General features: G+C 44.4%; 3 protein-coding genes across 4 annotated transcripts; 1 reads left to right on the top strand and 2 right to left on the bottom strand.

Annotated features, from left to right (window-relative positions):
• Positions 1-28,947: 28,947 nt before the first annotated feature.
• KRR1 (KRR1 small subunit processome component homolog) lies at positions 28,948-35,051 on the top strand. The gene is made up of 10 exons (XM_056340307.1): positions 28,948-29,075; positions 29,635-29,810; positions 30,320-30,454; positions 30,678-30,803; positions 30,896-30,979; positions 31,615-31,671; positions 32,154-32,324; positions 32,482-32,559; positions 32,684-32,777; positions 34,414-35,051. The coding sequence occupies exons 1-10, from the start codon at positions 28,991-28,993 to the stop codon at positions 34,554-34,556; spliced, it is 1,149 nt and encodes a 382-aa protein (XP_056196282.1). The 5' UTR covers positions 28,948-28,990; the 3' UTR covers positions 34,557-35,051.
• A 3,606-nt stretch (positions 35,052-38,657) lies between these two features.
• LOC130149964 (glioma pathogenesis-related protein 1-like) lies at positions 38,658-51,796 on the bottom strand. Of its 2 annotated transcripts, XM_056340309.1 has the most exons (6): positions 50,488-51,796; positions 45,422-45,667; positions 42,952-43,061; positions 40,804-40,886; positions 39,629-39,655; positions 38,658-39,545 (listed from the first exon to the last, which is right to left on the bottom strand). In XM_056340309.1, exons 1-6 carry the CDS (start codon positions 50,665-50,667, stop codon positions 39,394-39,396), a joined length of 798 nt encoding a protein of 265 aa, XP_056196284.1. In that variant the 5' UTR covers positions 50,668-51,796; the 3' UTR covers positions 38,658-39,393. The 2 variants fall into 2 exon arrangements, with proteins under 2 accessions (XP_056196284.1, XP_056196285.1); XM_056340310.1 differs by lacking the exons at positions 38,658-39,545; positions 39,629-39,655; positions 40,804-40,886; positions 42,952-43,061 and adding an exon at positions 43,076-45,201.
• Positions 51,797-51,942: 146 nt separating this feature from the next.
• Positions 51,943-58,121, bottom strand: LOC130149963 (glioma pathogenesis-related protein 1-like). Its single transcript, XM_056340308.1, has 6 exons — positions 57,834-58,121; positions 55,447-55,692; positions 54,918-55,030; positions 54,038-54,120; positions 52,727-52,753; positions 51,943-52,641 (listed from the first exon to the last, which is right to left on the bottom strand). The coding sequence occupies exons 1-6, from the start codon at positions 58,005-58,007 to the stop codon at positions 52,415-52,417; spliced, it is 870 nt and encodes a 289-aa protein (XP_056196283.1). The 5' UTR covers positions 58,008-58,121; the 3' UTR covers positions 51,943-52,414.
• Positions 58,122-58,796: the final 675 nt, after the last annotated feature.

Here is a 58,796-nt window from a genome sequence, read left to right on the forward strand (position 1 = left end):
GCCGGGGTGGGACGAGACCATAGGCAGGCTGCATAAATCCCCCGCCTGGCTTGAGATGAATTTCTGTTCCTTCTTCTCTTGCCAGGTCAGAGCAATAGTCCAGCAACTGCCTCCTGCTCTGCTTCCCTAGGCTGCGCAGGGGCACAGCTGCTTCACCATCCTGGCTGCAGATCTTTGGGTCTGCCTTTGGAGCCTGCTCCGTGCTGAGCATCATGCCCCCAGGAGACCAGGTCTTCCTATGAACATCGCCTCAGGGAGCTGTGCTGCGCTGGTTTCCTCTGGAGTTTGAAACCAGACATGGTTTTTTCCCCAAAATGAGTAGTTAAAAATCCAGTATAAAATGACATGTGGCAGGCAGGGCAGGAGGGGAGGGGAGGGCTCTAGGGATGTGGACTTTGTCTACAAGTGCAGAGAAGAAAAACCTTTTGCTCCATTATCCTGTAATGAAACCTTCAGAGCCACTGAGGATGTTGTGAACTCATCAGAGTTGCAAGGTGGGTTTCTCCAAAGACACTTAATAGGATCAGATAATTCTTTTAAACCAGCATCAGCGGGAAAAACCTTGCCATAGAGCAGCTCACCTAAGTGATGTCAGGTGCCATGCATGTGCCCACCCAGTGGGTAGGAAGGGGAGATCAAAGGCACTGTAGCAGCTCGTGGGGATGCAATGCCCTACTGCTGCCTAAATATATGATACAAATTGCCCCTAACACTAAACAGCCCTTCTGCTTATTGTCAGCTAGCCAAACAGAAGAAGAAATAATTGAATCTGGGTGCAGCTGCTCAGTGGGCTGATGGAGCTGCCCTCCGCACTGCTCATGGCCATGGTTGTGTGGAGCAAGCATCCCAATCCATTTCCAATGCAGACCTTGGGAACAAGGGCCTGCTAGCTTGTCTTTCCTGCCCACACTGCTGTGGGCACAGCGTCCTACCTGTAAGCACCACACAAGCTTTAGCAGCGACTCCCTTTTGGTATGCCGGAATGAATTGTGCTTTTCTTATCAGTGTTACTGAGTTATTTTCACTAAATGTATCGAGAGCTGCAGCCCACTGAGTTCACCCCGCTCCATAAGACTTCTCTTGCCTCCAGCTGGAGGGGTAGCAGATCACCAATCTCCAGTCATTCCAGCTTTTGGGAACCCAGCACACAGCTCAGGTGGCAGCGGCATGGTTGGGTGGTGACACAGGGTGATTCAGCTCTTGGTCCCAGATGGAAGAGGTGACAGTCCCCCTTTGGGTTTCGGCCATGCCTGCTGCATGGGCTCTGCGCCAGGAGGGCTGGCTAGTGCTGTGGTGGGCAATATGTCATCAGGTGCAGGCTGATATCAGGCTGACTGGGGGGTCTCCGGTGGGATTGCAGTGTGATGCCAACATGGAGATGTTTGCAGTGAGCAGGTATACCTAAGCGCGATTACAACGTCTAGAGGCAAATTACAACTTCTAAGCTGCTCTTTGCAGTTTGGAAAGCCACAATTATAAAGCCAATAGAAGAGTGCCAGAAGGGTAAGAAGTAACCAGAAGAAAGTAATTATTAATAAGCATATACAGTCTCATTCATGCTGCGGGGACTGTAACAGTGTTTTCCCATGAAATGTCAGTAAGTGGTCAACATCCCTTGGGGACAGAAGCAATGCAGTATTTTTATGCTTTAATTTCCTGGCCAGTGATTGTTAGGCATTTCTTTGTTGTTAAACATTCTCATTAACCAAAATCAATCCTTTTCAGAACTAAAGTTAATCTGTATGTAACCTGATGCTTTTGCTCATTACCACTTGGTGATAGTATATAGTTCACTGGCAATGGACTTGCAGTTAGACACAAGAGAAACTGGAAGAGAAGAGCCTGTGCTTGTGCCTGTGACAGAAATATGATCCTTTGCTCTGAAGGAACATGAAATAGATCTTAAAGCTTTTTCATCTTCCTGAAGGCTGTCAGTGATGTACAGATAGGAGAAATGGCAAACAAGACACCGATAGGGCAGTGGCACACAGCAGACTGCATCACCTGCTAGTCTGGTTACTGTTAAAAACCATGCACTTAACACAGCCAAGCTCAAATCCAGACACCCGAGGAGATGGGGTGCAGAGCATCCTTCTGGGGGAAGGGCAGTGTTTCCTCCTCCCAGGAAACTGCGACAGACTGGAAAAGAGCTGGAGGCCACGCTGAACACGAGCTGCTAACCCAGCCCTTCTGCCAAGTGATTAAAGGCTGGGGAATATTGAGTGGGTGTAAGTAGGATATATTACCTCCATCTTTGACAGCAGCACACTAGCCAAATGAGTCCATTTCTGGTGTCAGCAATTCAAAGAGGATATTGAAAAACTGGAGGGGTTTCAAGTAAAGAACTACCAGGATAACAAAAAAAAAAAGGAAAAAATGAGGAAGCCTCAAGGAGAGGAGTCTGTTTATCTTATCAAAACCAAAGCTAGTGTAGCCTGCCAACACCTACAGAGGAAACAAAAATTTATTACCAGATAACTCTTCAGCCTAACAGGCAAATATATAGCATCATCCATCCAGAAAAGCCAAAGACAGAAACACTTCAGATTAAAAATAAGGTGCAAGTGTCTAACAAAAAGAGTAATTAACAATTAACCTCATTAATAACTACCATAGACTGCATTTTTTCCTGCTGAAAGAGATGCTCTCATTCCAGCAGGGATTAACATGGAAATCTGAGGTCCATGTTCTGCAAAATGTCAAACCAAATTATCTCGGTCATCTCTTCTATCTCTGCCTTTGAATCTTGTAACATATTCTGTTCCCAATTCAATATGAGAAAAAGGTTTTATTTCAGTGTCTTTAATTTCTACCAAATGCTTTTTGCATTCATCTTCCAGTGTTTTCAATTTCTTGTAATGAAATTTTGGCTGATCTTCAGCTCTGTGCGCATAAACATTGCTGGCAGAGAGGAGGCAAGGACTTGTTTCACAATCAGGCTGCAATATCCAAAGTTTCGTAGGAGCACTCCATAACATAGCAGGCAATTATGAAAATAAATGATTAGATTATGAATCTGCTCCTGTGTCCTGAGGGAATTTCAGCCAAAATCCCACCCTTTTTATAAAAGAACAGTCAGGCCTTTTACTAAGGGCTTGCAAAGCAAGGATTGAAAAATCCTGGGACTGAGCCAATAACCATACTTTATTGTATTTGTATATTGTAGATGTGTGTTCAGGAGTACATAATTTAAAAAACCCTTCATTTCTAGTTTGTGTGAGATTTTAATTTTTCAAAGCCTTTAATTCCCCTTCTTCCAGTAGCCATATTGTTCTGGTGCTGGAAATTCAACATAGCTTTCAAAAGTTGCAGGATCCAGATTGTTACCCAGTACTGCAATGAGCTGGAAGTAGGGTGGCATCAGGAGAGAGAGAAGCTAAAAAGAGCAAGAGGGGATGTCAGTAGCAGCTGTGCTGGGTACTGGTTTTCCCCCTGGAGCACCAGTCCTGCAGGCACTGCATGGGGTGCACTGTGAGGGTCCCCACAGCTGCGGGAGGTCTGCGGGCACACAGCAGCTCATGGAGGTGCACCACACTTCCTCGCAGTGAAGCCATGCTCACTTACATGGCATCAAGGCCTGGTGGCATTTTTTGAGATGGTGTGACACCTTGTTTAAACGTGGTGCTTGCTGAAATGCATCTCTTCAACTTGGTTTGCCTGTAAAGTCCACGTCAGGTGGATGTTAAAAGCTACTGATCTCCAGCATGAGTACCTTACACTGGTTTTCTAGGGGAGGAAGAGCAGGGCAAGTATCTGAGCTCAGTTTTTCTACTGCTTGCCATACCTTGTCTGTGCCTTGTGTTTAAGAGGACTAAAACCTCCTTTTCTGAGGGTTTTCTGGGTTAGACCATTTGCTGGTTTTAGTACATCACTGTCACCATTTTATTACAATAATACTGTAATAATTACTCTTGTTGGTATTACCCAAAGGGTTTACAAGGCCACGGCACGTGGACACATGTAGTGCTTGTATCAGCATTCATTATATCACCAGCATATAATATGTAGCTTTTATATCACCATTCATTTATGAACTGACCATATGCGTATGCTAAAGCAATAATAAAAAAGCAGCTGTGTTTAAGGAGATAATGCTGCCAAATGCTGCATGCAAAATTTGAGGAAAGATGACTTTTATTAGGGGTAGTTCAAGGTGTTCAGTTGGTTGAAGACGTCTGTTTGAACGACTTGTACAACTCACTTTTCTGCCTCTGATGTGGAGCAGCCAGAAGCTCTTCTAGTTTCCATTTTTAAATAGTCTGGTACGTGCAGACACATATTGATAACCCAGATTAGGCTGATGAATTGGGGCACTGAAGTCAAATGAACACATTTTCTCCATGAATTTGGATGGGGCAGGCACACTTGTTTGACCAGCTAACTTTGTATTTTTTTCAACCAAAATGGAGGAAGTAGAGGAGAAAATCCAATGCAAACAGCACAGATTGCCATCTGGACTTTGAGAGCACCCACAAAAGGATTTGCTGTTTACCCGGTTTTAGATTCAGCGTTTCAGTGCTATCAACTCCATTATTAAAGTCAAACTTTGGTTTTGGATTTACTGTGCACAAACATGCAGCTAATACAAACCCTCTGTGTTTAAATAACAACAATTTGAGGCACCAGTAAGCACAGACAAATTCTACCGGGAAACCTTCAGACCCTTTTTCATGCTTGCTTTAGAAATCACCCGAAAGGCTTGGCTCAGACTGGCATTTCTGTTCCTCTGAGAAGCCTAAATCCTCACATGTTCAAAACATGCACACCCTAAAATCAGAATTTGAAGCAAACTTAGTCTGCAGACATGGGGGCTGAGAACAAGTCTTCTGCCAGAAAAGACAAATCCGTTTGGTTTGGTTCGGTAGCCTATCATATGAAGGCAGATGTGGTTTTGGTGTTGCTTCCATTTCCTTTTTTTTTTTTTTTTTTTTTTTTCTATTTTTTTTTCTCTTCCCTTTTTGTACAAGGTGCTTCATGTCTATGGCTGTATTTCAAAGCAACACTCCCCACTACAGGTCACGAGTGAGAAAGAGGAAAAGTCACAGCCACCTTCCTGTGGGGAAGGCAGATAATGAGCTGGAGTTTTTCATCAAATGCTCTTTCCCCCAATATGACTGCTCCATTGGAAACTTAAAACAAATAAGACAACTCTGTGCTTTTATAAATTCATAAGCAAGCCAATTTACTAGTAAACTTTTTCTAGGTCTAATCACTTAAATGTTTTTGAACTTTTGAGACTAAATTAATGCTAAGCTTTGGATGAGCAAGGGTACACCACAGAATTAACAAGGATAAGGGATAAAGTAACTAGCTGCCTGTGTTCATTCTGTAATTTCTCAAGTTTTAAATTCTGAGCTCTGCACAAGAAGCTGTTCAAATTTCTGATTGTGAAACTTAGAGAGGTATAATTTCATTCTCAGCCTGCCTTCCAGCTGACTCCCCTGTTTCTGGTCCGGGCAGTCAGCAGACCTTTCAGTCTCTCTGGTATGGCAGGTGGCTTTATGCTGACCACTTTCATAATTTTCATAATGCAATGATAAGACCTGCTTTGAGTTTGAATGTCATTAGTCCAAAGCAAACATACATTTGGCCCCTTGCATTTGGGGCAAAGAAGAAAATGTCGGGATGTTTTTCTATATGCTCCAGCCACTGAAATGTGAAAGCAAAAAGAACAGCAGGAGCAAACAAAAACACTGTCCCAAGAAAGTCCATTCTGAGGAATCCTCACAGATGAAATACAGGAGCATTAATGAATATATTTTTGAGGTAAGACTTCGCACAGGACTTTGTTCTGCGCACATACAAGTCACTAAAATTGCTCTCATTGAACTTTCCGCTGAAAACACTGCCATTTACTATGAGGGCAGCCACAGGAGGTAAATATTTCAGCCCCTTTTATTCACCTGTATCTTCCTAAGACTTGTTAATATTTCACTAGAAGTTAGATGTATACATGATGAAGATCGGATTATTTCATCAGGACTACCACTCACTATAATGTCCTCTATGAATTGAGGAAAGTGCATTTAACGCTCCTTGGTGCTTCACAAATCAGTATAAGAGTATGAGAACCAAAGTAAAGATGCGGTTGAGCATTTGTGTCCATAAAGGCGCGGCTAAGCTGTTACTAACAAAGGGAGTTATAACTGTTAAGAACAGACAGAACTCAGAAACACGGCTTTGCTCTGTTGTTTGCATTCATGTTGAAGGAGGCTGAGGTGATTCACAAGAGGTTTTATTTATTTAGTAATGACTCAAGACAAAAAAAAAGGATCTTTTAATTACACCCCAGTGACAGTGAAGTATGAAACCCTGTTCATGATATGCTGGAGACCACGTGATATCTTGGTGGCAGTTGTTAGGTCCAAATGAAATTATATAAGGGAAACTATTTACATTTTGTCTAAATATGCTCCTCTGAGGATTAATATTTACAGGGGATTTGGGAAAAACTGGTTTCATGTCAACACAGGTTACTTAAACGAGAAACTGGACATTATGGTAAGGGATAAAGGAACCCAGAAAAACCTAAGACCAGTGGCTCTGTTTGCTAGGACAGAGAAATACAGGTGTTGGGAGACAGCGTCAGCCTGGAAACGTGACTCTCAGGAGCTGGGTTTTAATTGATGCTAGCCCTGGTGGGGATGCAGATGTGGCATAAGCAAAGGTGGCTGGACCCCCAGGAGACAAGGGGCTATTGCTGCCCTCTTTGAAGGAGGACAGTTCTGGGCTTTTTGCAGTTTAGTTCAGTGGAGTTGCCTCATTCCTTTGTTTGGATGGCATTTTAAACCTGTATACTTGAAATCCTGCTGCTCCAAACTACTGGCCTGCCTGGCAGGGAACTGCGGCAGCCCACAGAGACAGACATTTGTTTTGTCACAGGCAGTTTTGGTAACACACAGAGCTGATCTTCATAAGAAAGAGAGGAAAAAAACGATTGGTATTATCTCTTATGTTCCTTCTCAGGTTTGTGTCCTGCCCTCTGGGGTTTTAGACCTTTTTTCGTGGGGAGGTGGGACCAATCCCGGCTGCAGGCAGGGCACTGCTCTGCAAGGAATACGGGGGTGAGTTACTCTGGTCATTTCCCATATTTAAATGTATAGCTTTGTTGATGTGACTTTTTTCTAAAGCCGGGGGGAGGGGGAGAGAGACAGCCGCAGCCTTTCAAGGAAGGGAGGCCAATGGGAATTTTTGGTGTGCTCCCAAGTCATTAATTAATACCAGCTGATGAGTCAGAAAAATGTGGCTGTCTGCTGACTCGTAACGTGTCTTAGTAACAAAACAGGTTCCTGTAGCAGCAGTTCACCGTTACTAATGCAGAGCCAAGCCCTCTGTCAGCCCCACAGCCAAATGAAGGGCTGCCTTTTGCTTCCCCTTCGCTTGTCTGATCTCTTGGTCCCCCTACCGACCCCTGCGAGCAGCCTTATGAAAACAGTGTTTCTACAAAATTCTCCAGCGTGCTGTATGGAAATATATATACATATTCAAATTGAATCAATACAGATACTAGATTGTGTCATATTCAGTATATTTCATAAAATAGTATTCTCCATTTTTAAGACTGTTTGGCCCTCAGTGTTGAAAACTGCAAGGATTTTGCAAAGCAGTTTCAGGTCACGCTCACGACAAAGCACTCGAGGCAGTTCTGAAGGCATCCCTTACTCCCCGCGCGATGTGTCCTGCAGCAGCCTAGCGCTGGTTCGCACTGCCCAGGGAAAAAAACAGCGGCACTGACTGGGATACGCTGCTGCAGGGACCCGGCTACTTCTGCTGCAAGACAACCTGCTCCTCAGGGTCAGCTGTGAAGGAAGGGAACTAGGGAAAGGCAAAAGCAGATGGCCAATGGGCTGACCCTGCCCTGAGCGGGAAGCTGGGCTACAGTGATGCCCTGCTCAGGTCCCTTCCTACCTGAGTCACCCTGTGATGCTCTGAAACACACCAGGACCTCTCAGGATCAGAAGCCCTCGTACCCGCTTGCCTGAGTCAAGTATTTGGCTCTCTGTCCTGCTTCCAGCCTTGGCTTTTGGCCACACATTTTTGCCTATATCAGCATTTTGTGACTTAAAAATCCGCCCCTCTCCTCTACATCTTCTGTATATGTACAAAAAGAAAAAGACAGAGCATTTTAGGTTAGGGAAATTATCTAACTTGTGTTTTCTGGTGGATTTTTATGGCTTGAGATCTAGACTTGTATCTGCTACCAAAGCTGAGGGACAGGACTGTCCTAAGAAACCTTAGGAACCAGGGAAAGAGGCATTCAGGGAGCCTGAGCTGGCAGCCGCTGGGATATTTGTCCTCTATGCTGCTGCATGGCACACTTTGCTGCCCAAGACAAAAATTGTTGTGGCTACCCTCTCCTGACCAGCGTAATACTGTGGTAATGTCACTGTGAGAGGTCAGGCATGTAGGTTCTCAGGATGATGGTGGAGGTCCCAGCCATCCTGGGGTCGGGCACCATCACACCCTTCCCTCCGCAGTGGCTGGGAAGCTGCACTGCCTGTTTTAGCAGGACCCACCATCTGTCTGATCCAAGCTCTCGCCGCCTGTCCCACACGGTCATTTCACTTGTCTTCATTCCTTTCCACATGCTAAAAGTGACACATGAAATCAGGCAGGCAAAACTAGGAGAGATTGCACATGCACGGTGTTGAAGGATCTCAGCACTGACAAAAAGGAAAGGAAAGAGAAGGTCAGCCCCTTCCCTTGCAGGGGCTGGGATCAGTGGAGCACCCAGTAGGATGCCCACTTCAGGTACGACTCAAATCCATCACTTGTTCCCCCACGTTCAAGTAATAAAAGCCAACAGCCTCTGCTTTGGTACTGCTCCCAGCAGTCAGACTCCAAAAAACACACTAGTGTTTGGGTTTGCTAGCAAATTGGGGACTGAAAGGGGCTTGGGAAGGCGTATGCACACACATGGTTGCCTTGCAGCTGCTGCTTCACCTTCTCTGCCCCTCATGCAGAAGTACCAGTACAGACCTTGTGCAGATGGGCTGCTGTATCTTATGAGTCATTCCCCCAACCCCAAAGTTTGCCAGCGGCGTGCAGCTTGGAGACTGAGAGCTCTGCATGCCCATCTCCAGATTGACATAGCCATTCCTCCTCCTGGTGGTCTCCTCGTGCCCTTCAGCTGCTGGCATGCTTGGTCCCTGGTGCAGTGCCCACTGTGGAGAAGCAGCAGCTGGGGCTCACTGGAAACAGCCACCATGGAGACTGACATTCCTGCTCACGTGGCAGGACCCAGTGCCCATGGAAGTCCTGCTGCAGGAGGAGGTGGCATCCACATTCAATGGTTGCTGTGCTAAGAAGGGGATGAAAAAATCTAATTTTCCTTTGCAGGTGACTTTTAGATAGATCAGCATCAGGCAGTGATGCTGACCTTTGAAGTGCCTTTTTGGGACAACCTCTGGAGGGGTCCCCTCAGCTCAGGGAGGCAATGGCTCTGCGCTGATCACCAGCTGCTGTGGGAAGGGCAAGGGGAAGGGGAACCACCACCTGCCACCACTGCCCGTGCCAGGAGACATCTGAGCTGTCCCTTCCACAGCCTTCCTGGCTCAGACACATCCCCACCAGCGACACAGGCTGCAGGCAGCTCACTGCCCATCGCCGCATTCACACCCACTGTTGCCTCCTCCCAGCTACCAACCCACAGCAGCCCAGTGGGCTTGCATTGGGTGGGAAGGACTTCAGCCATCAGCTCAGCTCTCTTAACCCGACCCGACCCATATCCTCGTGGAACTGTGCTGCAAAAGGAAACAACCTCAGCCACAGTTAGATGGGGAAAAAAGACATTTCTAAATGTCTGCCCACATGGTAGGACCAATAGTCTACAACATCTGTATTCCACACTGGGATCTTGAACTGCAGTGTCCCCAGCCAAATACAGGTGCTATAAATCCATCCCCTCCTTCATATAAGGTAATGACTGCATGTGAATTATCTAAATTAGTTAATAGCTCCGATCAAACATGTTTATCTGCTAATGTAGTAAATAATTGCTGGGCCACAGCACCATATAAGCGATCACTTAGCAGAGGCAGCCGGGTTCCAGGCATCTGCCAGTCATTGCAAATAGCATATCAAGACCTAATTGGCAAATTAATTTTTTTTTAACGTGAACTGCTTTTTTTTTTTGCTTGTATGATTAGTCTTATTTTCCTCCTGGTGAAGTTAATGCTAGATGAAAACCAGCTCAGCTAAAAATCAGCTTAAGAGGCTGTTCTGTTTAGTTTCACAGGCTTCTATCTTGCTGTTTTCCAGCTAGCTGTGTATTTTTAATCACTCTTGTTTGACAAGCTCAGAGGTAAAGACCTAACTGCTTTTTATTCACATTCAGCAGAAACACAGGCACATCTCAGTTTAATCATGATTGCTGAATCTGGTTTTAAGGAATAAGGCTGCTCAGAATATGTACAGCATCATGATGCGTGCACTGTTTCCCGCAAATATAAAGGGGAGAAGGTAGGAGGGACACAAATGTTTTGACACAAATAGACAGAAAACCACATTTTTTTCTAGCGGTTAATTTTTGAAATAGAAATCCCGTGGGATTTCAAAATAGAAATCACTTCTACGTAATTAAATCTTTTGAGAGGTTCATCTGCATGCTTGTCCCTGCTGTGGAACTGGTGTTTTGCTGTCCGTAATTAGGCACAGTTAGTCCCTCCTGCAGCTCCCCAGTGAATTGGTGGTGCGGTCAGCAGCTCCCAATGTGTTTGCGGGGGATGTGGCCGCAGCTCTAAGCTGCCACGTGCCAGGGAGGAGAAAAGCATTAAACAGGACCAGCTAAAATAATGAGAGAAATTATCACATCCCCAAGGGGCTCGATTTTCAAAGGTAAGCATACAAGTCCCATTTCCAACAGTGTTGCACGTGTAGCCAGTATTGTCCACCCAGTCTTTCAACCAGGATTTTCACATTATCTGAATTTAAAGAAAAGGGAAATTATGAGCTATTATAGGTATTTATCCTCCTCTCTGCATGGACTCAGAGTAGGAAAAAAAATATGTCTGCAGACATGAGTAGTACTCTGCACTAAAAATAACAGGGTAGGTTTTGAGCAGACTGCTTTCGTATGTGGGTGTCTCCTCTTCCTTTCTGTTTCTGTCATTAGATTCCACAGATTTCTCTGCACAGCAGGGAACAGCAGCCTGTTATCTTTTGGAGTGCCTCCATGTTTAAGACCTCAGCTGCAGGTATCTTGGGTACAAACTGTCCCAAACACAATGTTCTCGAGCCTGCAGAAGCAATGCAAATGACCCTAAGCCGAGCAGTCAGCATCAGGGTGACATGGGAAGCCATTTGCTCCCATGGACAGGGTGAATGCTGGCAAGCAGCCCTCATCCCCCGTACAGAGAGGGGGAACAGAGTGGGAGGTTGAGATGCTTACAGAGGGGTGGCAGGACCCTACACAGCCACCTTCCTGAGTGCCCCAGGAAACATGTGCCGTGCACTTGGAGACTGATCCACGCTTGCAGGGAGGCTGGGGAGTGGGGAAGCAGCCCCCTTGCCCGGTGCACTCCACTGAATGAGCCTCAGACCAAGGGTGAGCTGCTGCAGGGGAGGTGGTGACTTTATGCATATAAAAGTACAGAAAGTGCTTCTTAGTGTGCTGGGCACTGGACCTTCCCAGGTGGAGAAGAGCCCAGATGCCCCTAGACATCTTTCGCCGGGGCAGATCCACCAAGGCAAAGACTCACCACCACCACCACACACCAGCTCTGCCCGCTGCCCTCATGGGTGGGAAGGAGCTGCCTGAGCACCTTGCATTGGGGCACGGCTGATTTTCACTGGTGCCTTTTACATGCTCCGGGAGCTTAGGATTAACAGATGTCAACATTTATTGTGTTGCAGTGGTGTCCCCTGCCAGCTTTGCATTGATCCAAGCCCAGCAGCACAAGTCAATCCCACCCATTCATAAAACCCTGGGACTTTTATTGTTTCCTTTGACATCTGGTTTTTGAATGATGCTGATTTATGCTCATGAACGTCTTAGCGATCTTGTGAAAAATAACATGGTGGCATGGGGTCAGGGGCAGAGAGGAAAAACCATTTTTCTTTTCGCTGCAGTTCTCTCCCAGGCTCTGTGTGAACTATGGTCTGCAGTTAATGATGAAGTGCTGAGGCTGTCAGGACATTCTGCTTACCCAACAAAAGGAACAAAGCACATCTTTTAGCAAAAAGCAGTATTTTTTTGTATCTGAAAGGCCGATGGAGCCCACAAAGCACTGAAGCTTTGAAGCTGGTGTTTGGGGGAAGGTTAAGTGCATGTGGCAGTAAAGCTAACTGACAGCTTTAGAAGTAGGGACACCAAAAAAGTCTTCTCAAATAGAACAGCGATGCATATAAACTGTCCTGGATAGGGCTTTCATCTCTTCCTGTGCTATTATTTTGCTCTTGTGTTTGGATTCAAAGCTTACAAAGAAGAAAATTATTTCTGCTGCCATTGCTTTTTAAGCAGAAATTAAAGATTATATTAACCATGTGTACAAAATGTGGAGGCTCATTTCAAGTGTTTTCTCAGAGATTGTCTGACAGAGAAACATCCTTTTCCATAGTGTGTAGGTCTGGCTTCTGCTAGTAGCTGTGATTACAGCTGAGAGTAGATGACTGTCAGAATAAAATGCTGTTATGGCATGGTGCTTACATGATCCCTTACACAGCTGTAGCACAGTTATAACCTAAAGTCCTGGTGAAAGCGGACTGTAAATGTCAAGATCAAAAGGCTAATATGATGATATAATATGATTTCTCAGTACTAAAGCTGTGAGTCTTCCCTGAATTTCATAAACATATGAATTGGTACCTTCTGGCATGGTGATTCAGAGAAACTCGAGGTCATCAGGCTTCTCAGGGGCTAGCAGTAGCCTTGGATGCAGCTAGCATCCCCTGAAGTGCCCCAGCACCTCGCAGGAAGGGGTGCTTGCTGCCCCGAAGCACCTCTAGAAGTGCCCAGCTCCAGGGGCGGGACAACTGGGAAAACTGTTGCCCCCCACAACTGGATAAATACTTGTGTCTGACTCATTCAGCATCCTGCACGTGGTCCTTGCTGTTAGGGTAACTGTGGATCTAATGCTCTGCTAGCCAAGCCCTGCCCTCCTCAGTTCCTCCAGCACGCTGGGTCATTACATGGCCCCAGGCAGATGCAGTGGAGGTACACAGCACTGCAATGCCCACCACGGAGGGATAATATGTAAAATTAAATTTGATTTATGATGTAAACAAATATGGCATATTGCTTACCAAGTGTTATTAAATATAATTTTCAATTTACATATTGTCAAACTCACATATTATTTTAACTTCACTTTTGTTTTTCTTCAGATAAGTATAGATCTGAAATTTAATTCACAATCATGATGGCCTATTTTAAGGTTACCATAGGGTATTAAAGTAGTATGAACTGAATGAACACTGCTAGCTAATATTCAAACAATACTTGTTTGCTCTCAAAGTCCTTGAGACAGTTAGAGCGCTAGAAGAAGGAAAGTCACAGCTGGACCACCTTCAGCAAGGGGTGTACCAGGGAGATGTACCAAGAAGATGTACCAGCTTCCAGCAGCAGCAGGTTCTTCTCCAAGTACAGAAGGAATATCTGCTTTGCTTTGTTTTAGTTGTTTAAAATACTTGAATACGGATAAGGCTTTCACTAACCAAGCAATTAATTTACAGTGCAAAATGTAATCTGAGAAGAGTAAATTATACATATGAAACAAATCTACTATAGTTTCAAATTTCTGCACTTTCATTAAAACCCACTTTCCATCCAGAAAGAGCAGGATGCCAAAACGAGTTGGCTCTTTCAGGGTATGTTTGTGCAATGGCTTAAATATGTCCACCATGTGTCCTCCTGGACAGCAAAAACAAATGCCAAATTCCGTGCAAAGAGCATATACAACACCAAATCAACACATCTTCATGGCTAGCAATCAGCAAGGTCTACCTCTCCTCTGCAAAAGAATCAAAGAGAAGAAATGCACAACAAGATTCAAATAAATTATTTAAAGGAAAGTGTCTTGCTGCTGATTTATATTGCAATTATAGCCGCTGCTTATAACCACTTTGTTCATACGCCCTGCCCTCTAAGATGCCTCTCACTGTCTCCCACAACTAGAAGTCACAGACCTAGGTGGACAGAAACTGTGAGGAAAAAACAATTGCCCTTGAGCCCCCTGATGTAAGTGGAATAAATCTGAAGACCAAATCTGATGCGGAACCCCCTGGCTAGGCAGGGCAGGCAAACTAGGTTTCGTGAGACGAAATGTTCTTGCCGTAGGAGTGGGCAGGCATAGTCACGCTCTCCTTTCCTAACTTAAGGACATGGTATGAAAACATTCCTGCACCAAAATGTTGTCCCATTGCAATGTATGCCCTGACTTTACTTCTCTGAGGCAGTAAGAGCTGTGGTCCCTCTGGAAGAGATGATTGAAGGGGTACGTAAAATGTCCTTGCTGCTCCGTCTCATGTGCTAAAGGAATTATTCATGAGGCGGTATCTGATCTGAAGTTCCCCGTTCCCCACAGAGATGTCACAGACTGCTTGTTACCAGACACAGTTTCAGAAATTAGAAAGAGATAAGTTTCCTACTGGATGAGAAGGAATAAATGATGCGTTGTGGTATTCAAAATATCATAGGAGTCTTTCTAACCATGCAGAGCTTTGTTGAATGGGCAGACATTGCCTCGCTGAGGTTTTATAAAATCTCTTTAGCAACTTGGGATTCCTTTCCTGACTTGCATTGCTGCATGCAGAAACCAGCCCCATCCAGCTGCTTTGCTCACTAAAAGACCAAGAGGTGCCAAAGTACTCTGGAGACTTTCAAGTGATTGCAGAATACTGCTGGCTCTCAAGGACACCATTTCCCCTGAGCTGCCAGTATTTCCCATGTTTATCCCTCCGATTTTGCAGTTGCAATGACTCCTCTGTGCATCACTCAGTGTCTGCCCTGAAACACCATGCTCTCTTGGAGTTTTACCTGGGGCAGCGTGGGCTTTGCAGACCTGTCCCAGCTGTTCAACTGATCACATCTGAAATTAGGAGAATTTTGCCTTGGTTTGGGAAGCAGCAGGTGTTTGTGAACATTTCAGATAAAGTTGTCTGTAGAAAGCCATGTTTCAGCTAAGCTACTGAAGAAGAACATTTAAAACTTCATTTTCACTTTATAACTGATGAGCTGAAATCCTGGTGAACTGCTCCTTCTGATACTGAGGAAGCAGCAAAAGAGAAACTGCTGGGTTTTGTGACTTGATGGGAAGTGTTGCTTGTTTGGTAGCACTGAGTTGGGGGATCCTTAAGATAATGGAAGACATCAGCCTTAAAGCAATACAGTACCTTTCCCTGCAGTACAATTTTTTTTCCCCATTCTTCATTCAATTGTAAGGATTGTCTGATCTAAATAAACAGTTCAAACTTTCACATCTTTATACTATTCCTATTTACTCTTTGGTATAAGACATTTTACACATTTCAGGTATTTTTTTTTATCAGTGATGTAGAGTTACTATTTAGCCATTCAGCTCCTATCATCTTTTGGCCGTCATCCAATTATAGTCTGATTATTAGATTCCTGCAGGGCAGATTTTGTTAAGTATGTTTGAATTTTCTCATTTGAGAAATAAACCTCCTTGCAATATTATCTTCCCCCCCTCCTTTTTTTTTTTTTTTTTGTGATGAAGCAGCCGTGGTGTCAATACAAATGCTGTGACATTTATAGCAGTTCAGCTGGGAGCATGCTGCCTGCCTGTTCCTTTTATACCTAATTTGCTGATGATTTCAAACAGTGTAAGAGCACAAGTAAGCACTCTGTTTGATAGCAGTGTCTGCTGGTGCCCTTTTCTGGTTTTTTTAAACCTTTATCTAATTTTGGCAGGACCACAGTTCCTGCTCTTAAGCCTGACAACAGGATCAGGACACAGCCCAAACCTACAGTGAAAGGCTTTGAGACCACTTAGGCAGGATGTCTCAGTCCAGCACATGCTGAAACGGGGTCATCTGACCCATGAGATTGGCAGTGTTCTCCGGTCCTGGTGAGCTTGCTGGGTGCCCACAGTCCCAATAATCCCAGCACTTACTATTACTATTGGCATGTCTTGTCTTTCTTGCTGACTCTCTTTGCTTCCACTCTGCTGATTTGAAAATGGTCTCAAATTCTAAATATGAAGTGCTGCTTAACCACAGTGATTTAAAAGGATAACTTCTACTCTATTTGTGGTTTCCACGGTGCAAGCCTTTATGTGCAGAGCAATGTGGGGAGAGAACTGGGAGCATCACAGATCTGAAAGCAAGAAAAGACAGATGTAGCACAATCACCTACAAGGAACAGATAATTAAATTTTGTTTGAGTGTCCATATATTGAACTAAATAACTTGTGTTAGACTAAAGCATATCACCCAGAAAGGCACCAAACCTTCAGCTGATGCCATCAAGTGGAGAAACCATTTACATCTTCATCTTTTGAGAATCATCCTTCTTTCTGAAAAAATGTATTTGTGTAAAAAATGCATTTATTTCCTCTACCTAATACCTAAACCTGATAATTATTATCTATTGATGATTTGAATATAACCACTGAATCCTTTATCTGAATTAATAGTATGTATTTGGAGACCCTAAAGAAGCATCCTCTACAGATTTTGACAAGGAAATGACATTTATCTCAAAGTTTTTGGCAGTCTTCCTGTGTTCCAAGTCTTTGGTGTATGTCTTCTGCAAGTTAATTTTATTTTGTAAGAAATGCAGTCGCAGGTTTCCAGGATTACCTCACCAATGTTCTATATAAGAATTTGTGTCACTGTGTTGCTCACTGTTTTCTTGTCCATATATCCACGTTTTTGGTTTGTTTGGGGGTTTTTGTTTTGGTGGGTTTTTTTGTTTTTTGGTTGGGTTTTTTTTGCCACAGCATTTTTCTGAGCACATCAGTTGTATCGCTTGTATTCTTTTAATTCCCAAAGACCACAGAGTAATTTCTTTCCAGCATCCTGTTTGGCACCATCAGGCCCAGTCAGCACTCATTCCTAGATGTGGTTTTTTGCCTTGTGCTAAAATCCTTCTTGTTTGGGTGACTTGAGCTGAGCAAGTCCCCTAGCTCACTCGACGTTACTGCCAAATCATAGCATATTTCCTTTGCAGCCTGGGCATCTTCCACACATTGGCTTTGCAGTAATTGCTTTCTTGTAATTGCTTTCAGGTGCTGAACAAAACCTCTGCCTTGGTCCTATGATGACCCAGTCAGAAATCTGGCAGTTCATTTCACAACTGTTCCTCACTGTTGATCAGCGAGGTCTTAATCCACTGTGTCCTGCATTATGTAGTGGGGTATTTTTGTTGATGTTGGTGTAGGATTTTTTGAGATAATCCCCAGCTAGCCTGTTACAACAGGTTATGGGTTGGAAGTCCATCATGTGCCCACAATTGTCTTCTATCAGCCAAAATTTTAAACTGGAAAAGTGAAGGGTATGTTAAATAATGGCAGTTTGTTCCTATAAAACATTGGTGTTGGAGATTAAATGTACATCTTCTTGATCACTGAATTGCACACCAAGCTTCTCCATCCCAGGACAGAAATCAGCCAGCCAGTCTATAGCTTTCAACCAGTGACCTCCTACTTGTCCTGTTCAATTAGCACATCAGCATCTTGCTTTAAATTTTCTGTAATTCTCCTGGTACCTAAGAAGCTATTGAAAAATCATTCCCTTCTCAGCCAGCTCTTTTGGGACACTTGGGAGGCACAAGATGTACTCTGCTCCTGTTAAAGGAGCCAGCATTCTGCATCTTCCAAAAGCAGAGAAAAAGCACTTCACTGAATGTTTCTGCCCTTTTTTGTCCCATCTGACACATCCTTCTATCTCCAGCTATTGGAGTTCCTCACTCATTTTCAGTTCTTGTTTTTTAATATATTTACATTTAATAACTTTCCTTGAACAAATGGTAGATTCCCACAGTAAAAAGATGCACCTGTCTGGCATTGGCCATGAGATGTACTAGAGCTACCAGGACAGGTTGTCCTTCTCAGTTTTTGGAAAATCCTAGCACATCACTCAGGCAGCTATGGAGTGACAGGACTAATGTTGCATTGTTTTGGGGTGGGTGCAGCTGTGACAGTCTGCATGGGAAGCTGTGTAAGGTTCCCCCCTTCCCTATAACCTAGCGGTTGTGTTAAGGAAGGCTGGAGCCCAGCACCCGTTGTCTGCCCCACACCTACCCGCTCACTCCTCACTTTTCTTTGGAAGCTGCAAAAGCAAATTTGTGCTTTACAAGTGTGAGTTCATTTGAGAGACTTCCAAAGCTCCCTGCAGCTTTTCCAACCTGCTCAGACTTGGAGTCTCCTTGTATGACAGCCTTTTGAAACGGCCACAAATATGTTTTCTCACTACCCATTCATGTATTAAATACTCATCTCAATGATGAAATGCTTGCCTGGGTCTCTCTTGATGAATGAGTGTCAGATGTTTAGCACCAGTAGACTTTACTGCTCAAAGGCACAGGCTTCTTGGAGCTCCTCTCAGTCACTTCCAGCTCTGTCTGACTGAAAGTAATGGGGAGGGGGGTGAGGGAAAGGAAGAGGCTGTTCCTGTCAATGGGATTCCAGCTGGTTTGTGTATAAAATCTTTCCAGGACACCCAAAATGCTTCATTCACCAGTTGGACGTCATATTCTAAATAAAACCAATTATTTGGTTGACATCTACAACCCTGCTGAGGTATGTGATAATGGTGCCCCTTGTCTGCTAAGACAAACACACACATTCTCCCTGCAGCGAGCAGCCAACTGGCCCTTGCCAGCCTCGGCGGCAGAAGAATGCACCCCTATTCCCCGCCGCTTTCTCTCTCTGCCTGCCTGTCCCAGCGAGCCAAGCTCGTAAGAATACCCTGGTATAACTTCCTGGCAAGAACCATCATTTTTATGTTGCTTTTGGGTAAATTTCAATGACTTATCTTGTATTCACACTCATCTATGGTTGGCTTTTTTAATTATTTTTTTCTTCTAATGTTCTGATCTGCCAAGCTGCAAGCAGTTTGCTTAACAATGTGCAACGCTTGGAGAACAGGTGGGCATCTTTTCTTCCAGCCGGTAGCGTGTAAAAATGAAATTTTATCAATCAAACTTTAGTCTGTGGCATTTTATTTGAAATGGTTGTTTTAGCAGCTACTTTGCCACCCACCAGCTCTGTCATATTACCTTCTGCATTGGATACAACTTTATGACAAAGCGTTCAGCAGCCAGCAGTCTGTGTTGCAGCAGTACTCATACAAGATCACTTCAAATTGCCCTCCTGTATGAGCACTTAGAGAAATTCCTGCCCTTGAAAATATACAGTTTAGGCAAGGGAAGTGATTTGTCAAACTTAGTAGTAGCTCTGGTAATGGATACCCAGGTCCTCAAGCTGGCTGTGAGTTGATTACATGGCTAAGTCCCCTTTGCCACCTTTGAGTGGTGCAAATTCACTGTTATTCAACCTACAAACTCTACATAAACCCAGACAAAACATTTGGGGGAAATAACAGTTTGCTTTTCCATATGCTATTTCATGAACAGCAGAGCAGAAAGATGAGAAGGAATGCTTCACACTCCGGTGCTCCACATTTTTAGAGACCGCCTTTCTAGAGGGTTGACCGGATTAATTTTTTTCACTGAAACTTTGGTTGCTACCATTAGGAACCAAAGGGCACATCACTCAAATGCACGCTGCTTATCTCCATGAAATACCATGAAATAGGAACAGTTAAAATCAAAGCTAGACTAGGACACCATGACTACTCAGAAAGTCAGATCTGGGACTGCTGAGGTGACTGTATTCCATACACTCAGTTCCAAGTGCTCTGGAAGCCTTTATGGCCATCTGTGCAAGAGGAAAGGGTTTGCTCCTTGGTTGGTTGACTGGAGGACTTATTTCCTTGTACGTGAAAGAAAATTGATGTAACAGCTTGGACGTTCTTATATGGAGTTGGTGGGCCTCGGCTTCTTGAAGCTGTTGATGACTGGCATAATGCTTGCCTAGAGCAAGATCAGCACATGGACGTGCTAGGCTTTTGCAAGCTTTAAAGATGGATTAAAGAGGAATATTCACAAAGGCTAATTAAGCGACAGCAGCTGCTCTTCACAGGTTGGTCTGCAGGCTGTAGAGGGAGGGAAGCTCCCTCAGGAGCAACTCAGAGCACCTCCCTACATTAAATTCCTGTTCTGAATCACCCCCTGAGAGAGCCTGTGCTCCCCTCACGGATGCCCCTCTCCACTGTTTCACAGCAGTCGCCTTTCCAGCTGGGTCCCTTGGGCTCCTCCTCTGCCACGGGGGATACAGGCCAGGGGAAACTGCTGTAAAATCTATTGTGGGTGGAAGAATAAGCGTGTTGTAAATGAATTCACGGGCTCAGATGGGGTTTGAGCTTTCCAATTGTGAAACACAGCTTGCTAAAATCTGTGTTTTGAAACTCATTGCTAATATTTTAAAGTGAAAAACAATAACCATATGGGATTTAGCAAGTCACAAGCCAGGTTGCGATGGGCCACCTGGTTTGTCAGTTCCCAGCTGCTACTCTGATAAATCACTGGGGGATTTCCTCACTGGCTGGGCTGCCAGCTATCCCGGGGTGAATACAGCGAACAAGAAGTTTTGTATTAGATTTTATGGGCTGGAGCTTTCAGCATGCCGAGTCCCCTCTGAGCTGCATGGATGTGAACCGAGGACAAACTGGCTCTGCTGAATCCCTGCATTTATGGGGATAGAGCTCCCTGTGGGCACAAAACAGGTGGAGACACTGTTCCAGCTTCGGATTTCAGACACACATCCTCTGGCACAGAGAGGTAGGAGGAAGAGAGATACATGGGAACAGGCTCCTCTGTGCCCCATCCTCTGCCTGCTGGTTTTCTCTGAGCGTGAGTTATGGCTGCAGCAGAGGCTGCAGTCTTATAGCTGCTCTTACCACTCCTAGGGCCAGCTGGCCATCACCTACAGCTACACATAAGCATATTTACTGATATATATATCTAACCAGGACAAGAACTGAGGCTTTGCATGCTCTCTGGCACAGAAAGCATGAGTGTTTCAGGGTGAGCCAGCCGATTGCTATCATGCCCTTCACCCAAGAGAGCCTTATCAGACTTTGCCCCCTGGAGAGTCCGGAGCCATCAGCAGCAGTGAGCTCGCCTGCACAGCCCGGCCAGACTCAGCGCAAGGAGCAGCCGTGCGGTTGGCTGTACAGAGCTCTGTATCTCAAAATTAATTTGCCTGTGGTTCTGCTGACACCTTCTGATTATGCTGCTCTCCCAGTAAAATAAAGGGCACGCTGAAATCAATTTCCCACCCCCTACTTCACTGCAGATAGAAGACAAAAGATATATTGCTAATTAAAATGTTCTTATCTGCTGGAAAGCAGTTTGTAGGATTGATTTGAATAAAACTGATGATGCAGCCCACTCAGATCACTGAGAACTGACCTCTCTATTATGAAGTTCCAGAATAACATAGCGAAGCAATCTTGATTTCCTAAAATCTGTCAAAGGAAGAACTTCTCAGTCAGTTACAGCATATAATATGGATATTCCTGAAATGTCCTCTGCTTAATGAACAGCTGATATTGGCTAACCTCATGGAAATAAGAGAGAATTAGTACCAGCTGCAAAATGCATTCACTGGATAGTAAAACTGGCAGTTGGTATTATGCCTGCTATAAATATTTTTAATTAAAAATTGTTTTCTGTCTCTTCAATTGGTATAATAGCGATAATGCTTACTGAGAGTTTCTGAAGATGTAATAGGATTCCCCTTCATGTATAGCAGAGCTATTTTTTCTGCCGTAATATTGCTTTAGTGGAAATCTACATAATAATGTCCGGATTCTAGTACAAGGGAAAAATAGACCAAGGGAGTGTTTTATCTGTGTGTTTCAGAAAAACGCACATGAGCATTGTTGCAAGTTCCTAAAGAAAAGCTACACTCAACCTCTGGTTGCTCAGGTATGACTTTAAAATTATTTTAACAACCATTTTTGGGAAATTCCAGCTTCAACCCACAGCCCCGCGGTGCCGTATGCCTTTGAGAAAAGGTCTGCTCTTCGCAAGTGTACAGGGAGCAGCGCAGCAGATCCCCTTCGGCTGCTCTGGTGCGGCCCTGGCACGAGGCTATATCGGTGAGGGTGGGGGCTTGGGAGTGTTTCTCCTGCCTTGATTCGGAGAGGAACAGCCCCATTCCCCAAGGCTCCCTAGGCACTCACTGTGGAGGGGCTGGGAAAGGCACTGGCAGGGGGTATCCCGGTCCCCACGTGATGCTCTCCTGCCATGGCTATCCACAGGAGACAAGGGACACCTCCTCCTTTGGGGAGCCGAGAGCCACTAGACCAGCTCTGCCCTGGCAGGCACAGTCCATGTCAGGCATTACCTAAATAGGATGGATATCGAGACAGCTGGAGAAATCTCTGTTAGCCATCCCTGCTGGGCCCTTGGGAACGTGTGATTGCTCTCCACACTATGTGGGAGACTTTCTAAAGCAGACGGGAGCGATTGCTTTCTAATCCCTGCTTGACTCTCTTACCCCCTGAGGCTTTGGACCAATATTCTGATTTAGGCATTTCCTCCCACTGCCTTCCTCAGCCCCCTGCCTTCCTCTTCCCCAGCTTCCGATACACCTACCCCTGACCAGCACTCGCCTTCACCTTCCCATTTTTATTCTCCTGTGTACATCTCAGAGATCCTGGCGCAGCTTGCCATGGTGTGGTGTTTGCTTTCTGACAACTCCCAGAGGCTCAAGTCAAGACAAAAGCCTCATTATGTCAGTCATTGTATGAATACATGATTAGGCGCATCCCCTGCTCCAAAGACCTTTTGATCTAAGCCTGCTGCTTTCATATTCATAATGATACTAAATGCCTTTCCCAGTTTGGCTCTCATCCTTTTCTTATTCCCAAATTGATAGCAATTTTATTGTAAGAAAGTCTTTCCCCAGACAAAGCTATTGTCTTTTTTACCCACTGGTTCTTCCTTCTTACCCTGGTTTCTTCCTTCTGCCATAAATTTTTGTTTTGTTTTTTTCCACCTAGCCCTTTCAGATGCTTTTATGGCTTGCAATCCTCTCATTTTTCGGCTCCTTGTTCCTCTTGGGGCTCAGCACGTGCTGTCCTCTCTGCTCACTTTCAAAGGGAAGCCCTTGTTCTCACAAACTCAGCTATCCCTTTGTTGAGCTGAATTCATGATGGCCACTGCTCCCTCTTTATCTTTTCATGCCTAAATTCACAAGTGTCTTTATGGTAGCTACATCTAAAAGTTTTGCTACCAGGTCAGTGATATTCCTCTCTATTTCTTGAAAAACATTCTTCCTGTCTTTCCAGCCTCAAAATATGAATAGATGTCTGACTGTGTGAGTGTTTGCTTTTTTTCTAGGTTTTAACCCCAGTAACAGTGAAGGTGATTTATTATTCATCCATCAGGTCCTTGTGGTAAAATGCAGACTTGTTATCTGGTGAAAAGAGAGCCCAAAAGGATGGTAATTAACATCTAATCCTGTGACGATACAGTAAGTCCCTTTCATTCTTTTGAAATTCATGTTTTTGACTCCCACTTACTTGTTCTCACCTATGACAAACTCTGCCTGCTTGGGCATTTCCCCAGCTCTCCAGCAAGAAGGCAGCAGTACCACTGCGGCGTGGTTCTTGCCTGACTGGGTTTGCGATAGGCACTGTTACCTTCATCTATCAGCACTTCTGCAGATCGCTGGATTCGACAGCAAAGACGGGAACAAAACAAAACCACAGAAATGACTTATTCCACTGCCCAAAGAGAGAAAGGGAGAAGGAGGGAGTGAGGGGAAAGAGAAACAAAGACCACATCCCTGTCCACCTGAGGGCACAGAGATCATGTTAGCCAGATGGGGAAAGAATCAAAAGGGACTCTTCTGGAGGTGGCTGGGCAGGGGGAGGTTCTGTTTGATTATTTTAATTCTGCCAGGCTACCTCCCAGCGCTGGATCACTCAAAAGATGTAATTTTGTTCCAGAAATGAAAGAACTCTATATTAACAGAAAAAGGACAACACATTTCTGATTACTTTTTCTCCATCCTGTCCAATTAATAAGTTTTAGTGGCCAGTTTGAACTATGTTTTGATCACTTGAGAAGTTTTGTATGAAATAGCTGATAACTTAATAGCCAGTCACACCAGGAGAAGCTCTTGCTTGCCCATGTGCCTGTTTCCTGCCCTGTTGTAAACTATAAGAACTAAGAACACCCTAAGCCAAGATAAATTTGAAATACAATTCTCCAGTTGTCTGAATCAAAAGGCAATATTGATTATTTAATTACATAGAAATGATCCAGATGCTGAGCATTTACTACAGATTAATGACTGTCCCAGAGCAGTTAATGGCCCTTCTCACTGCCATCAACACAAGCTGCTTATTAATCCCTGGAAAATGGCTTGCATAACAATCATAACCTGCTGTTAAAGTTTATAAATAGATAAAAGTGTCACATGGATTTATGAGTGCTGAGGCTGAATGGGATCTGTGTGGTGTTCCTAGCGAATGAATGCCTTGTGCATGAGCTCATCTGATTGCTTGAATTATCACAAAATCCCAAGTTGCTCTTTTGGATTGGAAAATGGCATGTAAGAAAGTGCCAAGTGGCTGGAGTCCTATCTACTGACTGGGAAATAATTACTTTGCTGCATAACAGACACCTTCATTCTAACAGCAGTGCTCTGCCTTTTTTATCATATAGCCTGAAATGCATGTAAGGGAGACTGTGCAGCTGTGTTGTTTCATTCCTTTGCTTTGATTTTAAAAGAGAAAAAATGCTTGCCTGTATACACACACACATTGCTGACCTGGGTCCCCCCAAAGCCCAGTGTAGGGGTTGTGTTAGGCTGGGATCTGTATTATTCAGACAAAGGTCTTCAAAGGAGCCCTTCACACCTGGGTCTCTCCATCCCATACTGGGCATTTATAATAATAATGAACACAGTACACACTGCCAGCAAGAGCTGCTTTCAGAAAACACGTTGTCTCTTGGTGCTGGCAGAGCTGGGAGGGCATGCAGATCTGGGGGCTGGGGCGGTTGAGAGCAGAGAATCGAAGTGGCGCCGTGTCCCACTGGCCATGCGGTAGCTGTGCCCCACCACCCCGCTGGCACTTGCAGTGCCCCTTCTGCCTGGGAGCTCAGCTGCCAAGCCAGCGTGTGGGGGAACCTGCTCCTGTGGGGCTGCAGCATCCCCCTCATGACACAGCCCAGCCAGGGTCACCTGGGCACCAGCCTTCGGTCTCCCATCGCCTCAGCAGCCACTGTTCCCCCAGCTAGCTGTCCCCCTCCTAATCCCTCCAGATGAGCGGTGGCTGGTTATTGCATTTAAGCGGTGACTAATAAAAAGGATATAAACATGATATTGTCTGGAGCCTGAAAAGGCTGCCCAGAGGAGTGGAGCGGGTCTGTGGGAGCATCCTGTCCCTACCAGGAATTAGGAAAACGGCTTCCCCATATCTGACCAAACCACAGATCCAAAAGTAAGAGGAAAGGTGAGAAATTACTGTCTCCTTCAAAGAATCAGACAGGACGGGACATGATTCACAGCTTCCAAGCCTGTTAGCACAACTGCCTCTGTTTCCTATTATTTTTAGTGGACCTGTCTCGACTCGACTGGGCAGACATTATTCAGTGTGGCACTGCATCAGAAAGGGTTGTCCATCGTTTGAATTGGAGAAGCTGGGTGCCACAAGGCCCCAGTCCCTTCCGCCTTGCACCATGCACCTCTCTCCTTCTCCAGCACAGAGGCTTGGGAGACTCAATGACCCCCATGCAGCAGCAGCCTGCACAAGGGGTGGGATGCAGGAGAGGAGCAGGCACACAAGCGGGCTGTCACTGCCATTGCAGAGGTTTGAGATGTATGCCTAGAGCAGGCGTGCTGCCCAAGAGATCTGTAGGTTTGAGGAAGGGAAGGTGTATCTCACCAGAGAACTCTCCTCTGACATTCTGGCTCACAGCCAGAGAGCGTACTGCTGTAAAGATCCTCTGCCTTACGCATTGCCCTGGCCGTGCCACCTCCCCCTTGCGCCTCTCCCTTGGGGTCCCTCTTCTTTCTTGCTGCAGCCTATAATTTGTCTTCACGCTCTTGACACTTCATGGCCTGCAGCCTCTATACCTTTCTATACCTCTCTATACCTCCCCGCCTCTCATCCCGGTCAGGAAGCTGATTCCCACTGCTGAGCGCTGCCAGCATGCCCCTCCCACAGCCCAATTCTGTGATTTTTGGTGGGTTGCATTTTCCTCATGGGAGCAGCCAGGCTGTAAAAAAAAGTGCTGAACTAAACTAATTATCCTCCCTCAAATGCTTGCCAAATCTGCTTTGCAGTGCTTCCACAACACTTGTCCAGTTTTCAGGTGACATAAGCACCGTGCACTTCATGAGCTGCCTCCCCAAGTCCCCCCAGCTCTGCCTTCACATCGACGGGGTGCAGGACCCCAGCCCTGTGCCCACAGGCTATGCAGCCCTGAGGGATACCAGCCCAGCAAGCAGCCCCAGAAGTTTTCTGTGTCCAAGAGCTGAGAGAAGCAAATTTGCCTCCCTGTGCTCGCCCAGGGTCACTGCATCTGTCAATGGCACATCTGGCGAGGCAGAAGCAGGACCCCGGCCTCCCCAGGCAAGGCTGAGCCATGCAGGCAGAAGGCAGCACGTTCCCGTCTTCTCCATCTCCTCCCTCAAGCAGAAACCACTGGGCGGGCGGCAGCTCCCTTGGGGATGCTCCAGTTAGCGCAGTGGTCACTGCCATCTAGTGGGACCACGGACAGATAATCAAGCACCCCAAATGGCCGGAGGGACACCCCAGAAACCTTCTGCTGCGGGGCCTCGCAGATTCCCCTTCCTGCTTTTTTCCCTTTTGTCCTCAGAGCAGAAGGTGAGTACTTGATGTTCTGTTTTGGAGCAGAGATAGTGCCCTGAGAAGCACCTCGCAGCCCCGCAAGGGGATGCTCTGTCCTTCACCGGCCCACAAGTGCACCCACAGAGGCCCTGTTTGAAGGATGTGGACAGACAAAAGAGAAATAAATGGCTAAACCATGCATCAACTCGACAGCAAAATTACATGCGGAAGGGATCCTGGTGTCCTGTTCACTGTGGGAGATGGGGCTGGCGCAGGGCTGGGAGATGGAGCAGGCTAGGAAAGACTGCTGTCAAGCTCAAAGAAAAGTTTAGGGGGATCAAAGCTTCTTTGAATTAATATTTTTTTATGTGTAGATCAGATGATAGGAATATCTTTGGTAAGGAACATATTTTGGTAATTGCCATCATCATGATGGTAATTAAACACCCTAGAATGCAGGCTTTTATGAAAAGGTCTGATGAACACCTGTCAAGGACAATGATGTCCTGCCTCAGAGATGTGAGTGTTCTTGATTTTAAAGGTCTTTTCCAGCTCTTCACTCCATTGGCTTTTCATGGTCCCCGTAAAAGAGAGCAAAGGAGGCATGTTCTTGCTTTTTTACTGAAGAAGAAGCTCATTTACAGGTACAGGAAAGGGGTGGGAGGAGATTGCAGAGCACCCCCCAGAGAACCTTAAATTACATTATTCAACTGGATAATTAGGTCTCATCAGGAACACGTTTTCTGTAGTTATGAGCACTGAAGTACTTCAAGTATTTATCAATGTACTGCAGCACACATTTTGATGATGCTGGTTCTTGTTTTCCTTTACGTTGCATAAGAGCAATTAAAAATTCAAAGCTGAAGAACGTGGCTGGAAAAGATGTTTCACATAAAAGAGGAAGAAGGAAAAAAGACACTCCATATATGCTTCTCACCTCAACCACAGCATTAAATTTCTTTGAGCCTGTCCCTGTAATCACAGTAGAGGCATAGAGTGAGTCCAAAAGGGGCTGCAGAGAGACCTAGGGGAAGTGAGTGGGGTTTCCAGCCGCGTAATCGCCCACCAGGCCCTGTGGCATGAGACAGACCGTGCTGTGTTCGCAGGAGCCACTGTCGCCCACCTTGAAATAAAGTAACCCTGATGGAGAGCTGCAGGAATTTTCTCTGTTCACAAGCACAGAGATGTTTTGGTCTGACATGCGGCCTGTAATACCCGACACCTGAGTGTGTTCACTACGACCCAATGTCATCTCAAAAGTAAGTTCGTTTCCCTGTGTGCAAAATCAAAAGTCTAAGAATACAAGATATTGCTTTTAATACGAAGTTGCACAAGTTTGGGTGGTAGGTGAACTATCACCCTTGGTAGTTTCCATAATCATGTTAATACACGATTACACAAACATGAACTTGTTAACTTCCAACCCTCTAACACTGATTGGATGGTAACCTACATAACGGTTATACAGTCTTGGTTAACTACACACACTCATTGAGGAGGGGTCTCTTTGTGGGTCGGGGTAGCTGGCGTAGGGGGTGTGATTTGTAGCATTACAATGAAGATAGTTTGCCCAAGGACACATCTTTGGCTGTTTGTCCAAGGAGTATCAAATACATCTTGATTGCGACAGTCTTGTGTTGCAAAGTGTGATTTCCATGACGTGATTGCTCTTCGAAGTCGCCTTGTCCTAAGCAGCAATTACTTCAGTTAATTGTCCTTGATAGCACTTTGCGTGGGACATCCCAAGTCCAAATAATGGGCACGTTCTGTTTCTTCAAGAATATGTGCAGACTGGTAAAAGAAAACCCTATGTCCATATAGTATTTGTTAGCGTTGTGATCACAAAATTCGGTAAGGCACACAGCAGAGGCCGGCACCGCCGCTCGGGGCGAGGCAGAGCAGCATCCCTCCTGTTCGCACCAGCTTTATTTTCACATTTTTTCTCCCGGGGAAGGCCCACGCGTATTGCTCTGAATACAGAGGGTAAAGCCACCAGCAACGCCCCGGCCGCCGCACCCACTCCCCTCAGCCGCTCTGCCCGCCGCCACGGCTGCCACTGCCGCTCCCGGCGTGCCCCGCGCCGCGCCGCGCCCCGCCCCCTACCGGCGCGCGGCGCTTCCGGTGCCGGGTGAGCGGGGGTGGCGCGCGGGCAGTCATGGCGGATCCTCCGGGGGCGGCTGAGGCCGGGGCGCGGCAAAAAGAAAAACCAAAACCCAGAAACAAAAAGAAGGCGGCGGCAGGTGGGGGCGGGGTGAGAGCTTATGTGGGGCGGGCAGCCGGCTGGTCGGGGAGCCCTCGGGCTGAGGGTACCCGCGTGGCCCCACCGTCCCGTCCCGGCGGTCCCTTGGGTTTCCTGAAACAAGCGGGGGCCGAGGAGCTGGGCCGCGGCACGGGGCGGCGCGGGGGCGGGCGGCTTCCCGGCCCGCGGCGCTGGGCGAGGGGCGGCTGCTGGCTGCGAGGGGCGCGCAGCGGGGGCGCTTTGCTGCGGGGCGGCCGGCCGGCCGAGGGGCGCGCTGGGCCGGCCTCTTGTTCTCCTATGGCAGCCTGTCCACAGCGCCTAGCTCTGCTGTGGTTGCCTTTGTCTGTTTTTTAAAAGTACCTTAAAGCAGTAACTTCAGGTCAGAAGAAATGCAGAACACATTCGGCAGAGTCTTAAACAAAACTTGGCATCCCTGCTTTCAGTTACAGTACCTTTTGTAGTTAAACGGGGAGGAGATGTAATAGTTACTGATGAAAGAGGAGGAGAAACCTTCGGTTTATGGTTTGCTGGTTTTTTTTTTTTTTGTATACCTATAACAGTTGATGAATCTGAACTTCTCACTGTGCCGGATGGATGGAAAGAGCCAGCCTTTACAAGAGAGGATAATCCGAAAGGGCTGTTAGAAGAAAGCAGTTTTGCAACATTATTCCCGAAGTATAGAGAAGCATACTTGAAGGAGTGCTGGCCACTTGTCCAGAAAGCCTTGAGTGAACATGTATGAATACTTACTAATTGTGGTACTATGTTTTATCTTTGGGGATATACAGGTCTTACTTAAGCTTATAAAAATAGTGCAAGCTGCTTTTCTAATACTGCATCTGTGTATATTTCCGCTGTGCTTACATTTACAATTGGTAGTGTAATTTTTTTATTGGTATCAAAATCAGTGAAGGTCTGTGTATTCACATGTGCAGTTCTTTACAGATGCTGTCAGAAAGCTCTCTGCAGCAGCATGTCTTGCCATTCAGGCACTGACAACTCCATTGCATGTGAATTCAGGGAGATGAGGGAGGTGGTATTTTGGGCCTTGTGACACATAATCAGTCTCTTTGGTGTGTGTCTGTATGTGTGAATTTTCTTAAGCTGCAAGTCACGTACGGAATTTTGGGAAATGGATCTGCGTCAGTATGTTGTGTTCTGTTTGTTACCTTCTTACTGCCAAAGGTGAGTTCTGAGGTTCTTATTCAGAGATATTGATTCCCTGTTTCTTTTCAAATATTGCAGTTTGTGAATGCAGCCCTGGATCTAATTGAAGGAAGCATGACTGTCACTACCACTAAGAAGACTTTTGATCCATATGCAATCATTAGAGCTAGGGATTTAATAAAACTTCTTGCAAGAAGCGTTCCATTTGAACAGGTCTGTATTAAATTCTGGAAGTTTGTGTCATTCTATCATAATACTTACAAAATAGTACATTTTCAAAATATGGGGTTTACAAGTGAGTTAATTAAAATTAAATATATATTTAAAGTAAACATATCTGAAAGCAAATTGAGAAGAATAAACTGAAATATTCTCTTGACTCTTCTGAATAATACATTTGCATTCCGATGATATTGCCAGCTTTTTGTCTCTTTAGGCAGTTCGTATCCTTCAGGATGATGTTGCATGTGACATCATTAAAATAGGCTCTCTGGTGAGGAAGAGAGACACTTTTATAAAAAGAAGAGCACGACTTCTTGGGCCAAAAGGCTCTACTCTGAAGGTATTTCCTATAGGTGTAGTAACAATTCTTGGACCCAAATTTGTGTGGGGTCTTCAGTTTGCACTTAACTTTGTTTCTTTTTTTTGATGTAGGCCCTGGAACTGTTAACAAACTGTTATATTATGGTGCAGGGCAACACTGTTTCAGCTCTTGGACCCTTTAGTGGGCTGAAAGAGGTAAGAGGAGGCAGATGAGCTATTTGTATAGCCTACTTCTGTGCCCAGCTCAAGGGCATACAAAAGGCAAAATCTGACAACCTCAGCAGTATCTCACTGACTTTTCAGTTCTGTGTTAGTAAGGTACATTTTACTTGCATGTCCGTAGTCTTAGCAGCTTAGCTGCTGGTTTTTGTTTAAACTGTGAGATCTTTCTGTCTTGGAAAGAAAGTATTTGTGAAATACTGTTCTGGGGATTTCTTTAGTAATAATTTTTGTAGCTTCAGATAAAAGGTGTAAGTGAAAATACTGCAGTTAATGATACATAACCTTAAGGAACATCTAATAGGTTTTTAATAACTATGCAGGAGAAGAATGCTTCTCAAAAGCGAGTTTCTCATGACACATAAAAGCCATGATAACATGACAGTAATGTTTGTGGGGCATGCTGGACTGTATTAGAAACAGCACTTCAGAAATATCAGTAATCTTGTCCTGTGCCACCAGTTAAACATGTGCATTAGCTTTTTAAATCAACCTACTTTGGGGGGCAGGGGTGAGGAGAGGAAGCAAGACAGTATACCTGGTATTTTAATTTAATAGAATATGAAATACTTGCTGAGTGTTCTGTTCCTTTTCTTTTTTATTAAATACAGGTTAGAAAAGTTGTTTTGGACACAATGAAGAATATACATCCCATATATAACATTAAGGTTAGCATGGTCCACTGTGCATCTTTGTTTGCAAGAAAGTACTATTTCTTCTCAGAGAGTTGTTATATACTTTTTGTGTTTCTGTGTGGTAATACATTTTTGAGAATTTCTGTAGCATGCTTCTTCAAAAAAACCCCTGACACTGGTATCCTCCATTTTACCAGGATATATTGCCATAATATCATTAACAGTATCTGAGAACATACAAGGAAAAGGGTGTATAAACTTTCCCCTCTTTGTTTGGTTGATACTTGCTTGTTTAAATGAGGCACCTTCTCCAGTGCATTTTGTCCCCGTTTGGAGACATATGTATCTTTCTGGTTCTGCTGTTCATAATTAACAGAATGCAGTAAGAGGTGGAAGGTTTGGATGTAGCATATTCACTGTAAGAAAGTTTGGTAAAACTTGTAGTTTTAAGCTTTTGACTATTACTGTAATACCATTTTTAATAACTTCTTTGTGACATTCTAAAACTACTGAAGACTTTGATGATCAAAAGGGAATTATCAAAAGATCCTGAACTGAGGTCTCAAAGTTGGGAAAGATTTTTGCCTAAGTTCAAGCGGAAGAACTTGAAAAAACGGAAGGAGCCAAAGAAGAAAAATACTAAGAAGGAGTACACACCATTCCCACCTCCACAGCCAGAAAGCCAGGTCAGCTGAAACTTAATTTGGTTATGCAGGAATATGGTACAACTTAAAATCATGTTCTTGCTAACAGGAGGTTGGGAGGCCGCCTGATTTCCTGGTACTATACATCTGGCTTATAATGCATAATTATCTAAAGTTTTTTGGTACTTGTCTTATGCAGATTGATAAAGAATTGGCAAGTGGTGAATACTTTTTGAAAGAAAGACAGAAGAAACGAAAGCGAATGGAAGAGATAAAGGTAAAGTTGTTCTAACCCACTGTTTGGTTAAACAGCATTTGACTGCTGACTTGGAATGATATTTTATTTTTTGTCCCTTTTTCTCTGCTGTACTGATACTTGACCTTTTTACTGGTAATTTTAGGCAAAGCAAGCTGATGCAGTCAAGAAAAGGCAAGAAGAAAGAAATAAAGCTTTTATCCCACCAAAGGAAAAGACAGTTGTGAAAACAAAGAAAGGTAAACTCTGTGTGCGCGCCCCTCCCCCCTCCCAAGTCTAAAACCTTCTGCTATTGATTCCTGAGCTGAGTGATTTTGCAGAGGTACAGCTGTAGGAAAAATAAAGGTCATGCAAAAAAATCCTAGTAGTTAAAGATCCATGCCTGGAGTTGCCAGGGACAGTAGAAGGATCATGCAGCCCATAATTTTATACCTATACGATGACAGTTCTCTCTAGAATGCTTTCCTGATGGGAGTACTGGGACAGCCATTTCAACTGGTTGTTCTGGCTGCAACGATTTTTGGCTTTCAGTCTTGTAGAGAAACTGCCATAACTTTTGCATTCAAATGGCTTTTCTGTTAAGTATTTATTTTGGGTTCCTTTTATCTTACTTACTTGAAAACTTACGCCACAAGGAAGTGTTGGCAAAAGATGGGGTAAATAGCTTTTCTAAAAGTTAATATAAAACCACATTATATGCAGAGTAAGAACTTTGTGTTTTCATATGATTTTTTTTTTAACATTAAAGAAACAAGTCTTCAGTTTTCTGGATTCATTGATTATACTACATATTCATTCACTGTATTACATTATGTGTGTTTTGTATTAGCTATGCTACCTACATATTATTACATGACACGTTATGCAATTTCTAATGAACTGAAAAGTTCATGTATTCAAAAAGTCTGTGTTCTGCAGCATTGATATGGTCCTGTTTTGTGATGGCAGCAAATCTTCCATGATCTTGCTATTGACTGTACTGTATCTCACATACTCTGCTTTTCTAGCTGCTGTGTTTTGACCTCATACCCTCAGTCTTCCAAGAATAAACCATAGCAGTAGTTTGTATGTAGAGAAGAGCTGGTCCAAAGACAGTACTACCCACTGTCAGATGTAGGGATAAACTGGGTGAGATAGGAGAGTTGGATCTGAACTCATGACTCATGCCCAAAGAGAAAATACCGTCACCTAGATGAACATAGGAGTACCTTATTCACATTGCTCAGCATTGTGTTTAATTGAAGTACTCTGGCACTTCCTGTAGAAGTCTCTTACAAAGGTCTTCATGCAGGAGTTAAAGTTCTGTATCGTACTTCCCCAGCCCACCCTTTGCCATCCTGTTTCTAAGAACAGCCATTAATGGATGGCCAAGGAGAGAGTGTAAGGATAGGAACAGGCATGTTTGTGATCTTACCGCCTTAGTTACTTGCAGGAAGACAAAATACCATTAAGCTTTTCCGGGTATAAGAACTCAGTAATAAATTTCTTCTCTTCTTTTGTGAGACCAACCAAGCCAATAGGCCTGTGTCTAAGAAAGCATGTATGTATTAATTTCGGAGGAGTACATCTGTGGCCTGAGGAGTGAGTGATAACAGTTTGTATGTGTGCAGTGTGGCATCTGTTTTCAAATGCAGTTGTATAGGGTTTTTTATATGTTCTCCTTTGAATTCTGCTGAAGGAGGTTTGTGGATGATACTGGTTTCAACAAAAATGATTGTTATAATAGTTTATAAAATCGTCAGTGAACTTAAAATGAGTTTTAACCAATGCCACAGGATGCAGTTTACTGTGTTTATATATGTTTATCTTGTAGACCGTTAAGATTTAGAAAAAGTAAAATTAATGTCTGTTATCTTTGGATTTTTTACTATGTAGCCTCCACTGAGAAAAAAATTGATATTGAAGCCATCAAGGAAAAGGTTAAGAATGCAAAGAAGAAGAAATTAGGAGCACTTCCTGTGGAAGAAGTAAAGTTAAAAATGGCAGCCGATGAAAAGAAAAAAAAGAAAAGGAAGTAATTCACCATCCAAGTTGCTCACTTTTCTCCTATGTTAATGAACATTTTCACACTTGGAAGATTTCAGACTTCTTGCTGTCAGTATAATCTGGACAAGAAAAGACTAGGTAGAAAGGTCATTCTCTTTTCATAAGTACAGTTTAATTAGTGGATATAAAGCAGCTGTGCAAAGTTGCTAAGGCTGGTGAAGAGAATCTGTGCTGCTAAGTAAGAGAATGCATTTGGATAGTATCCATCTGTGAAAAGGGAAGGTTTCATAATAGAAACATTTAGGAGTTCGATGCAGGTTGTCAGGGTTGGAGACCTAGGTGGGAGTTTAAGGTTATTCTTCTGTGAAAGACTACCAGACTATATACAGCCTCAGTTATGGTGATAACTTTTGCAAAACAGGCAAGGTTTCTTACTATATTATGCTTTTGTTTCTGTAAAAGCTGATGATTTTTGTGTGTCTTGTCTTGGTGTTAATAAAGTATTTTAATACATTGTTCTCAAATAATTAGTCATCTACTGCACAACCTACATGTTTTCCAGGAAACAAGCTCATAACTTCATGTGAGAATTAGACAAACCATAATCTTAATTGAATGTCATTAATAACTGTCATTTATTAGCATTCTCCTGGGGGCTGTTAGACAGAATGTGGTACAAAGCAAGTGTTTCCACACAGAATGTGCTGCAGGGAAAGCATAAAGTTTTGTTATCTTTAAACAAATTCTTAATTTATTTCTTGCTTGCAAGTAGGTCTTAAGAAATTGTGTTCCTTTTTTTTTTTTTTTTTTTTTTTTTTTTTTTTTTTTTTAGGCCCTTCCCCTTTTTAAAGAAAGCTTAAAGGTTTTTAGTTTCCTGAAAATGCAAATTGTGATGAGATAAAGTTCACCAGAAGAGCAGATGTTGCTGATTTAATATGTCTGGGATTAAAGAAGCCAATGTAATGATTAGGAGGTGGTAGAGCCACACCAATTTCATGATTGTGTTGGGAGTGCTTTTGCCAGGGTTTGGAATTCTGGTTTGCAGAGGAAGGGATTATGCTAGAACATTGCAGCTTGCTGCTTTTAGGTTAGTGACCTTTTATTTGGAACTAGTAAGTGAAAACAGCCATTTCCTTTTTTACATATATAAATAAGAATTTAGTATATATGTGGTTTAAGTAGCCAGTGCATGTGTGTTGAGCTGAGGCCTGCCTTTTAGGGTAAGGGAGAACATTAGCCTTAGAGTGCCTGTCAGTTATGTGATCGTTTCTTGGCACTTAATTGTTAAGGAGGAAATGCTTTCAATTCTTTTAGGGACTGCATTGTTCATAAACAGCAGTTAAGTTGTGGAATCAATCAGGAAAATACTACTTCAACAGATACTTCACTGACATTATGATCAAAAAGTCACAAACACCCATCTCAGAAACTGTCATCAGCTGATGGTTAGTGATACCAGCACTGTGAAAAGCCTTTTGGAAACACCAGCTGGTGTTCAGCAGTTGTAAAGGGGAGACCAGAGTTCAGTACCAGTCGGGTAGTTCAGAGCTCTCATGCAGTGAAAGGGCTGGTTTCAACAGGAGGCACTGCAATGCTTCAGTTTCAATGCCTGTTATCACAGTGCCATCCCACAAAGTAGGAGTCTGCAGAAGCCGTTAAGGAATCTGACTGTAGCAGGGCAGGAGTGTGAGTGTATAAGGGGAGTAAGAGTCCTTGGTTCTGATCTGGCCTGGACCAGGCCCCTTTCGCTGCAGAGGACTGGCACAGGTGTTCCCTGTTCGGTGTTTAAAAAGTTCAAAAAGTACAGAACTGGTTGCCCCATGCTGGTGTTGCAGGCTGGCATTTCATTTCAGGAACCTGATCTAGCTGAAAGCACCCTACAAAAAGGGTTTCCAGCTGCATCAGCTAACTGCCTGAATGCCTCAGTTGCAGTGCAGGAAAACGTAGTTCAGCTTGGTGGCAGCCTGGCCTTAAATTATATCTCCATGGAAGCAAGCCACAGCTGAGGCAGCTATGTAGTTTTTGCATTGAATCCCTATCCACAGTAAAACTCAACAGATTTCAGGAAGTCTTGTTCTTCTGTTGCTATGAGGTGAAAAGGCTTTGCATTGTATTTAATCTTTTCCAGTTCTTATGGTTGGCAGGTTTCAAGGATTGTTGGTTGGATATTTACTTAAACCGGAAAACCAAGAAAGCTTACTCACATTCCTGTAGGCAAGTTAAACCAAAGTATTTGTCTACTTAAGTATCCATATCTTAAACGGTAACTGCCTGCATGGGCTCACTGTTGGTGCTTTTTACACCTGTCTTCTGAGACAATATGGCTGTACAGTTCTAACTCTTGTATAAAAAGTAAAGAATAGAAAATAAAGTGGGTTTGGAAGGGTAAAAAAGTTTATTTGGTATTTTCATAACAGCTTGAATTATTGCAAACTATCTCCTTAAACTGATTTTAGAGATTACAGACTTGCAAAAAAAGTACCCGAAGGCTGTATTTATATATCAGTGTTTTGCATTTATCGTATGGAATTCATAGGCATATGGCATAAGGTGAATGTGGACAACACAAAGTGGTTTGATCATCCAGAATTAAATGTTTGGATTTTTGGATGTCCTTAAAACGTGATGCAGTACTTGCTTAGCTTTGACTTCCTGACTTTCAGGCTTTTTTGTTTTAAACATACCATGTTGTAAAGTTTGGGGATTTTTTTCCCCTAAGCCCCAGTGATTTACAGGGTTTTTTTAATGAAGCATTTTCTATGGTATTTCCTTAGAGCTGCTGAAGTATATAGTTCAGTGACAGTGCTGTGAATGTTTTGAACTTTAAGGGCTCTGTGTTCATTCTGTTTGCTCTCCTGGAGACCAAGCATAGATTAAACTAAGCAGGGGAGAATTCCTGCCGAGTTTATTTTGGCTCCCTGGACACAGCAGCGAATGCTCTTCCCTCTCCTGCATTTCTCGTTGTGGTGCTAGGGTCTAACTGCACATGGCTCCAGCGGGGCAGACGCTGTGCCAGGCTCCGTGCTGGCGTAGGAGCCCCGTGCACGAGAGCATACACAGCGTAAGCCCTGCTGCCCATGTGCTGCTTGCCCTCCGGTTTTCAGACAGGACTTTGCAGTACGTGGAGCTTCAGGCTTGGGTCTTGCACAAAGAGTGGCGAAAAGAAGCAGGGAGGAAAATAGCTGCTCTGGTTTTTTTTTTTTAGCAGATAGACCCATGGCCTTGCTTTTACAATGGGGATTTGAACATTTTTTTTCAGACACCCTAATCTGCCCAGTTTGGAAGACAGAACTGAGTTTGACTCTCTCACAAGTAGGCCAGCCACAGGTACTGGGACCCTGATCACTGGAGTGTGGGAAAAGAAACTGCTCATCTCCAGTCTGTGACTGTGATGTCTTGGCTATGGAGGCTCTGGTAGCCTACAAACTAAATACAAAGAAATATCAAGGGCAAAATTCTTAATTTTATTCTCAGCCATATTTGCATTTTGAAAAATGATTTATTCAGGGAATGCTGTGATGCTGAGATGATTCTAGTGCAAGGAAACTACCTAGAAGAGTAACATAGAAACTCTGGGTCCCAGTTCCAGCGTTTTCAGTTAAGATCCACCCCAGTAGCAGGTGGGCAGTGGGTGTGCAGAAACACTGGCAGGTGCTGCAGGGGCAGTATCTTGGAAACTAAGTGGCGAGGGGAGCTTCCTGGTTTCCCAAACAGCACATCTCTGTGCCCTGCAGAGGGGCATGGAGCAGAGGCATCTGTTTAGATATGTTTATGTGTTCTTATAGATACAGATCGCTACAGTCCAGCTGTGAGTTTGTACAGCTCTGCTCCTTCCAGCCGCTGCTCCAGCTGAGCAACTGCAGTCAGTAGAGGACATGCCCAGCTGGACACAGCAGCTGCCTCTGCTGCTTTCTGCCTGCTTCATATGTGAGGGATCCAGGAGACTCATCCTTTGGCAGCTGTTGAACCAAAGGCATAACTACAGGCGCAGCATGATTTTATTTGGAGTTATATGCTGTCTTTCCCAGCATTGTAGTTCTCAGCATTGCAGAGGTCCAAGTCGAATGCGGGGTTTGTGCACCAGCAATGAAGCTTTAGCTCATGTTGCAAATGAATGATTGCCATACATGGGAAGCAGGAAATAATGATTTATTGTTGGAAACAGCAGCCAAAAAAACCTCTATGCTCAGAAAAAAGAAAAAAAAAATACCAGAAAGATTGTGTTGATAAATAATCATGTGTAACTACAGGTGAAACTATGTCTTGGCACTGATGACGAGCGTTTCAAATCAAATTCTAAGCAAAGAGAAGTACCAGTAGCCCCAGTGCGCTATGAGACTGGGAAAGACATTGCCTTCCCCAGGATGCAAATGCCAGAGCTCACAGGGGTCCAAAAATCCCTCAAAAAGACATTTAAATGAAAAACCTCCCCAGGCTACTGTTCATCTTGCTGGAGGAGTGTCCAAGGAAAGCACAATAGGAACAAGGAAGGTGTGTGCTCTGCCTGGGACCTCGGCAGGCTCCTGGGCTGGGCACCCTCCAGCCCTTCCCAAGAAAGTGCGGGTGGGGGGCAGCTGCCTGTGCCTCAGTGTGCTGCCTGGGCAGCGTGCTCCCTTGCCTACCGGATCCTGCTCACACCGCTCCGCTTTGAAGAAATACATGGGTAATTAAAAACCAGTTCCTGGTTCTCAGCAATGAGAAAGCTGCTTATCAGCTCTTCTAGCTGCTGCCTGCAATGAAAAGTGTGTATCCATACATCTAAATCACCTGTGGATGTAAACAACATCTCTACCAATCTTTGTGCTGCCCTGTTATGTGCAGGGAAAGGATGAGTTGACCTAAGTGGTCTCATGGTCTTCTGCCTGTGTGTCACTCGCTGGCGGGTGGTATAGACCAGTATTTTGGTAGAAGCCAGGTGGCCAGAATTGTCAGGGCAAGGAGTAATGGCCTTAAAGCAATAACGGTGATACAGTACTCGTCACATGCAGGTCTGTCCCAGTCTGGATACCACCTGGAATCGCCTATGAACAAAACGCAATTTTTGTTTTAAAGTATAACTGCACCAGGGGCAACAAGTGGAAGCAGTAATTCTGGTGATACTCACTAATGACTTTGTCACGCTCTGCATTTTCTGGAGAGAGAAAAGAAGTGAATGTAAGCAGACTTACATGTTATAAACAATTTGAGTCTTAGTAAAAGAGAACGAAGTGTGAGCCTCATGATGGGCTCAAAACACATCTATGAGGGCTGCATTTCTTTCCAAGAAGAAGCAAAGACCCGCTGACTTCGGGAGAGCCCTGCAGCAACTCCCGGGCCTTGCTGAGGAGCGCACTGTGTTGATTTCTCCCACCAGTGGCTGGCATAGAGAGAGCTCGCTCCTCCAGGCGCACTTCCCAAGATCACTTTGGCTTTTGCCCAGTGTCTTGCATTTAAAGTCCTCAGCCTGTAGCTAACAAACAGTCCCATGCATCAGGAAATCCCTCTTGTTCCTGTAGTGCTGGTGTTTTAAAGCCACTTTCCTACTCTGCTAGTTCACCTGAGGTCAAGTGCTGGGAAAAAGTGTGACCGTACCCTCAGTTCCCCTCCCTGCAGATGTCCACAGCACAATGCCTTGGCCTTCTTATGGGACTTGCAGAAGGTCTCTTCTCATCCTGACTCCATCCAGCCATTGCAAAGCCAAGTGCAGGAGAATCAGGTGGGCTGCCAGGAGCTCAGGCTGAGCACCACGTCCCTGTGAGGGGCTCTCAAGTGTCAGCCTGGCTGTCTCCCAGTGCTTAGGGGAAAGCAGATGGCCTGGCTGACGTTCACTGGAGCGAGCAGCTTTGGCAGTGCTGTGGCAGCTCTCCCCTCCCACAGTGGCACCGTGGGGGCAAGGCTTGCTTGGGCCTGCACCAGCTCGAGCCACAGCTCATGCACCAAGTAGCAACCTGGAACCTCCAGGAGGGGACATGTATCGCCTTCTATGCTTCCTATTTCTGCAAGCAGTAACTTCTGGTGGGGGTAAATAACACCTTAAAATGCAGCCACTATATCTCCTGTATCATAACCTCCAGCATCTGAAGAGCAGGCCTCACCCCGTCACTCCCCAGGGTAGAAAACGGCTCTTTCCACCCTCTTCCCCTGTCTTTGTGCATCACTGCTCACTTGGCTTCTGGCTGCGGTTGCTCAGACTATATTTAGGAACAAGAAAGCACTGTGCCTGCTCCTGCCAGTATTTCTTATGTGCTCTTTCCCTTTCTACCTGTGCTTGGGGAGGAGGGCTGGTTGCCTTCTACTTACTACACAGCTGGCTGGCACACTGATCACCACTGCAGTCACTGCACGCTGCTCCTGTCTTGTATGGGTGCCCTGGGTAGTTCCCACTGCAAAGGAAAGTAACACATGGCTCTCAGACGGCCCTTGGGAGGATAACATCAATACCTACCGCTAATTAGTTTTTAGCGTGGGTTTTGCTCTACTTGTGTTGATAGGGAGATGGGTTTTGGATGGCCCGTGTTTGAGTGCCCTGTGCCCAAGACATGCAGCAAAGCAGAAGAGATTAATGGGTCACCCTGCTGTTTAGGAACCTGGAGACAGCAGTATTGCTAATGTGGGAATTAAAATAGTCTCAGAGCTGGATAATTTGTGTGTATGGAGACTGCAGGCTGTCAAAGCTGGCTCTAGCTATGGCAACAAAGCAGGTTCAGCTACTGTGTACGTACATGTGTATTTAACCTTGAAGAGGAATCTCTCATAGGTGGTGATTTCATCCGTTTGTTGGTAAATATTTTAGGAGCGATGTGTGTATCCCCACACTTTCTCCCTCTGCCAGCAGCACGTGTGGCATCAGCTGCCTCTCTCTGCCCAAGCTCTTGGCTTGATTATTACCTGCCCACCACTGATAACTGCACCAAATGCAGCTCAGTGGTTTGCTGTGTTGGAGCATGACCAAAGCGAGATTTACAGCATGCCTCAAACTGACCATAAACGTACCGAGAGGGATTTTATATGCATGCAATCTCAGCAGTGCTAAACTTCGTGGAAAAACCTCACTACTTTCAGCAAGGTGAGGCTTTCATTGCTTGGTTTAAGCTGAAGAAAATTCTTTGGAGTATATTCACTTTAGGAATTGAAATTGTGCGTGCATCTTGCTTTGCCCCTTGGCAGAGTTGAAAATAGTTAAGGGTTAGATAAATGAAGAACTTCAGTTACTGCTTCTCAAAAGCAAAAGCTGGATGTGACATTACCCTGCTTCTTAGTATGCAACAGCCTGTTTGCAGTGTCCTCACCCAGCAGGGAAGGCCCAGCTTTAAAGCCTCCTCCAGAGCCCCTTGCCTCCACAGAGAGCACCCTGCCTGCTCTGCTGGGTGCTGCTGAGGGTGAGGGCACCACTCCTCTTCCCCATGGGGTCCCTGCCAACGCAGAGCAAGTAATCCAGCATGATTTCAGTCCTCTGCACAACACAGATATTGGCTAAGTGGCAGGAGGAGGAAGGCTTAGCTTATGTCTTTGGGAGGCTTGAGGGACTAAGAGCACCTCATGGCAGCACTGGACTGCTTGCCTGTGTGCAGGGTTTCTGCACCATCTAGTACGGTGGGATGCATAGCTAGGGCCAAGAAGGGAGAGAAGAGGCTGACCTGGGTGATCAGTGGCTTTTGGCTTGAGAACCAGCAGCGGCAATGCTCCCTCGGCCTGTTTGGGTGTGGGGCTTCTGGGGGAGTGGGTTTGTTGCTTTGGCACTTTAGTCATTTCAAAGTATCTGATCAGAGGTACATATTCTTCCAAGAATGAAGCATGGGCAACAGGAATGCCAAACTTGCTCAAGTTCATGGGCTGGCCTGGTTTCAGCCTAACATCGTATGCATGTAAAAATTTTAAAGCTGTATTTAGGCTGTGGTGACATTAGTTAGCTGGAGAAGGGTAAAAAACATTCATCCTAGCTAGACTTCCTACTGATTGTGCACATGAAGGACGTCTGGATAAAATTTTGCCTTGAGCAGCCCCAGCCTCATAAAGAGCCTTCAGCTGCCAAGACTGTAGCTGCAAGCATTGCACACTTCAATATTTATCCAAACCATTGACCTAGAGACTTAATTCTGCAGGCACATGTGGAAATATTTCCAGACTTTGGGCTTGCACCTTGGCAACCATTCTGGGCCATCTTGGCACTCAGGAGCAAGGGTTTAATTTTCAAATTATAACTTCTCTTCTCATGTCAGTATCTCATATTTTACCATTTCTACCATGCCACTGCTTTTTGGCTCCAATACATAGCCTTCATCTAGCAAAAAAAAGCTGACTGGGCAGAGGCATACCTCTTGCTCTGTTTTTGGGACCATTTCCTCCCACAAAACACATGAATAGATGGACTAATCTAACGCAGTTGGACGTTGTGGGAGGGAACGGGTAGGACCCAAACACTGGAAAATTTGTAATGGAAAACCTTACGCTGGCCCGTAGTTGCAGATGAAGTGTGCTGCATTGGTTATGGAGGAGAATGCCACCCTGGGACAGAAGTGGACAGCACAGCCAACCTTGTAGCTTGTAGCCCAAACAATCTGCAAAGACAGATGAGTACACCGGTGACAAAGCAGCATGTGCAGTGTTACAGAGAAAACCTGCCCTCCTCTGCTCCATGACAGCAAACTGGCTGAAGAGCACTCCTTGGGCAGGCTTCACGTGGGAAAGCAGCAGTGATGGGTCTCAAAATCACAGTTTGTTTTTAAAAACGCCCGGTTGTTTTGTCCAATTTACCACATATTTGTTAAAATGATGCTGAAAGAAAGATTAACTGGCTGTAACAGGTAGTTTTCCTTTCTTGCAAAGGAAAAAGTGAAGTTCATCTCCTTTGCTTCAAGGTAATCCATTAACTTTCTGTCTTTCCTGCTGAGGAAGAACAGATCAAATCTGTGCAGAAAAGGCTGCATGATCTGCTACGGCTCCTGTGTGGGCTGATTGTCCCTGTACTAAATCCAGCAGAGGCATATAGCCAAACTGCCAGAAGGCACTGGTGTTACAGGAAGAGCAGGGAGAAGGAGCGTGTCCAGGCTGTGGTCCTAGCTTTTGGCATCATGCCCATGACTAAGATAATCTAGAGGTGAGGGCACTACACCATCTAGTGATCCTCTGTCTACCAGAGGCCGTTCGGTTCGATCCAGCATCCTGTACGCAGCTCAAAGAGTACAGTGCAGCCAAATGCCTCCGTCCCAGGAAAATAAACCCCATGACAGAAACAGAGGGGAGACGAAGGCGCAGCTGTACCTGAGGGAGGTACAACAGTAGCAATGACTGACTACGTGAGAGATGTGGAGAGGTTCTGGCAGCACAGGAGATAAAGAAACACACTTGTGCTTCCACTGACTCGAAGAGGAGGCCTAGCCCTTTCTGTTTGTGCCTGTTTGGTGCCAGCTCTGGGAATAGGGGACAATCCTCAGGCTCCTAATGGTGTTTTCAGTGCAGCAGCAGAGCAGAGGCTGCTCCAATGTATAGACAATCGCATCCCCAAGGATGGTGAAGGACCGAATCACAGGACTGTCCCCATCCCAGGCAGCCACAGGCTGAAGCATATGCTGGGGATGTGGTTGTGGTAACTGCAGTAATTGTACCCAGGGGCAACTTCTTTTCTGCACAGCTGGGAAGGAGGAAGAGGAACAAGGCATTCCCTGATGGTGCAGACCCAAGGATGCCTCCCAAAGCTGGCAGACACATGCCTTCTAGCTGCCGTCACTATCACTGTTGACTCCAAGTGAGAATAATCTTAGAATCATGGAATGGTTTGGGTTGGAAGGGACCTTAAAGATCACCCCATTCCAACCCCCTGCCGTGGGCAGGGACACCTCCCACTAGACCATGTAGCTCAAAGCCCCATCCAGCCTGGCCTGGAACACTTCCAGGGATGGGGCATCCACAGCTTCTCTGGGCAACCTGTTCCAGTGCCTCACCACCCTCACAGTTAATTTCTTCCTAATATCTAATCTAAATCTTCCCTCATCCAGTTTAAAGCCATTACCCCTTGTCCTATCACTACATGCCCTTGTAAAAAGTCCCTCTCCAGCTTATTTTCTCATTCTCTCCCACACAACTGCCAGGACTGCTCCTCTACAAACAACGTCATACGCAGCCCTGCGCCTTAGTGCCAGGTAAGGTGCATTTCACCAATTCCAGAGGCTTATTCTTGCTGTGTCCTTGTGAACAATACCAAAAAGCAACATTCTGTCACCTCTCACAGCTCCTGCATACAAATACCTTCTTTGCACACAAATACCTGCATGTGTTGTTCAGGCACCCCACCAGTTTCAGCATGTCTCTTGAAGTCCTAAATGCATATGTATATCTCTGCAGAAAATATTAAATAGCCTCAGGTCAAAATCTAATCCCTAAAGCCACTGCTGCAAGCTGTCCTGCTGTCCCGTAACCGTGGTTAGCGATTGTGGGGTTGCATGGCAGTGGCGCTCCCCTGACTCACTTTGTCCTCTTCCTTTGGGAATTGTGGTTGGGAAAAATGGGCACGTGATGCTTGCAGAGCTGCAGACATCTCTTTACGTGCCAGTATTTCCCCAGCCCTTGGCACGTGGAGGCTGCCTGCCAGAGCTGGGACCTTGTCACACTGTGCACTGCAGCCCACAGCCATTGCTGTTGCCTGGTTTTTGGCCACTGCTTGGCTAAATGTGACTGCTTGATGGCTGTCCTGTTTTCCTCCTGGAAACAAAATACAACTGGCATAATTAAAATAAAAATGCAGCAACTCTTTTCCTACCTAAAATGGGGACATGAGAATGTCTTGTGCACACAGACATAAAATAAGTCTACAGCACTTACTGGAAAACAGTTCATTGAAGCTTCAACAGAAATCTATAGAGTTTCTGTGTCAAAACAGCAGTGACGGTTCATGGTTTAGATGGAGAAATGCAATGCTTACCTGTGTATAGTGGCCACATGCTCCTCTGCAGTTATTGGTGGCATAAGTGTAGGCGCTGACCTCGTTGTACCAAGAGGTGATAGCTCCTTGCACAGTAAAAATAGAAAGTGAGCCGGTCCAGAGGTTTTCTCCAACAGGGGTAAATCTGGGGTGAGCCTGCCCTGGATCTTTGAGGTATGTATTATGTTTAAACAGGCATTTCTTTGCCCAAGCTTTTGCGGTCTTTGCCAAATCTGGATCCCAGCTCTGCAAAATAAAGACAACTAAAAATCACTTTTTTTGTACCTTAGCAATGCAGTAATTCAGAGCAACTTTCAGGAGAAGATGGGTCTCAGTAGCATGTATGCTTTGGGTTCATTTGTTTTTTGCTTCTGCTGAGACTTACAGAGCTACATGGAGGTTGGCTTGGAGGTTAATTTCTTATTTGAATTTAATTACTCATTAAACTCGAGGAAGTTTTGGGGGTGGTGGGTGATCTTGGCTGACTGGTTTGTTGGACACCAAGAGACTGACACACATCAGTCAAACACAGTGTTTGGGGCACAATGTGCACTTCCAGGCTGTGCCGGCCACAAGAGAATGTCAATGTACTTTAAACAGTGAATTTACAGGAAATCTGGAGTCTGGGGGGTATGCTTACCATACCAGTCAGGCTGGAGTCTTGTGCAGCCTCATGCATTAAGGCCACTGCTTGCAGGTCAGATCACAAGCACAGTGGGATTTTTTGGGACAGTTTAAACTCAACCCCTCAGGTTGCATCTTTGTGTTTGGTGGCCTCAAATGTTAGTGCTGAATTCATATTTGTGGAGTCACTTATTCACTTGCTGTGCAGTCCTACAGAATGTCACCATACGAGCAAATAAGTTAGATAAATGTCCTTTGCACTGGAGGTGGTGCCTGGTTTTGCTGGCTTTTCTTGTGCAGACAACTTGATTCAGCAAATACAGTATCGTACCTCCTGGAAAATGCAGTACCATGAGTGTATGACTAGTTACACTTTGTCATGTCAATGAAGCTGTTCAGCACTGCTGAACTATTTTGGATTGGACTGTTTTAAAAAATAAACTTTTTTAATTTGACCTTGTTTATATGGATTAAAATATGTCAGTTGCTTCTGCAAACAACAAAATCACTAGAGAAAGTGTTTTGAACAGATCAGTAACAGTGACTAAGGACAAGGTAGTTGTTGGATTTTATAACTATGTTTTACACAATACAACTTTTTTGTACCATAGATAAGTCTGAAACAATTTGTGTATTGTTTATGCTACCAATAAGTAATTAGAAATTGCAAGATCATACCAAAATACACCTACAGAGATCTGAAAATATTTTGTAACCTATGTCTTCCATTTCTTCCTATGGCTAACATTTCAGGAGGTGTATTCATCCACTGTACTGGGTTGACCCTGGCTGGACACCAGGTGCCCACCACAGCTGCTCCGTCGCTCCCCTCCTCAGCTGGACAGGGGAGAGAAAATACAACGAAAGGCTCGTGGGTCAGGATAAGGGCAGGGAGAGATCGCTCACCCATTACCATCACGGGCAAAACAGACGCCTTGGGGAGATTAGTTTAATTTATTACTGATCAAATCAAAGTAGGATAATGAGAAATAAAACCACCCCTCCCTTCTCCCCAGGCTCAACTTCAGTCCCCATCTCTCTCCCCGCTCCCCTCCCCGCAGCGGTGCAGAGGACGGGCAGTGGGGGCTGCGGTCGGTCCATCCCACGCTGTCTCTGCTGCTCCTTCCTCCGCAGGGGGAGGCTCCTCACACTCTGCCCCTGCCCCAGCCTGGGCTCCCTCCCACGGGGCGCAGCCCTTCAGGCACAGGCTGCTCCAGCCTGGGTCCCCCGCGGGGTCACCAGCCCGGCCAGCAAACCTGCCCCAGCCTGGGCTCCTCTGCCCACGGGGCCACAGGTCCTGCTCCAGCAAGGACTTCCCGCGGGGTCAAACCCTCCTTTGGGCATATGCCTGCTCCAGTGTGGGGTCCTCCATGGGCTGAGGGGCACAGCCTTCCCCACCATGGGCTTCACCGTGGGCTGCAGGGGAATCTGCTCCGGCACCTGGAGCCCCTCCTGCCTCCTGCACTGACCTGGGTGTCTGCAGGGCTGCTGCTCTCACATAGTCTCACTCCTCTCTCCTGGCTGCAGTTGTGCAGGTTTCCCCCCCTGTTCTTAAATACATATTCCAAAGGCACTACCACCATCACTGATGGGCTCAGCCTTGGCCAGTGGCAGGTCCATCTTGGAGCCAGTTAGCACTGGCTGTATCAGACATGGGGGAAGCTTCTCACATCTTCTCACAGAAGCCACCCTGCTCCCAAAACCTGGCCATGAAAACCCAATACACCCACAAAATGAACACATAAATATTTTGCCTAGGTTCCCAGTGTACTGAATATTAAAGGTGAACTTGGGGCAGGAGGCCTTATTTCAAGTGAGCAGTTGATATTTCCTTAGACGATAACTTTTAAGGACAACGAATACAATCTGGCATTGTACAGAAGTTATCTTCTATCCTAGCATTACCGCAAGTTAAGACAGAGGCTGAGGTTTAGCTCTTGGCAGTGCTCTGAGGTCGCAAGGAGAAGACCGTGATGAAAGATGTGTGACAGTGGTGGATGCACCTTAGTGCTTCACAGTCCTGTATTTCACATTCTGCTTTTTAAGAGTCCCCACACCTCTTTTCTTCTTCATCCTATACTAGTATTAATAATAAGTTTAAATTTGATAAAGATATACATAATAAGAAGTTTAAAGGTATATTAATAAGTTTAAATGTACTTTTTCTTTTGTGGTGCGACTGCTTAAACTGGCTGGCAGCTGAAAAAGCAATGTGCAGAAACATAGTTCAGAATGAACTTTAGTATAACTATAGTTATACTCACTTGTTATGCAACTGCATTTATGCAAAAAGATTGGATTAAACTGCATGGGGGAAAATGCACAAGACATGGAGGTTTGCATATAGATATCATTGCTGTTTGAGAAAATAGTAATTACAATTTTTTTCCCCCATGAAATATTTCCCAGTTTTGGTTTTGTAACAGATGAAGTGCTTGTTGATTTAGGTAGGGAAAATTGAATGTATGGCAGGTGAAAAGTGATTAGAGGCAGCAATAAGTCAAAGGAGATTGTTGTGACGCCCTGATGAAACTGGTGGCACTCTTCTGGTTTTGAAAAGCCTTGGAACAGACGTAAGCGATGCTTTGGGTGAATGGGAAAGGGGTCACATTTGTCAGATGAAAAAAAATTTAGATCAGCCTTCTCATTTTATAATAAACATATTATAAATAGAGATGGCTGATATTCATTACTTGTGGTTAAAGGAGTTTCTGTCTTTTATTTTCTTTTTAAAAAATATTTTTCCAAAAGGTGGAAATGCCCTGAGTTCATAGTCTTCATTTTTACGTATCTGCATGGACAGTTATCTACAGCAAACAGAAGTTCCCTGTTAAATAAAGAAGTCATCTTAACTTCCTCATTTTTTAAAGTGCTAAAGGCCATTAAAAAATGAATATATATGCTGGTTTAAATTCTGATGCTTTTACTTTCAAAATAGATTTTGTCATGTAATTTACTGTTTTCTCCACATTAAATTCTTCCTGGGAGAGGTCATACTTCAGACTAGGGGTTTTGCAGTGTTGTAAAAGAAATTTACCATGATTTAGTTCTTTTTTTATTTGTAATAATATATGTTTGTTTGTTTATGAAGCCATTTTTTTTCAGACTTCACTTCTTTTTCAAAAGGAAAAAATAGGCATGGTTTTAAAAGATGACTGCTGCTTTTTAAATGCGTCATAGCAAGATTTTGTTAGCATAGGGCCAGTAAAGGAAACAGAGTCTAGAGCAATACATACTGGAAGTTCAGGATGCCTGGCTGAAGAAAGATAGAGAAAAAAATACATCTAGAAGAGAAACTAAACTGTTTCCTGTCAGTTTTGCAACTCGGGCTTGCTCACTGCTCACTTACCCCTCCCTAATGGGTAATCACTTTTTCAGTGTTTGACAACCAGAAATGGAAAATGAGCTTTCTATTTTTTGAACTTTGGTTGGTGTGTTGCTAATTACAGACGTGGTTATGCCCTCTCCTGGTGGTGACCATGCGAGATAGTAAGAAAGAGGAGCAAAAGGAAAGAGATCACAATTAGGACAATAGCAGTGGTCTGAGAAGGTCTGTGGAGATGAACCCAAAGAGAAACGTGGTATCTTAAGTATTAACCGGTCAAAGCACAAAAGGTGATGGATGTTGCAAGAGACAGCTCCCAAGCTACTGGAATTGAACATCTCACAAATCAGAGATGGGCTTCTCAGCCGTAAGCCCGGCTTTGTGCATGCATTTACAGCTTCCTCTTGCTGGGTTTTCCATGTGCCACCCAGTGTGGAGACAAGTGTCACGAGCCATCTGAAGTGAGAGGTGGCAACTTTTGGATAAATTTTGAATCACAGCCGGCTGTCTTTTGCACAGTGGCTGCAGATATTGCCCCCTGATGCGGCCAGGGAGAAGGCGTGGGGCAGAATGGTGTGCGACCCCATGCCTCCAGCGCTCGCTTCTGCTGCACTTGTTGCTTTTTGGCTTCCCTGCAGCCCTGGCACCTAGGAACAGCTGCTCTGTTGGCTCAGCCCTTGAGAGCTTTGCAAAGAAAGCTCAGGGAAAGCTCTCCAATGTCATTTGGCAACGGTCTCTGCCCTTGTCGACTCAAGTATGAAAGGTTGTGCTTAGATCTGCACGTAAATTATGCCTCAGGCTGCTGAGCTGCAGTGCCTTGAATGAGGAGGTTTTTCACAGCACAAAATGACAGTGTTAAAGGTTGAGGGTTGAAATCTTGGGTTTCAAATCAGGAAATGAAGCCAGGCAAAATGACACATATCTGATCATATATAGCAATGTGATAATCAGAGCCTCTTCCTCTGCTCTTGAAAGAAAAAGCTCTTTTGACTCCAGGAAGTTGGGGTTGGTTGTTTTTTTCTATTTCTTTGCATTGGATCACAAAAGCAATCTTTGAAAATCATAAGCACCATCACAACGCTACACACTTGCATGTAAGTCATGAAGATTCCCTTACCATGTACAGCATGTTGCTAGCTGGTGGATTCACTCCAGAGCGGAATCTGTTATGGGTTTGCACACATTCCTCAATAAAGTTTGGATCTCCAACATCAGGCAACACCGGTGGTTCGTAGGAGTCAGAGAAACAACAGAAGTGCAGTAAAGCCAGCACGCAGGCAGAAAATGTGCTTGTCATGATTCACAGCCTCTGGTCTTCCAGTTTTAAGAGCAGAGTGTTTGAGCTGTAATGAGGTGTTTTTTGCTGCACCAGCAGCGTTTTGCTTGGAAGGCTTGTGGGCTGGACTTATCTTACCCATGGTAATTGAATATGGCGTTGGTCACAGGAAACGAGTCATGTTTCAAAAGCGTTGCTATGAGAATAAGGAAATTAAGCTACAAGTTCACATCAGAGCTGTGGCAGCTTTGTCTCTCTCTTTTTTTCTTCTTTCTTTGATTGTGGTGGGTAAGCTGCTTCTCTCCTGTCCTTTGGGCTTTGTTTTTGTTTCTTTTGCCCCCACCATCCTATCCATAGCAATCACTATGGATCGCAGTAAAGTTTTGGATAATTTTTCTGCTTTTCATGAAAATAGCATTCCTGTTAAGGCTGTTAGTCTGAGCCAAATCACTGTGAGAATTTATTTAAACTATGACTACAGTATAAATTGAGTTATTGGAGGGTTAGGTTTGCCTGAGAACTGCAGTTTAAATATGCTGCATTTATTGATGGATTTCTCCTGTGATCACATGTGCTATGTGTTGCCATCAGTTTCTCCTCCCAAACTTTAGCAGTTTGTAGTTCATTCCCCGCAGCCCAAGCCCCCAGCAGAGCTGGATGCTATGAAGGTTGGTGCTGTCTGGCACCCATGCTGGGTTTCACACCAAGGCGCTGGGAGCTGATGCCCCACGCATGTTGCCTTGGGTGCCCAACACTCCCCGCTCAGACACACCACCATCACCACCCTCTTCCTCACACTGCCCTTAACTATCACCTGTCCATCAAACTCAGGCCCTTCCCCACAGTCCCAACTTGGACATTTCTGTGGGAATGCAGTTGGGTTTCTTCCCACTCCAGGTTTTGTTCTAGGAATTTTCATCCTTTGAACACCTGGGTGTAGGTCCTGGTTATCACTTCAGCGCATGCAGTCCTGTGTTGGGGCTGGTGGCAAGGCCACATTCAGGTTGGTGGTCTGGGGTCATGCTGTGAGCCTGCAACAGCCACCCCACAAGCACACATTAAGTCCTGTGAGTCTCGCACCTCCAGCTCTTCATGGGGAGACAGCTTACAGGCGAAAAGGCCCTCTGAGGTAATCACGGATGAGAAGCACTATGTTCACAGCTCCCTTACAGACCTCTTGTTAGAGCAGAGTAACGTGATGGGGTGACCCCTGCCAGCAACCAAGCTCCCACACAGCCGCTGCCCACTCACTCCCCCTTCCCCAGCAGGATGGGGGAGAAAACAGAAAGAAAAAAATAGTAAAGGACACGCTTTACTCCTTCTGTTCATAAAAAGTAATACATATAGTTGAATCTCCATTATCTGGGGAAAACAATGTCTGGTATAATTAAAGGTTAATGAAGATGAGCTATTGCTTCTTTTGGATACAGAGTGCTGCTTCAGACATGTCTTTGTGGTGCCCCAGGATTCCAGGATGCTTGCTAGCATATATAGTAATATATAGTCTGCATAGTCCCTCTAGCAATCTACCCCAAGCCAGAGCTACGAGCCTCACACAGACATAGAAATGTGTTGCAGCTACTGCCAATAAATTATACTTACTTTGTGCACAGCCACTTATACCTTGCCTTGAGTGAGGAAGAAGCTTTTTCTATGCTGGATAAACATTATGAGGATAATGGAGAGCTGGCCAAGTGGTTTTTTAAATGTGTGCAACTCTCTGAGAGTAATACAGCAGTAGGATCACCATCAGTACCTTAACTGATTATTATGCATAAAAAAATGCGTGAGGAAACCGCTCTTGTAATAAAAGAACAGCACCAACACTCAGTACCAAGAACAGTGGCCTTAAAATTGCAACACTAAGACAGTATTGGTCACACCAGGGACGCGGGTGCTCAGCAGGTGGGATGTATGACGGCGTGGAAGGCCTGGGGGGATGGGGCCGCGGTGGCTGGGGCTGTGTATCCCAGTCTGGATGCCAGTAGGCATAATCTAAAAAACAGTGAGAAAACAGGTGTTGATCCATCAGACTTTGCCACATCTAGAAGAAAGCGATTAAGAACAATTTGATACATACTTATCAGCTTCTCACGTTCTGTATTTTCTGTAAAGAGATCAGAAGAGGAAATAAATGTCAGTATTATTCAGTGGTGATTCTTAATGTAAAGAAGCAAGCTGTTGCTCATGCCTGGCTGATTGCACCGATGATGCCAGTCAGTGCCTAAAACATCCTGCAAGGGGGAAGCAGGCCAGCAAGAGTACATTCCCAACTGGTGCGGGGCTCATAGTTTTTATGGAATCGAAAGAAGCAGAAAGGAAACAGATGTATTAGGAAGAATTTGTGTCATGGGGAGGAGGGAATAGCACATAAAAAAACATGGATTTTTTTTTTAAATTGATACACAAACCAAATTTAAGTAGTTTCAGACAGACAAACATAGCTACTACATTTATCAAAGTAGTACACCTTTACTAAGAGCTTTGATGCATTTACAGGATTGCCTATGTGCATTCTATTAGAACTGCTGATTTGCCCTATAGGAGGATATGGTAAAACAAGTTGTATGATCTAGCACTTGATTTTTAAAAACTCTCTTCCTCCTCTCCCTCCCCCTAGTCTTTGAGATGTTTCTAGTTTTTCTGTGATGCATCTGTCTGAGACTTCAAGATGAGTCAGCCAGGATATCACAGAAGAAAATGAGACTACCAAATGCTCAATTATTTCTACAGCTGAAGCTATCTAGAGCCTGGCTAGTACAGACTATCTCCATTAAATCTCTGTATAAAATTAGTATTTTATCTAAGACATTGCTTCATGTCCTTTAATTTCTGTTTATTTACAACACTATTTCTGACTAATTTGGAACTAGGTGTAAAGACAAAGGTCCACAGATGCAAACTGCTTTGGAAAAACAAGCTCCCACTGCTGTAGTTCAGAAAATTGTGTAAGTTAGAAATAAATGTGCTTTTCAGTATAGTCTTATTGGTTCAGAACTATAGTTGTCTGGAAAATGTGATAGGACATACTAAACAAGCAAGAAAGCAGCAGTTAAGTATACTGTTTCTATAGGAAAGAAGAACCAGACAGGAAATACTTGTTGGGGCTAAGGTTTTAGATTTGACTTCCTGATCAGATAACGGGCAGAAAGGAGGCTGACTGATACTTCATCAGAAACTCTGGCTTCTACCTCCAAGAGCCTTCAACAGCAAAGTATTTCAATTAATTCCTCCTTGTACTATTCTTACCAGGGTTTGATACTGTTGCTATGTGGTGGGCTATAGACCCTCTGTGTACTTAGTACAAACTGACTCATTGCGGTATTTCCACTGATAATTATGCCACTTCTATTTCTATGCAATTTTCTTAGTTGATCACTTTGGTTCTTACCACAGAGCTTGTCTACACACTTCTCATTACTGCATCCATTGCATGGTCTTCCTGCTTTGTATGGTTTTCTTGGGTAATTCCCCCTGAAGAGCAGAAGAACAGTATTTTTTTAGCTCAGGCATTTGAAAAACACCTTAAATACTTTACGGTTTCATCAGACTCTTAAATAATTTATCATGAAAAGATATTATGGGGGGGAGGGAATCCCTTTATCAAAAAAACCTGATCATTGCAATTGTTTGAAATTCCTTTTAGATCAGATCAAAGCTCTCACTGACATGGGGAGCAACTACCTGGTGACCCTCAACACTTGAAATTAATGAGATCTCTCAAGCAATACTGTATTATTTGGTGTAAGTATATGAGAATCTGCCTCTAGTCCCTCATTACCCATCTGTATTTTAAAAAACAAACCTATAAAAGGCAAGTCCAGAAATTGCAAGGTATGAGATAAACTAGAGGACTATGCTCCCTTTGATTCTTCAATAAAACTGTCTTGTTTGAAGTTCAGGTGGGGCCATAGAAAGATGTAGTCTTTCTCATGTGGAAAGCTTGCACCTTTCCTAGTTTTCCTACAGAGACTAAAGTCAAAACAGATTTTATTCCACCATCTTGGTTATGGCGAGTGCTCGCAGCTATGATCAGCTCACCCGCTTTTTTAGAAAGGGATTTTCTGCAGCTCTGGCTATGTCCAGCAGCTTCTGCTCTCAATGGCTGGGGGAAGTTTCCCATTTGTGACCATGACCAGTGACATGTGGACACAACTTCTTCTGAAATTTGCTACAACTGCTCCCATCATTGTTGGCACCTGATACCATGTCAGTCATAGGATATTTGAAAAATAAATAAACCCCCCCCACAAATGCCATAGTTAACTTACGCTGGCCCATAGTCACAAACAAAATGTGCTGCTCTGAAGAGCCCTGGAAAATTTTCAACTCTATTGCAGAAGTGAACTGCGCAGCCAACTTTGTAACTCTCTGCCCAAACGACCTGAAGGGCAAAGGGAAATATGTAATGCACCTGTTCAAAGCCTGACAAAGCAACAGCATCAAGGGAGGAAGGAGAAGGGAAGGTTCTTGTGGAAGCTTGAAACAGCTGACAAAGGAGCAACAGTGACAACCCAAAGGGCAGCTGAGACAAATGCTGACTGATAGATGGATTTGCATCTATTACCTGACTCCCCTGGAAGCTTGAAATTGTCAGGGGATAATCTCTTTCTACCATTACTGGAAATAGAACTCAGACATCCCTGGAGCTTGGAATATTTATTTCCAATCTCATGCAGCAATGAACTGGGGGTGAAAACCCCTGCTGTAATTGCTGTCCCAAAGCAGTCTGTTTCAAGCCCGTACTTGGATTTTCTGCGAAATGATTACATTATAAACTGCTGGGCACGTAAGACTCACCTGGGTGTAGTGACCACACATGCCAGTACAGCTATTGGTGTTGAAATCATAGCTGCTGACTTCGTTAAACCAGTCACGGAGAGCTGTATCGACAGAGAAGATGGTGGCTGTGCCAGTCCAGATGTTTTCTCCAACAGGAGTAAAGGTGGGATGCATCTTCCCTGGAATTTTAAGGTAGGTATTGTGCTTAAACTTGCACTTCTTCGCCCACGCTTTGGCAGTCTTAGCTAAAGCAGCATCCCAGGACTGTAGACAAAGGAAAAAACCATAAAATAACCCGCACTGCAGTGACTTCACTGCATTCAAACATTTTAAAACAGAAACTTGTAAGGATTCTTTACGCCTCTGTTTTCCATCCCTGCATTCAGTTTCTTTCTCTGACTTGACATTTCTAGTCCCATAGCAATTTTTTTTTCCGCTTCCTCCCTTAGGTATTGCTGGACAAGTAGTATCTATCCACTGTCCTGTGGTATCTGACTTGTTAAAATACAGCTGGATGGCAGTCTTTATGCTGCTACACCTGAGAGGAGGAAACTAGGTGAAACCCCCAGATGTGGAGGGGCTTGAGGGACTTTGTGCCTAGGAGCTGTCGGCTTTCCAGGGATTTGCACTTTGCAATTATCACTAGGTCAGATAGGAATTCTGTTCTGCTGCCCAGGACAGAAAGGAGAAGTCACAGCTGCTCCTTTCCCCAGCACCTTCTGCCTCTTTGTTCTTCTTCCTCCTCAGCATGTGGCCAAAGCAAATAAAAGGCTCACTCATCTCTGCAATCCTGGGTGAAACCAGTCTGGGAGACTTGCAGAAAGATTTTATGCCACTGAATGACCAGGCAATAAAATGGCAGCTAAAATTCAGTACAGGGAGATGTTAAGGCATGTAAGAAAAAAACAAACCAACCAACCAGTTTTGGCTTTGTGTTCATGATGACAGGTTTGGAGATGGCTATTACCAATCATAAATCAATGTTTAGTCATAGTCTAAAAAGCAAGTAAAGTGTGAGAAATTCCTTGAGATGGAATAGAGAATAAAACCAGATATAGAATTACACAGCCGTAGAAGTCCTGTTAAATGCTGTGTGCAACACAGCACCCCACCTTAAGAAGAGGACACTAGAACTGGAAAGGACAGAGAGAACATGGAGGAGGATGGCCATTGCTTTCATAAAGCAACAGTGCTCTGCAGCTTTGATCAGAGACAGCTGGACATCTTGTGTGAAGTAGATAAATAAGCAATAATTATGTGCTCCTTCCAATACAAAGACCAGAGACTACCAAACTAAGCTAGGAATTCACAGGTCCAAATCAAATGCAAGGAGATACCTTCACACAGCTTGTGGTTAGGCTATGGAGCTCTTTGCTACACGATGCTAGGGACAATAAAAACTTGCATGAGCAAAAGGGTGAAAAAAAAATCATGCAAGAAAAATCCATCAAGAGCTTTTAAATACAGTACAACCACTTTGATTCAAGAGGTCTCTATATATTTGTCCTGCTGTTATTCCAGGCTCACTAAACCTTTGCTCTGAGCAGCTAAGTTTGCTCTTGTTCACTAGCATTTTAGATTAAACATTGTTTTATAAAATGGCAAGAAATTAAAATAATGAATACTCTGAATTTTACTCTTTTACTATGAACTTGCATTCATAGAAATGATTCCTATTGTGTATGCAGCTATGCATTTCACTTCCTTTCAAGCTATGCAGCACTGCTGAACAGCTCAGAGTAATGACTCTAACTGACTGGAGTTACCTCCCCCAGCTATCTATCTACCTTTCTCCTTATTTTTCCACTGAACAAGCTGAGACCTATCCATAGCCTGTTCTTATATCCATTGTATTTATAGGAAGATCTGCAGATACTAGTATCCCTACTTGTCAAACCCTGCTACAGCAAATGAAAACTAGGTATCTAAATGGATGTCCTGACAAATCCCTTTCTTCCACGCATGTTCTAGGCTGTAAGAAACAAGAGGAGATGATAGATTTTCCAAGAAATCCTGTTGTGCAAATTGCCTACTCAGGAACTTTTTGGTATCAGACAGCATCCCTGTATGAAACCTGGAGTAACAAAACAGATCCCTATCTCTCTTAGAAAGAGGTAAATGAAATACTGAGAACTGAACACTAATTTTTGCAATACAGCCCTTTGCTCTGGCTGAAGTTTAGGTAGTAATCTGTACCTAAACAAGGAATTCCCTTCAAATTATTAAAATTCAACAATACTGTGAAAATTAAAGCCTTTTCTGTTTCCTAAAAGGAGCTAACATATGTAGTATAGAAATCGCTGACAGAAAGGGAAAGAAAAGCACAAGCAAATGAAGAATTAGATGGGCTAAATCAGCACCACAATCTATATTAATTTTCAAACAGATCAGAAACATTCCCTTACCATACGCAACATATTGCTGGCTGGTGGATTCACTTTCGATCGAAATGTGTTGTGAGCTCTCACACAGTCTTCAATGAACTTTGCATCTTCTATGTCAGGCAATGGATATTGCGGATGGCAGCAAGCAAAGAGATCCAGTAGCAACAACGCAGCAAAGAACAAGGTGATTTTCATAATTCTTCAGTGCTTTCAGTATTTTTTTAGAAGTTTTTAAAAGAAAAATCTCTTAGGTGAGGAAAATACTGGCAAGCAGTTTTTCTGAGGTTGTTTTCTGGGTGTGGAAGCATTCGAAAGTGTCAAAGTAAGAGGAAGTGAAATTGCTTCATCAGGTACAGCTTTATCTGACATCATAGCTGGCTGCCAAAGGGTAAACGGTGAAACAGGCATCTGCCATGCATATTAGCAAGGAGCAACACTCCAGGTGTACTTCTGTCTTTTCTTTGAGTGTGCTCCATTCTGGTTGACTGCCAAACCGTTTCGTGATTGTAGGTCTTATCTGAAGAGATGCTGCAGAACAGCTTTCCCAAAACCTCCATCAACCATAAAAATCATAGCTTTTACAAAATACAAATCTGCTGTTCGGCTAATTTTCCTACAGTATAGCTTAGTCCTACCAGCTCAGTTACAACTGTTTTGCAGGACTTTGCTTCTGTGTCAGAATTACTCAGGAATAAACAGAATTAGGAAAACTATGTCTCAGCAGGAGGAAAAAAGAAAAGTTCCTGAATAGCAGCTTGCTGCAGAACAGACTTTCTGACCTGGTTTGGTATATTACTAAAGTACAATCTGGAAATCCCAGTCTTGAGTATGTGTTGATTGTCTCCTTCCTTAGCCATTTGCCATTACCTTGTAGCCTGAAATCACTGGTGGAATTTCCTGTGCTCCCGGAGAGTGCCTACAGGATTAGCACTTCTGTTGTAACATTCCAAGTCTGGTCGCTTCTTGGGGCAGTAGGATGGGCTG

Source organism: Falco biarmicus, chromosome 5 (assembly GCF_023638135.1).
Source record: "Falco biarmicus isolate bFalBia1 chromosome 5, bFalBia1.pri, whole genome shotgun sequence".
In the NCBI taxonomy this organism is placed as follows: domain Eukaryota; kingdom Metazoa; phylum Chordata; class Aves; order Falconiformes; family Falconidae; genus Falco; species Falco biarmicus.

Excerpts from the sequence above, each read along its gene's own strand:
- LOC130149964 (XM_056340309.1), bottom strand. The coding sequence starts at position 50,667 with ATGACAAGCACATTTTCTGCCTGCGTGCTGGCTTTACTGCACTTCTGT. Across the intron at positions 40,887-42,951 it reads ATCTGCAACTACGGGCCAGC|TGGGAACTACCCAGGGCACC; the intron begins GTAAGGTTTTCC and ends TTTCCTTTGCAG. Across the intron at positions 39,656-40,803 it reads GTGTGCCAGCCAGCTGTGTA|AAAATGCAGAGCGTGACAAA; the intron begins GTAAGTAGAAGG and ends TTCTCTCTCCAG.
- LOC130149963 (XM_056340308.1), bottom strand. The coding sequence starts at position 58,007 with ATGAAAATCACCTTGTTCTTTGCTGCGTTGTTGCTACTGGATCTCTTT. Across the intron at positions 54,121-54,917 it reads GTTTGTGACTATGGGCCAGC|GGGGAATTACCCAAGAAAAC; the intron begins GTAAGTTAACTA and ends TCTGCTCTTCAG. Across the intron at positions 52,754-54,037 it reads GTGTGTAGACAAGCTCTGTG|AAAATACAGAACGTGAGAAG; the intron begins GTAAGAACCAAA and ends ATCTCTTTACAG.
- KRR1 (XM_056340307.1), top strand. The coding sequence starts at position 28,991 with ATGGCGGATCCTCCGGGGGCGGCTGAGGCCGGGGCGCGGCAAAAAGAA. Across the intron at positions 29,076-29,634 it reads CAAAAAGAAGGCGGCGGCAG|TTGATGAATCTGAACTTCTC; the intron begins GTGGGGGCGGGG and ends TACCTATAACAG. Across the intron at positions 31,672-32,153 it reads ATCCCATATATAACATTAAG|ACTTTGATGATCAAAAGGGA; the intron begins GTTAGCATGGTC and ends AAACTACTGAAG.